The sequence below is a fragment of the Cololabis saira genome, chromosome 9, assembly GCF_033807715.1.
Source record: "Cololabis saira isolate AMF1-May2022 chromosome 9, fColSai1.1, whole genome shotgun sequence".
NCBI lineage: Eukaryota > Metazoa > Chordata > Actinopteri > Beloniformes > Belonidae > Cololabis > Cololabis saira.
In genome coordinates, this window is record NC_084595.1 from 3,662,994 (window position 1) to 3,735,082 (window position 72,089).

Below are 72,089 nucleotides of genomic sequence, written 5' to 3' on the forward strand. Positions count from 1 at the left end.
AACGACGATTGGGACAACCACAGATGGCGCCTTGCCAGCCAAACCGAGGCTGTGGCCCTACGGGACGCCACCGCCTGCTCCTGCATCAGCTTCGCCGAGAGCGAGGACACCCGATGCAGCTCAGCCGCTACACTGGAGTCCCCGCCTACCAGTCGCTTGGTTAGGTGGCGCTGGTACAGAGCCAGGATGGACCCCGTATTGACCAGCTTAGACTGCACCGCCGTGGTTGCGTGCACTCTAGTAAGCAATGCGTCCAACGGCTTAGTGTATTTGCCCGAGCACTTCGGCTGCCCCAGAACCGATGCGGAGGGGGGGGTGAAGAAAGCCCTCATGGACTGATCCACCTCGGGAGCCGGCCCACAGCCAATCTTCTGACTGTCACTCACGTTTGCCAGCTGTCTACACATCCCTGACCACCTGCGGGCCTTGGACGGGTCAGTCCACTGCCGGAGGACAATATCCTCTACATCCGGCAGTAACGGGACCATTCGGGGGCGTGGCTGCTCCTCATCCTCATCGGCAAACCGGGAGGCCCCCCGGCGATGCTCGGTCGGCAGCTCGACGCCCAATGCCTGAGCGGCGCGAGCCATGATCTCATGCAGGAGAGGTGGAGGGTCCCTCTGCTCCTGGTCCTCCCCCTGCTCTTGCTCCGCCTCCCCCTGTTCTCCTTGACTGAAGGGGTCTTCTCCCTCTGAGTCAAACCCAATAATATCAACCTCATACACTGACTCCGCCGCATCGTCCATAGGCTGCTCGACAGGCTGCTCGGTCACTGAGGCGGCATCAGAGTCTGATGCGGGCGGCGGCACGGACACCGTAGCCTCCGGAGGTGGCGTAAACAATGTGCCGTCCCCCACCGACCGCCTTTGTCGTTTGGCTGGAGCCGGACCACCGCCCGAGGGGTCCAGAGAGAATGACTCAGCTCTAGCTCTCCTCACCCTGGCCGGCAAGATGAAGCAGCTCATACATGCCGATGGGTCCCGCATGGACATACGGGCATGTTCCGGTCCCAAACACAGCCGGCACATGTCATGGGCATCCTCTGCAGGCATCCTGACTTCACAGGTCTGACATAAGGGAGCCTGTGAACCGGGAGTGGCCATTGTTCACAGAGGTAAACTGTATTTATATAATATATATATATATATATATATATAGATATATATAATACAGGAGAATCCTGTATATATAAATGACAGTGGTAGCCAACCTACAAACTCAACGCGTTGCCGCGGTGTAGGCTGCTAACGCTGTTGCAACAATGATATATGTCTATGTGTGTAAACCACACCATATATATATAACGCCAGGTAACAGCCAGCAAACCGCAGCACAGGCAACAGTGCCCTCTCGTGGACACCGGCCGCAGTGTGGCCTGTGCTCACCCCTCCCGCCGACGCCGACGTCACGCGGAAGCGGAAGACAGATGCCGGTGCTGCTGCTAATGCTGTCCCCTGGTCGTTTGTTTACAACGTGAAGCGTGTTGTACACGGCGCCACGAGCGCTCCGCCAACTAGGTCGGTTTCACGCTGAGGAACGCCGCGTACAGTCAGTTCGTGAAGCGCCGACTACCAGGTCTCCCCCACCTTAGGCGGGTTTAACACAAGCAGTACGACGCGACGAGTCAACGGCGACTACTGCACCTCCCCTGCCTGAGGCGGGTTCGGTACAATGTCCCGCTGTTTGACAAGGCAACAGTGCTTCCCCCGCCCCCGGCGGGTTCGACTACCGTGCCCGGATTTTCTATGGGAATATCTGTACAGCTGGGACCCCAAAGGATCCTGAGAGGAGCCCCGCAGGACCTGCTCTCTACACAAAGGTAAGCTACGATCCACAGAAACGCTTTGAGGTAACCCCACGTCTGCCAACGTGGAAATCAAATGAATCAGGGTGGCACTGCTCACGGGGGGCTTATGTAGCCCCGTGATTGGCATGGAGGCAGGGCCACCAGTACGTGTGTCTTAAAGAGGTATTCCACGAGACTGCCTCGTTCGAGGTCAGTTCCCATACAGATAAATGAAATTAATCTGTAGTGGAGAGTCAGTCTCGAACACGAAAGAGAAACAGTATGTCAAACAGACTCACCTAAATTCAGTATGAAGCCAGTCTTCAATTTCTGCATGGACATTGACAAAACATGTCTGTTGACGCCATCACCCACTGCTGCATCCCCTTGGGAGGGTTGATTAGCAGGAAAATCAAAAAGATCATGTTAAATAAACAGAGAATGGCTATTGTGCGAACTATGTAGTGTCTACAACAAGAAAATGTGTGTAAAAAGATTCAACTGTTAAATTACAGCAACAATTCAGTTCAAGTCATAACTACCTATAGTGGAAAAAGTTACACAGTTCAATTCAACCTCTCAGCCTGCACTGGAAGGGCGCTGCCCAGTGAATATTCTTTTGCTTATAAAATGCAATGATTGCACTGTCCTGTTCTTCTTCTGCATCAAACATGTCGAGTGACAGAGAAAGGCGGTGACGTTCAGAGAAACGGTTCAGTAGCTCTTCTCTGAATAACTGGCATGCTTTTTGGAGTCAACTTCATTGGCCCAGGTTGAAGCTGTAATTTAACAAAGAGTTTGTTAATGCAAAGGACTCTTGCAGATGTAATTTCCTCAAAAAGTGGCTCTACAAAGTACTAATTTTAGGGAGATTAACAGTTATGCAGAATGAAGTTTTCCATTATTTTGCCCTATTTGTTGTTTGCTTCACAATGAAAAGAAAATTAAAAGTTCAGAGTTGTAAGCATATTCTGTAATGAAATGATGCAAACTGTAAAGTAATCCATTATAATTCCAGGCTGTGAGGTAGCAAAACACACAAATGCCAAAGTGGGTGAATACTTTCGCAGGGACTAAGTTTTCCCAGCAAAACTACACGTGTTTCACCATCGCTTTGATATTTCTGCAGATTAATTAAATATAAGTATTGGAAAAAAATTATTTATATATATATATATATATATATATATATATATATATATATATATATATATATATATATATGTGTATATATACACAGGACTGCACATAAGTGGGCCGCCAGAGCGCATGCGCCGTCAAAATCCACAGTGCGCTGTCAATCTTGTGCTGCAAAGCACTTTTGCGTACCAACAGCTGGGGCTCATATTATTGGTTGTGGCCAGACCAGAATACTAATATTAAAACATCTATTGGGAGAACTTTTCCCCAGAACTGCCACTCAAAGTTGGTACTGGCCAATCACAGCGCGTCCTTACTCCCCCTCCATGCTCGTGGCGGCGGTGGGTTGGGCAGGAAGAGAGGTAAGGATCAGCTTTACTGAACAAACCCTGACACGTCTCGTCAAAATGTCCAAGAAGCAAGCGCCATTAAGTAATTATTTTGGCGTTCCACCACCACCAACTACAAAGAGACGCCAAACTGAACCACTACCCGTGTATAGAAACAGAAAACGTGTGTTCGCCGAGAAGTGGCTGCATGATGTTACGCGGCGACGCGCACCGTACGTTCGCGGTTCCGCGTATCCAACCCCGTAAGCTCTGCGTTGATGCAACGCGGAACCATAAATAAGCCAGTGTCCGTCACTGCGTACAGCAGTTTCCTGCACCAGCAAGACGCTGCTCTCTGATTATGGCTCACAGTTTATGAAAACCCCAAATAAAAAATAAATTAGAGAATATTTTATGAAATCAATAAACAATTCCATCATCAAAATTAGAACAAATAAAGGTTCAACATATCTTGCTTTGCATGTAATAAGACTAGGTAATATATTAGTTTCACCTTTTAAGTTGAATTATTGAAATAGATTAACTTTTACACCATATTCTCGTTGAATTATTTAAATAAATTAACTTTTACACCATATTCTAGTTGAATTATTTAAATAAATTAACTTTTACACCATATTCTAGTTGAATTATTGAAATAAATTAACTTTGTAAAGGACCATATTGAGCCATTCATCTTTATAAGTGAATAAATATCGTTTTGCCTATAACTTATTCTTGCATCCCTCTTTTATCGATCCGGCGAGACGGGTCACCGCGTTTTTGGAGCCCCAAGTCACATATCCAGGGGCTCCTCTGAGCACCAGACCAAAATAATTATGTGCAGCCCTGTGTATATATATATATATATATATATATATATGTTACGGTTAATGTAGAAAAACGGCTATTTTTCAAAATAGCCGGCTAATGTGCAAAATACCCGGCAGGGCGGTGAATATGTAAAATAGCCGGCCAAACGGTGATTATTAACCGTCAGGGCGGCTAATGTAGAAAAACGGCTATTTTGCAAGGTACATAGATTTTTAAGCTCATGGTGCGCGGACGTCACATTTTTAATCATCTCTCCATCTCGATGCTCCGGTTAGTTCGAGACAATTGTCTCGAGCTGACCGGAGCATGCCGTGGCACTTATAGCAATTATTCTGAGTCCAAATCCCATGCAGTATATTCCTCAATTGAGTATTCCAAAACGAATAATGCAAACTACAGATCACGTCATTGGCACCCCAGAATAGAGCACCACCGAGGTGGCAAAGCTCAGTGGAGTGCACTCACCTCTACCAGCTTTACAGGTCTGGGAAATGTACTGGCAAATATCCAGTGTGACAGTCTTTGTGAGGAAAGATCTATTCCCATCTTCTCTTTGCACCTCCAAAACAGAAAAACAGTGGGAAGGTGAAGGTGAAGCTCCTAAACCCGAATCGCGCAAACCCGAAGCGCGCGCATGATGAGATGAGGTCTCTCCTCCTCCTCCATTTGCACAAATTGATGAAACCAAAACAAACTAAGCAAACGTAATTAATTGGGTAGATAGAGTCCAGTTACTACACTACAGAATAGCCTACAGTTCAGTTGAATGGATGAAATTCGCGCTTCAAACCAGTCACATACAGTCGCCAATCAGTGCAGCTGGAAAAACACCACAAATGCTGGCCTTAAAAAGTTGGACGATCTGAGGCAGCAAAACAACGCACTTAAACGTGCACGTCGTCATGCGCAAAGGGAGGCCACTGCTGACGGGAGCCTAGGAGCATTCAAGTGTCGTCACTGTGACCGAAGATGTACAAGCCGCATTGGCATGCTAAGTCATGAGCGTGCCTGTAAGAAATAAAAAAAAAAAGACATTGGAACATGGACGCAGGCAGCCATCGTCGACTCGACGGGCAGCTTTGCGTAGCCGGCTATTTAGCCGGCTATTTTGCCGTAACATTTTTTATTAATCATTTCACAAAAGTTCCTTTCACAACACTGTTTCAACAATTTAACAAAGCAGGGATTTTACAGAAATTACCTGCTGACAATTGTGGAACTGAGGGTCCTGGCAATTCTTCTTCCCTTGGGGGACTGGCTACTACGTTTTGTTGAGCACAATTCATTCTTAGAAAAGACAAAAAATATTAAATGAAAACAGTGCTTGGAAGAATGGGTAACAACCAAATCATGAGTGATGACTATTTACATCTAGTTTGCCAAAGGTACCATAAGTTTATATGAAATTTAAGAACATGTACCGTAGTTAATATACTAGACTAGGTTAACTAAATGCGATACAGAATTAACATGAAAAAAAATTACAAACTGAGGTGCACCATTTTACTAACCAATTCTGAATATCCTCATCATCGGATAGTGACTATTAACAAGCTAAAGTTTCCTGAAATGAAGCTCCTCAGACACTTCAACACATGACATGTTGTGTTTTATCCATTTATTCAGAAAGGTGTTAATCTGATCATTATTTAAGTGATACCCTCATGAAATATGACATTCTTTAGAATTGTCCGTATAACTGATTCAGAATATGCAAAACTTTCTTCTAATAGTTACCTGAATCTATTACACATACACTATCTTACCTCTCACCACATGTACTTGCATGAAATGATATAATTTCAGCTGGGTATGATACATGACAGATTGGGCAAATCGAGAAAAAAAAACATCTGTAAAAACTTGTCATACATAAAATTACTATACGAATATTGAAATGTGTTAAGCACATCTTGCAGACAAGTTATGTTCACTCGTGAAAGGAAATGTGATATGATCCTCAATTTTTGGATAGTGGAGTCGGGATGGGATCTGACATACATGTGGTTGACTTAGCTCTATTAAGGAGTGAAGTCAGCTCAGGGAGGCCTATAGGATCAAAACAGTCTAGAGGACAGTCAGAGCCTAGGGAAGTCGCTAAAGCTGAAGAAACGCCCACAACCGGCTGGTTGATTTCTTCTCTAATTCTCGTGATTTTACTGTTGAAGAAGCTCATAAAGTCTTCACTACTGAGAGCTGCAGGAATGCACGGCTCAACAGAGTTGTGACTCTTTGTCAGCCTGGCTACAGTGCTGAACAGAAAACGTGGGTTACTTTTGTTATCCTCTATCAACGTTGAATAATAGGCTGTTCTGGCTTTGCGAATGGCTTTTTTATATACTGTTAGAATGTCTTTCCATTCACGATAGGAGTCTACAGACTTACAAGAGTGCCACTTCTTTTCCATTTTACGCACGTTTTGTTTCAACATGCGGATATCTGAATTATACCAGGGAGTTAAGCTCCTATGGTTGGAAACCCTCCATTTCAAAGGAGCAACTTCATCTAAAGCTGAATGCAAGAAATCAGCAGTGTTACTAGCAAGAAAATCAACATCAACATCAGAGGTAGAACCCAGGTCACTGGCCTCTGTTGCTTCAGTAGAGGCTTCACTATTTTCCACTGTCGCAAGATGAGCAATGGCCTCCTTAAATTTAGCAATAGCTTCATCAGACAAACATCTGCTAAAGTAATACCTCCTATTTTGCACTTCAACGTCGACAATATTAAATTCAAACCTTATATAATAATGGTCGGATAAAAGGGAGTTTACAGGTGACACCAACAGATCATCAGTTTCAACACCGTAGGTGAGAACGAGATTGAGAGTATGATTAAAACGTCGGTTTATCCACTTTTTGTGAGATACTCATTGATTCTAGAAGAGAATTGAAAGCTAATTTAAGATTATCGCTTTCAACACCCATATGAATATTAAAGTCACCCACTATGATGAATTTATCTGTACTGATCAATAATCCAAATATGAAATCTGAAAATTCAGACAGAAACTCTAGATAAGCACCAGCAGGGGGCCGATACACTACCACTAACACAACTGGCTTCTCTGATTTCCAGCTCGGAAATTTCAGACTAAGCGTGAGGCTTTCAAATGTATTATAATTGCATTTAGGTTCAGATTTAGTTTGAAGAGTGGAGTTATAAATTGCTGCGACTCCTCCGCCTCGGCCCATATTTCTAGGAATGTGATGATTAAAGTAGCTGGGCGGAGTTGATTCATTCAAACTAACATACTCTTCCTCCTGTAACCATGTTTCTGTTAAGCAGAAATTATCACTCCTACTCTATGTAATTATATCGTTTATTAACAGAGACTTGGAGCTTAATGATCGTATATTTAGTAGTCCGCGTCTAATTTTTCGGTCTCTTATTGGTACCAAATGCGCATTGGTTTTAATTTTTACACGGTTATTTTGGTTAACGCCTCTATAACGCCGCACTTCGTGAACTTTTGGAGGGTGGGGAACTGCAACCACTTCTATTTTGTTAGGCACCTGGTTAGAGTCGCCAATATCATGTAATCCTACAGTTTTAAAGTCGCTAATTACATAATGCAACTACAGTTTTATTGGCAGCCATTGGTCCTCGGGAAGCAGCAGAGAAGTGTCTTAAACTGCAGCTCTGCATCCTGGCCTGGACCCTGGATTGTCAGGGGGAGTGTCTAATAAAACTGGCCAAATTACTAGAGACAAGAGCAGCACCATCCCGGGTGGGATGAATGCCGTCTCTTCTAATCAGACCGGGCTTTCCCCAGAACGTTTCCCAGTTGTCAATAAAGGCCACGTCGTTTTCTGAACACCACCGATACAACCAGCGACGGAGCGAGAGCATGCGACTAAACATGTCATCGCTGGTCAGATTGGGGAGGGGACCAGAGAAACCTACGGAGTCCGACATGGTTTTGGCGTAGTTACACACCGAGACAATATTAATTTTAGTGACTTCCGACTGGCGCAGACGGGAGTCATTAGCTCCGACATGGATGATAACTTTACCATATTTACGATTACCCTTTGCCAGTAGCTTCAAATTTGCTTCAATGTCGCCCGCTCTGGCCCCCGGGATACACCTAACTATGGTCGCTGGAGTCGGCCTCACATGCCTGACTATGGAGTCGCCAATCACCAGGGTCGGCTTCTCAACGGGTGTGTCGCTGAGTGGGGAAAATCGGTTAGACACATGAAGCGGGTGGTGGTGTTCCGTGAACCCTTTAGGACTACGCTTCCTCCAAACTGTCACCCAGCCGCCCTGCCTGGCCGGCTGCTCGGGAGCTGCAGGGGAGCGGCTAGCAGCTGCTACAGGCCGGTCCGCCGCTAGCTTAGCCTGGTTAGCTGAAGAATCTATTGGACTATGGTCAAGTTGGCGGAACCGGACCTCTAACGGACTGAGCCTCGCCTCCAGCCCTGCAAATAAACTACACTTTAAGCACTTACCGTCTTCACTAAAGGAGGCTGAATGTTTCCAACGTTCCTGTGGTGACTACTCAAAAAACAAAACTTGTCACCTGATGGTGGTTTGGGATGATTTGTTCTTGACTCGACTCCAGAGTGAATAAAAAGGAAAGGTTGCAAAAGTAATATCTTTGGGTGAGGTTCCCGTTTATTTGAACAAAAAGGTAAATTGACAGAACAAAAGGGGTTTCTATTGTCTCTCTGGCTGCCGTGTAAAAACTGTGTGTGTCTCCCACCACCACTCAACTCAAACTAATTAACACTTCTGATCAACAGCAGCTGGGCAAGGGTTGGGGTAAAAGAAAGGAACTGAAATCAAACTGCACCTTAGTGGAAAAGCAAATACCTGCACAACATAAAAAATGGCTCCTACAGTTCCTAATGTCTTTTTATTACTTAGTGTTCATGCACGTATTATTTTTGTAAACCAAAAATAAACGAACATAAATATCCACCTGCTATTTATATATTCACTTCTTCAACACATGCAAGTTCAAAAAACGTTTGCCTCCACACAGCCACCTGTGTGTAAGTAAACCGTGCCCAATTGACTGTGTTACTGCTCCCCCTAGTGGATGGAAGGCTGAACAAAAACACAAGATAAACACATTTGACGAAGTAACACAAATGGCTCTTACAACCTTTATGGTTTAACTCACTTAATGATATAAATGGATGGGGTGTAAACTCTCCTTTGTGCATTCTGTTTTTATTTCTTATGACAGAAGTTGATCTAGGAGCTGATGTTTCTGTGAGGAGGTTGTATGAATAGAAAAGGTGACAAAATGAATATTTGTTTCAGCCTTTTCATTCGTTGGTTTTGTATTTTGGCCACTTAATCTGAAAATTGTACACATATATTTGTACAAATTGTAAAGATGAGTCCAAATCAAAGGCTTTTCTGCTTCTTTTTTTCCCCAACATCCAGTAGGCTACTTCCAGTTTTACTTATGCGATAGCATGGTAGCACGATAGCGTTCATGAGAAACGCGTGTTCTGGACCAGTGCGCTCTCCCGCGGCTGGGCCCACACGTCATGTGTGTAGTTTATTAGGTTGTTTTTTTTGTTTAGGGGGGTAAAAGAAAAGCCAACGAGATAAAAGAGATAAAAACGGGCGTTTCCTTCTTCGTGGGCCGCGTCCTGTAGGCCGTCCGTAGTTGAGATGTTTCACTGCTTTCACAGACCTGATTCTCATCCAGTCCTGCCTCCATCCCCGGGTCTGCACCAGTCTGTTCATCATGACACACACTTTAGGACCCGGGTGTTGAAGCAGGAAACATGTGGAACATCTGGACAGCCGACCTCGGGGACCACGGTTGTCCAGTCCTGCTCCAAGTTTTACTTTCTTCCCAAGAATTCAGACGGGAACATCAGTAATGTGCCGAAATGAAGAACAGGAAAACTCATCACAAATAATGTTCTCCACTAAACCTTAGAGAGATTCCACATAGAAATACATCTTACACAGTCCGTTATCTGCTGAACTGCTCGTGTTTTTACTATTATCTCCATGTTATTTACTCATGTCACTGTGATTGAAGCTGATGTGATTCAAACAGGAGTTAGGACCTGAGCCAGTAACTGAAACTGGGGTTTGTCGTCGACAAACAACTCAGAGAAAATGTTATCTAATTAGTTATCTAATACCTGGTTTATACTTTATAGAACAATATTTTGACTAAATTAAAACACATTGGTTAAGTGTCTGTCTGTCTATCCGTCTATCTATGTGATCAGAAATGATCTTTAATCTTCAGATTCAGGAATCAGAGATAATCAGGACTGAAATACATGGAAACATATTCAATGTCATGATAAAGAAATCCAGCATCAATGAACATCTAAAGATCTATAAACACTAAGTTGAAGTACTTTCATGAAACTAAACAGAGAAAGGATTCATTTTAAATGTATTAATTTTATTGATTCATCTGATCAGCCTCAATCATATTTGTGTTTACATCATATTAAATATTTGATTTCTTTGAAATAGAAAATAATACTCCTTTTTAGTTGAAGAAGAAAACATTATTGATTAAGTTGTTTCCAATAAGTCTGAAGTGGCACCTTCATTTCTGAAGTTAGGTCATGTGGATTTGACCAAACCTTATAAAATAAGACTCATGGATTGATATGCCAGTTAGTTTTTCATAGAGCCATAAGCTGCCAAAACCCCAGAAGCTGCATTCACCAAGGCTGCTTTTTTCTTCACCTGCAGGAAGAATAAAAACATGTTTTACACAAAATAAGATGATTCATGTCCTTCAGAAACAATCCACAACTCTGAACATTTATGTGCAACACATTTTCTTTTCATGTGAAGATAAGAGGCAGCAGACCAGAGTGGAGCTGGAACTAACACAAACCACCAGGAGAAACATGTTCTAACGTACCTGCTGACTCTAACACAAACCACCAGGAGAAACATGTTCTAACGTACCTGCTGACTCTAACACAAACCACCAGGAGAAACATGTTCTAACGTACCTGCTGACTCTCACGCTTGCCGTAGCGCATCTCAGTGGCGAAGTGTTCACAGTTGTACTTCTTCAGGTTGTAGTTCAGTTCTGCATCCACCAGTGAACGGGCATTCTTCACGATATCATTAGCTGGACGAGGTGGGTCTTTATCATCCAGGAGATTGTTGACTTTCCACTTGTTTTGCTTCAACACGTCCTCAAACTTCTGATTCAACACTTTGCCCGTATTAGCCCTCAACCCTAAAAGGACCAACCATGAAGAAAAGAGTTTCAGCTGCAGCTTACTGAGATGATGCTGACACCTAAAGATGTTGATGGTTCTACGTCTGCTCTGTTGCTGATTCACACTGTTGAGCAGCTGAGAACAACCTGAAACGCTGTTTTGTTTCAGTCTGACATGTTGGAGGAACGAGGAAACTCACTGGCTTTTACGAAGTGAACGACGTTTCCACCACCAACATAAACAGCCCAGTGCTGATAACAACGACGGAAGATCTCAATCAGGTCTCCAGGTTTCGCCTCCTTTTGATGAAAAAAAAAAAAAAAAATCAAGCAATCAATTCAATTCAATTTTATTTCTATAGCGTCTATTACAACAGAAGTGTCTCCAGGATCTTTCCAGAGACCAGAACATAAACATAAACCCCTGAGCAATTATTACATAAACAATGGCAGGTAAAAACAGCCCTAGTGGGAGAAAAACCTTAAGCCAAACAGTGGCAAGGAAAACTCCCCTTTAGGAGGGTAGAAACCTGGACCAGGACCAGGATCATAAGGGGGTAGAAACCTGGACCAGGACCAGGATCATAAGGGGGTAGAAACCTGGACCTGGACCTGGATCATAAGGGGGTAGAAACCTGGACCAGGACCTGGATCATAAGGGGGTAGAAACCTGGACCAGGACCTGGACCATAAGGGGGTAGAAACCTGGACAAGGACCTGGATCATAAGGGGGTAGAAACCTGGACCAGGACCTGGATCATAAGTGGAGGACCCTCCTACTGAAGACCAGACTGGGCAGAGCAGGAAAAGACAGAACAGACAGAGAGAATGATGAACAGAGAAAGGAGAGACACAGACACAATGGCAGGATGTCAGCAAGCATCTACCAGACATCCACACAGGCAGGTGGAAGCAGCAGTGGGATGATCAGAGGGGGACTGCAGGCCAGCAGCTCCTGAAGCTCTGGCCTGCAAACTTGCACAAAAGAGAAAAAAGGGGGACAAGTATGATGGACAAAAATGATGGGTATGAGATACTTATAATAAATAAAAGGTGGAAGAGGAGAAGAGAAGAAGGGTCAGGTTCCCGCCCAGTGGATCTTGTTGGTGCAGCAGAGGCCTATAGCAGCATATCTACCACCAAGCTGTTTGAGACTCACTAGTATAGTAAATGAAGAGATTGTGTGACTACAACTGAAAGAATGATCAAAACAAACCAGTCGACCCAGTTGTTGGTTTTAACTGGAGTTGAACAAAATAAAAAACTACAGACGAACAACCCCCCCCTAATCCACATAGACTAGAATAGAAGTTTTTCCTTCATCCATGGACTTTTTTTTTTATTATCCCGGTTTTTTCCCCCATTTTTATCACCCAGTGCTCCTACCTAAGCTACAGTCCTGGGCATTAACATCCTCTACCAACCCCGGGAGGCCCTGCACTGAGCTCAGGTCTCCTCCTTAACCTGAGGAGTGAGCAGCAGCATCTTTTCACCAGACAGGGTGGGGTTTCTCTGGCCGGACATAGCGCGTGGAAGGATCACGTTATTCCGGCCGGATCCTCCCCACCCCATCTGTTCCCCGGTTGGCCAAAGGGGGCAGTAGAGCCCAGGACTGTGTGACAATTTTTGCCACCACAATTTGGCGACCACGAGGGGACCTCAATTCTGTGGGCAGATTTTTCTTCTCTCCTCCGGGTCGGAAGGTGATTTGAGTGCACGCAACAACCTTGTACTCCCCCATCAAGTGAAGGTCGAGAAGAGGGCCTGACGTCCGGAGAGGTGAGAGGATCCCCCCACGGATTGGGGTCAAGAGAACCCGGTGGCTTCAGAAATGCCTCGCTGTTCTTTCGGGTGAGTTTTGAGGAAAGAAGGGCGGCCGAAATAAGCTGCGCGCGACAGTCTCTTCTCCACCTACTGTTTAGTAGTGTCTGCAGACGTTCCGGACCAAATTGGTTCCCAAATTGTGTCGGAGAGTGGTAGACTTACTCCAAATTTGGAATTTGGGGGCTCTGGATTCGTGGAATCCGAGTTACCAGGCTGGGTCTGGGGGCGACTTAGAATGCCTTATAAATTCTAGGACAGGTGAAGGAAAAGTTTGTGTTTTGTGCTCTGAGCTGTCTGTAATGTCTGGCATAAAAAATGATTTTGAAAAATAATTAGAGTCGGAACCTCGGTTTTTTCTGTTGATAAAGTCGTGTGTCCCCCCCCCCCCCCCCCCCCGTTTCTGCATCTGGAATCCGGTTTGAGTTAAAAGGGTAATCCTAAGTACTACCTCAACTGCTTCAGGAGAAACATGTTCTAACGTACCTGCCGACTCCCAGGCTTGCCGTAGCGCAGCTGAGTGGCAAAGTGTTCAGAGTTGTACTTCAACAGGTTGTACTTCAGTTCTGCGTCCACCAGTGAACAGGCCTCCTTCACGATATCATCAGCTGGACGATGTTTGTATTTATTATCCAGGAGATTGTTGACTCTCCACTTGTCCTCTTCCACTACGTCCTGCAGTTTCTCTTTCAACACAACGCCCGTACCAGCCCACGACTCTAAAAGGATCAACCATGAAGAAAAGTGTTTGAGTTGCAGCTCACTGAGATGATGCTGACACCTAAAGATGCTGACATGGTTCTACGTCTGCTCTGTTGCTGATTCACACCGTTGAGAAGCTGAGAAAAACCTGAAATGTTGCTTGGTTTTGTTTCAGTCTGACATGTTGGAGGAACAAGGAAACTTACCGGCTACTCTGAGGTGAACGATGTTTCCACCACCAACATAAACAGCCCAGTGCTGATAACCAGGACGGAAGATCTCAATCAGGTCTCCAGGTTTGACCTCCTTTCCATCCTTCAATTAGGATAAAAACAATCAATCAATCAATGAAGGGATTGTGTGACTACAACTGAAAGAATGATAGAAACAAACCAGTCGACCCAGTTGTTGGTTTGAACTGGAGTTGAAGAAAATTAAAGAATAGAGAGAAGACTATTAAAAAATAGAGAGAAGAAGTTATTGGTTATTGACTTTTATACAGAAGACCCCCCCCCAAACCCCCCACGCAAGGAAAAAAGAAAAATAAAATTTACAAACCTTGTCAAAGTATTTTGTGATTGTAGCAGCTGAGCTGCTGGAAGCTGGAAGAAAAACAGAATCAGACACCAAGTTCAGAACATCAAACACATCTTTTAAGTTTGTTATCTCCAAAAACTTCTTCTTGTTATGGTATGGTTGTTGAGGACCCAAAAGCAGGAGAGCAGGAGCCAGGAGTTCACAACAAAAAGGGTTTAATTACAAAAAGGCAAAAACAAAGCGCTGCAGAGCAGGATTAACAAAAAACCAGGAACAGGAAAAAACGACGAGGAGGCCACACACGGCCAAAGCTCCGGGGGCCGCCCTCGGGACCGAGCAGACCAGCGAGAGCGTTCCGGGGGCTGTCCTCGAGGCCGGGCAGGCCGGCGAGAGAGCTCAGGGGGGCGTCCCCGAGGCCTAGGCCTTGGCGTGGGTCTTGGCGGGGGGCGTGACGGGGATTCTTGGCGTGGCTCTGGGACTTGACGTGGCTCTGGAACTTGACGTGGCTCTGGAACTTGACGTGGCTCTGGAACTTGACGTGGCTGCGGGGGTACCCGGGTCCGAGGCGCCGGCTGCGGGGGTACCCGGGTCCGGGGCGCCGGCTGCGGAGGTACCCGGGTCCGGGGCGCCGGCTGCGGGGGTACCCGGGTCCGGGGCACCGGCTGCGAGGGTACCCGGGTCCGGGGCGCTGGCCCCCCCTCAAGGTACAGATCCCAGATGTCCCCACAGTCCACATCCAGGGCGGGCTGGGGGGGGACGCCGGTCCTAGGAGCTGGCTGGGGGGGGTCCGGGACCATCACTGGAGCAGGGGCTGATGCGTCCGGGACCACCACTGGAACAGGTGCGTCCGGGACCACCACTGGAACAGGGACAGGTGCGTCCGGGACCACCACTGGAACATGGGGAGGTGCGTCCGGGACCACCACTGGAACAGGGACAGGTGCGTCCGGGACCACCACTGGAACAGGGACAGGTGCGTCCGGGACCACCATTGGAACAGGGACAGGTGCGTCCGGGACCACCACTGGAACAGGGACAGGTGCGTCCGGGACCACCACTGGAACAGGGGCAGACAGGATGCGGGGAGCCGGAACAGGGGCAAACAGGGTCCTCGGAGCTGGCTCGGGGGGAACCCAGGTCCTCAGCGCTGGCTGAGGAGGAACCCGGGTCCTCGGCGCTGAGGCTGAGGCGTCCGGGACCACCGCCGGAGCAGGAACAGGGGGCGATGCGTCCAGGACCACCGCCGGAACAGGAACAGGGGGCGATGCGTCCAGGACCACCGCTGGAGCAGGAACAAGCTGGGGCTGGCGCTGACGCCGTTGCCGTTGCCTCCCATGAGCCTGCAGGCTCCTGGGCCCACCGCGAGCCTGGCATGTTCCCAAAAGGGGGTCCCCATACTCCCCCTCCTCGGCCCGGCGCAAAAACTCCATTAGGGTGAGGCGCTCTCCCGCTGGGTCCATCTGGTCGGTCCGTTCTGTTATGGTATGGTTGTTGAGGACCCAAAAGCAGGAGAGCAGGAGCCAGGAGTTCACAACAAAAAGGGTTTAATTACAAAAAGGCAAAAACAAAGCGCTGCAGAGCAGGATTAACAAAAAACCAGGAACAGGAAAAAACGACGAGGAGACATGGAGGAAGAACCAGTACGGACCGACCGACATGACGAGACACAGGTGCAGACACAATCAGGGCACATAGGACACAGGCGGGGCAAGACAGAAACTGAAAGTCACAAACTGGGGGGGAAGTGTCAAAACCTGACACTTAGTAAGAAATAGCCATCTATCTATCTATCTATCTATCTATCTATCTATCTATCTATCTATCTATCTATCTATCTATCTATCTATCTATCTATCTATCTATCTATCTATCTATCTATCTAGAGGAAAACAAAAGAAGTGAGTTCAGAACATCCAATAGATTTGTAGTTTCTGCAGGTTTGTGATCTCTGGCAGTAATCACCTCTGAACTCTTCAGAGTTAATGACTTTAGTTCAGTGTGAGTTTAGTTTGGTCTAGACCAGCGGTCTCCAACCAGGTCCTGGTTCCACCGTCCTGCATGTTCTAGATGTTTCCTGCTTCAGAACAGCCTGATACAAGCGACTGTGTCGTTAACAGACTTGTTCAGACCTTGATTACTGGCTAATGATGAATTAATTAGAATCAGGTGTTTGAGTCTAAAACAGCGGTTCCCAAACTTTTTTAGCCGCGCACCCCCTTCTATGTCTCAACCCGGTTGACGCACCCCCGATCCCTCACCCCTTAAAAAAAACGCAACAAGCTTTATTATAGCCATATTAGAGTCACCATGTTTATTCATGCTAAAATGACCAAAACACACATATAACATAATAATCACAATCACAACAATGCGCTCTCGCATTTAAATTAAACTGAAACACTGTAACACAGTTCCAATATAATGAAACAAAGTTATGCGCAGGCTTCCACTTTTAAGAGCAAAGAGGATGGATGACATGCTCAGACTCAGTGGCAGAAAGCAGATAAGTTGAGGAAAATGTTAGAATATTTTGAACATTGAACAAAAATTGCAGCAACTTTAAATGACGGTGGAACTAACACAACCCGTCATCATAACACAGGTTATGGAAATAAAATTTGAACGCTAGTAATTTTAATTCTATTCCCAGTGTTGTACATGAACACGTTCATTTATGTGAGAACGTTGAACTGAACGCAACATATTTACACATAAAGAACTTGAAAGTGAACTTGTTCATTCTGCAGATCACCAACTGGAATTTGAACTGTTCAGATTATGTGAGTTGCAACTTCACTGTTTAGGTCCAATTATTACGGAATAATCCTTCTTATTTCACCAGCGGGCGGCGCGCACATTTAAAATACTCGACGAGCCCGGTGCAGTCTTTACGAATGTAGGCTGATTTATGGTTCCGCGTTACACCAACGCGGAGCCTACGGCGTAGGATACGCGGCGTGCGGACCGTATGGTTCGCGTCGCCGCGTACCTTACGCCGTAGCCTTCGCCGTCGATTTAACGCGGGACCATGAATCAGCCTTGACGGGTGAAGAGAGACGTTGCAGACGCAGCGTCAGCGAGCCGTCAGATGATGATCCGCTTATCATTATCTGCGGGAATTTTACACATCGTCTCCCAAAGAGTCTGACTCGTCTGCCTCGTCAACTTCAAATTTGAAATGTCATGTGGAGTTAAAGCATCCGTCCAGTGTGAGGAAATATCTGCAAGTCTTTAACAATCAAAAAAGTTCCCAGAAAGACCAAGAGGTCTGACTTCCCAGTAACAGGTAGACAAATTGATAATGCACTACAATGTTGGAGATTTACAGCCTCTGAATAAAGTTGAAACGCCACTAGGACAATACATGATTGTATTCAGAAGGGGTCTCCAACCCTGTCCTGCGTGTTTTACATGTTTCCTTGCATCATCACACCTGATTCTAATTAATGGCCATCATCAGCTTGTGTGTGAAAAAAAAAATATCAGACCGCCATTACATTTTTCATCTCGCGCACCCCCTAGAGGCAGCTTGCGCACCCCTGGGGCGCACCACACTTTGGGAATCCCTGGTCTAAAACATGCAGGACAGCAGCCGAGGACCAGGTTGGGACCGCTGGTCTGGATCACTCAGGGAACATTTATTCCCCAAATAAAAACAGAACGCAGTCTCTTTTAACAAATGATCAACAAAACCCTTCAAATAAAACAGAACGATACAGGAATGAAATTAAGAATAAATATTTGTAGACTTACAACCCATGACAAAGCTGAGGATTCAGGACGGCTGCAACTGCTGGACTGACTGACCTGAAAGTAAAATCGTGCTCTTTATGACTCAAACAACATTCTTCCTTTTCATTACGTAAAATCATGAAATCCCCTCAATGCTCAGCCACATCCACACCCACATGTGTGTGTGTGTGTGTGTGTGTGTGTGTGTGTGTGTGTGTGTGTGTGTGTGTGTGTGTGTGTGTGTGTGTGTGTGGGCGGGGGGGGGGGGGCTAAATCGTGGTGAGGACAAACAGAGAATAGAAATACCGTGTCATTTTAAGAAAGAGGTCCATAAGTTAAATGTTAAATATCTTATGAGCCTCTCTGTTGACATTGAGAACATGAACTTCGGGGTGGCTCTGTCTCTCCGGGAGGGCTGGCCTCTCGCCAGGTGGGGGTCGTTGGTCTGAGGGGGGTCGTTGGACTGGGGGGTCGGTGGTCTGGGGGGGTCTTTGGACTGGGGGGGTCGTTGGTCTGGGGGGGTCATTGGTCTGAGGGGTCGTTGGTCTGGGGGGGATCGTTGGTCTGGGGGTTCATTGATCTGGGGGGGGTCGTTGGCCTCGGGGGTTGTTGGTCTGGGGGGGGGTCGTTGGTCTGGGGGATCGTTGGTCTGGGGGGTCGTTGGACTAGGGGGTCATTGATATGGGGGGGGTCGTTGGCCTCGGGGGTTGTTGGTCTGGGGGGGTCGTTGGTCTGTTGGGTCGACCCCCCCGACCAACTACCCCCCACCAGACCCCCGAGGCACACACTTATGGACCTCTTTCTTAAAATGAAACAGTATTTCTATTCTCTCGGTTTGTTCTCACCACCCTTATTAATGTCCCGCCCACACACACACACACACACACACACACACACACACACACACACACACACAGACACACACACAGACACACACACAGACACACACACAATGCTGAGCATTGAGGGGATTTCATGATTTTACGTAATGAAAAGGAAGAATGTTGTTTGAGTCATAAAGAGCACGATTTTACTTTCAGGTCAGTCAGTCCAGCAGTTCCAGCCGTCCTGAATCCTCCACTTCACCATGTCTTGTAAGTCTAACAAATATTTATTCTTAATTTAATTCCTGTATCGTTCTGTTTTATTTTGAAGGGTTTTGTTGATCATTTGTTAAAAGGGACTGCGTTCTGTTTTTATTTGGGGAATAAATGTTAATAGATAGATAGATAGATAGATAGATAGATAGATAGATAGATAGATAGATAGATAGATAGATAGATAGATAGATAGATAGATAGATAGATAGATAGATAGATAGAGAAAGAGAGAGTGTATACATACACCTACATTTGTAAGTGTATATATATATATATATATATATATATATATATATATATATATATATACATAGAAACACTCACAATAATGCCTTGGTTGATCAAAGTGAATATTCATGCTTTACTATATTAGGATTTATAAAACAATTTTTAGGAAAAACAAACTTTTTTAATCAGAAGAATCAGAATCAGAATCAGAATCAGCTTTATTGAGTCAGTTTAGAAAACTGTTATTGACTTCGGATACACCGGCGGCGGCACTGATGGAATTATGCGCCTGTTTTCCAAAGGGTAACACTGGGATAGGGGGGGAGGAGAAAAAAAATACATCTTCACATTGAATATCATACAATACACAATATCAAGTTGCAAAAAAACACCTCGCAGACACGAAGCACAGACGTCACAGGACTTGCACGTGGGTGATTGGGGGTGGGCAAGTCGGGGGGGGGGGGGGGGGGGTGGTCCCGGCAGTTCTAACAGTTCTAGTCATTTATTTTTTTTATTAACTTTACAAACTTCTCACTGAGTGCGGTCCTCCCCTGACTGCAGGCGGCGCACAAACATACATTCAAACAACTACGTGTTTCTACTACTGTCTTAAACACCATTAATGATCACCATTATCCTTATTTTTCCCAGTTTAGTAGCGCAACTGAGGGTGCACACTTAGTTGTCCTATGTTTATTTATTCATACTCGTACGCACGCACGCACGCACGCACGCGCACACACACACACACACACACACACACACACACACACACACACACACACACACACACACACACACACACACACACACCGCAGTCGTCAGCTGTGTCCCATTCAGTCTGATCGCCAAACAGAGGGATCAGTGATTGAATCCAGGTGTAGTTGGAGGGGTTAAAAGTATAAATGAAGCCGGGTTGGCTTGGAGAAAAGAGTGTGAAATCAGCTGTACAGAAGGCAGCATCTCAGAAGTAGAAACTTTGACTTTTTGAAAAACTTCCTGTTTCAATGTTTTTATTTTTTTTGCATTTTCAATTAATTTCGTTTTTCAACTGCAGTATTCTTTTTTGCATTATTATAAAAGATGCACCTTGGCATCTTGAAGGCCGGCAACAATAAAATGATATTATACTTAATATTATCCGACTGCCAGTTGTTTTGTTTTGATTGGAAAGTTATTTTCCGGAAAGAACCCTGTCAAGAAAACTCAAAAAATGTTTGTACGTACATATAATTGTTTCGCATATACCATACGAATGCACCAATGTGTGGAAAAAATATATATGATATTGAAAGATTTCGTGTTCGTTTGTCTGGTGAATCGGAAGAAAAACTAGTGGAATGGAATTACAGGTTAATACAACTTTTAATCATGTCAAGCACAAGGTTTTTCCGGCCGGAGGTACACTTCGGTCAGACCATGTGGGTAGGAGAGAAATGCACACGGGGGTAATCGATCCAATCTTTTTTATACTGAAAAGGAGGGTGTTCTTTGCAAATGATTTTCATTGGTTGAGCCTAAGAGACGTGTCACTTCCATCTTCCTTTCCCTGGGGTGTCAAGCCTAGCTCACAGGTGAGACTCCCCACAGCTAAGCGTCTGCTTATTCCCCCATGGCATGTGTATTGCAAATTAATTTCATTAGGAGAGCCAGATCAAGGAGAAATCGCCTTAAGGTGTCACCTTTCCCCCGTCTCCTCTCCAACAATGTGTATTTGTATTTAACTTCATTAGAAGAGCCAGATCAAGGGGAAATCACCTTAAGGTGTCACCTTCCCCCCATCTCCTCTCCATCAATAACATGTGTATTGTATTTAACTTCTAATCTAATAGCAAATAAGTTTTGGGAGATCACAAACTTAAAAGATGTTTGATGTTCTGAACTTGGTGTCTGATTCTGTTTTTCTTCCAGTTTCTAGCTGCTCAGATGTTTCAATCACGAAATACTTTGACAAGGTTTGTAAATTTCATTTTTCCTTTTTCCTTGGACTTCTGTATGGAAGTCAATAACCACTCTTCTCTCTATTCTTTAATTTTGTTCAACTCCAGTTCAAACCAACAACTGGGTCGACTGGTTTGTTTCTATCATTCTTTCAGTTGTAGTCACACAATCTCTTCATTGATTGCTTGATTGTTTTTATCCTAATTGAAGGATAAAAGGGAGGTCAAACCTGGAGACCTGATCCAGATCTTCCGTGGAATATTACGTCACTGGGCTGTTTATGTTGGTGGTGGAAACATTGTTCATTTCGGAACAGCCGGTAAGTTTCCTTGTTCCTCCAACATGTCAGACTGAAACAAAACCAAACAACGTTTCAGGTTGTTCTCAGCTGCTCAACGGTGTGAATCAGCAACAGAGCAGACGTAGAACCATGTCAGCATCTTTAGGTGTCAGCATCATCTCAGTGAGCTGCAGCTCAAACACTTTTCTCCATCGTTGGTCCTTTTAGGGGGAGGATCAGGCTCCAGCGGTGGTGGTGATAATGGTACAGGCGTTGTGTCGAAAGAGAAGTTGGAGGACGTGGTGAAGAAGGACAAGTGGAGAGTCAACAATGTCCTGGATCATAAATACAGACCTCGTCCAGCTAATGATATCGTGAGAGATGCCTGTTCACCGGTGGATACAGAACTGCAGTATAACCTGGTGACGTACAACTGTGAACACTTCGCCACTGAGATGCGCTACGGCAAGCGTGAGAGTCAGCAGGTACGTTAGAACATGTTTCTCCTGGTGGTTTGTGTTAGAGTCAGCAGGTACGTTAGAACATGTTTCTCCTGGTGGTTTGTGTTAGAGTCAGCAGGTACGTTAGAACATGTTTCTCCTGGTGGTTTGTGTTAGAGTCAGCAGGTACGTTAGAACATGTTTCTCCTGGTGGTTTGTGTTAGAGTCAGCAGGTACGTTAGAACATGTTTCTCCTGGTGGTTTGTGTTAGAGTCAGCAGGTACGTTAGAACATGTTTCTCCTGGTGGTTTGTGTTAGAGTCAGCAGGTACGTTAGAACATGTTTCTCCTGGTGGTTTGTGTTAGAGTCAGCAGGTACGTTAGAACATGTTTCTCCTGGTGGTTTGTGTTAGTGAGGGTCCGGGGTGAAACCCTGGACCTTTAACAGGACTGAGCTCCTCCTCGTCCTCTCAGCCGTCGCTCCTCCATGACGGTGTCACACTCATAAAGATCCAGAGATTTAGATCAGCAGACGTGGTTCCAGCACCACTCTGGTCTGCCGCCTCTTATCTTCACATGAAGAGAAGATGTGTTGCACATAAATGTTCAGAGTTGTGGATTGTTTCTGAAGGACATGAATCATCTTTTCTTTGTGTAAAACATGTTCTTGTTCCTCCTGCAGGTGAAGCAGCAGCAGGAATAGCAGCAGCAGGAATAGCAGCAGCAGCAGCAGGAGCAGCCTTGCACATTTAGTCCATGCTCGTTGTGTGAAATGTGCTTTATAAATAAATTTGCCTTGCCTTGGGGAATGCAGCTGTGGGACTGCAGGTTCTATGAAAAGCTAACTTGCGTATCAATCCATGATTCGTATTTCATAAAGTTTGGTCAAATCCACATGATCTCATTTCAGAAATGAAGGTGCCAGTTCAGACTTATTAGAAACTGTCATGGTTGGTCCTCCAGCCTTCAGTACTATTCAGCTCACCTCTCTCCCGCTCACCCCAACTGCCAGCCACGCCCACCTGGTTAGCCACGCCCACTTCGTCAGTCATCCATTCACGTGCTCACTCAGCTGCAGCTCCTCAGCAATCAAGACTCTCCTGCACACTCACGGCCAGATCGTTCCTTGTTCCCATGCAAGACCTTCCAGCATTCACCCTTCGTCTGATCTCCCGGTTTCAACCCTGCTTGCTCCCTACCTGCCTCGTCTCTGCCCTGGTAAAGACCTCAGCCCTTCTGTCTTTGACTCTGAACCAGCCTCACCACTTCCTGGTCTCAGCTGTGCTCACCTGCTTCTGCTGACAATAAAAGTCATTACCAATCTATCTGTTCCAATTGGTGCTGCTCTTGGGTCCAAAACCTCACCCCATACAAGAAACAACTTAATCAATCATCCAGGTTTCTCCCCCCCCTTATGATCCAGGTCCTGGTCCAGTTCTCTTCCCCCCTAAAGGGGAGTTTTTCCTTGCCACTGTTTGGCTTAAGGGTTTTCTCCTTTTCCTGTTATAAATTGGAGAAAATGAACACATACCGGGAAAACTATGTCAACTACGTCACGCTCCCTAGGCCTGATTATGTTTTCTCAAGTCAATGATTGTGTTATGTTGAAAAGATCACTCCATACTTGTACATTGTTGTTTTTGGTGGTTAGTCTTTCTTTTCATTGTTTGGACATAAAACAAAAATATTATTCCAACATTTAGGACAGACAACAGATGTAAGATGTATGAATACATGATGTATCGGTTGTGAATGTCTAATGATGAATGTCAAAACGAAATAAAAAGGGGAGTTTTTACCTGCCATTGTTTTGTTCTGGGTATCTGCAAAGAGCCTAGAGACAATCCAGATTCACTATCAATATTGCTGAAAAGAAGTTACTGAAACATTAAGTCAGGGCTGCCAAGTCTCACGCTTTGAGTGTGTCAGTCACGCAATTTGACCCATTCTCACACCACACGCCACACTTGACATTCCTCACGCTTATTTCCCCATTCAATACTATAAATTTGTTTTTTTTCATGATAATTAACTTTGGGCCTCGCGGCTTGCCGTAGTTCAAGACTCTTGATTGACAGACCGACATAACCAATCCATCAGTCCTTGGTGCCGACATCTAACCAACCACGGAAGAGGCACCACGCCATATAAGCCAATCAGACGCAACGGGCCAGATCTTTGCGCCTCATTATCACACACCACCGCGCCGACATTCAAAACCTCCTGCTTGCTAGAAGACGACAGTAGGTAAACTACCCAATTTTGTTCACTGTTGAATCGCTCTTTCTCCTTGAGTTTCCTAGTTAATGTACTATTCTGTCCTGTATTTGTTGAAGAGGCGCCGGCTGTGTAACATTTATTTGCCTCTTCTCTATTCTATCTTGGCCAGACTCAGAGACACTGACTGCGTTGCATGCATCAATAACCCTTTTAAAACCCGAATATTGGCAATAACCCAAATTTGCACGGCCATGTAAACACCCTTTGAATAACCCGAATTTGCTCATATTCGGGTTTTTAAAAACCCGAATATGACCCCTGGGTTACTCCTTTTAACCCGAATATTCGGTCATGTAAATGACAAACGGAATATCCCCATCAAACGGAACATTAATTTGTTTTCTGCGCATGCTCTGTTTGCAAGGAATCCTGGGCTTATCCTGGATTAATTACCATGTAAACGGAATATTCTGAATGTTTCACTAACCGGAATATTAGCAATAAACCGAATGTTCACTGCATGTAAACGTAGTCACTGGTTAGTCTCAATATAAAACAGTATTCAATCAAACAGTAACATGTAGCTATCTTTTGAAAGATGTTAGGTGACAAGAGGAAGAGACAGCAGAGAGATCTGCTGTCATTCTGGGCAAGCCCAGTGACACCCCCCCCCCCCCCCCCCCCCCTTATGCACCCCCTGACAATGAGGGTACAGAAGAGGCAGAAGGTCAAGAAGAGAGATCAGAAGAGAGACAGAGAGAGGACATTGAGGATGAAGATGTAGAGGAGATTGAGAACACATGCATTGAGAACACAGAAACAGAGGAAGAAGAGCCAGCAGAGAAAACAGTGGAGATGAGAGTAGACACAGGGAAGAAGCAGAAAACCAAGAGTGGAGCAGCCATCTACAGGTGCACTTTTAAAAGGGATGGGACAGCAGAATGGCCCTTCATCACTGTAGGCACAACCACCTCCTACTTTTGGTGCGCTATATGCAGACACGAGAACAGCTGTGCCCATCAAGGAAAGGCAGATGTCACAAGGCATATAAAAAGCAAAGCGCATCGTACCAAAGAACAGGCAGTACAGTCAACAGCCAGCATTGCACCATATTATGGCCCAGCCACTGTTGGTGGCATGACAGCTCAGGAAGTCAAGGTACTACATGCTATTCAGCTATTTGAATTGCACTTGCAGGTTATCAGCATAAATACATAGTAGTAAATGAAACGAATACCTTGTCTAATCTACTGTGCATTTCAACTGTTATTTTTTTTATTTTTGTATGTAATAGCCTTTTCTTTGGACATTGAGTCTGCTGCTAAGACATTCATTCAATCAAAAGACACTCAATGTTTTAGGAATGTTTTTTCTTTTTGCATGATTTGCTTTTTAATTACCACCATTCAGTTGCAGACAAGGAGAGCTGAGGTAAAGGTAACAGTGTCAATGGTGGAACACAATGTGCCATTTGCAGTAGCCGATCACTTCAGCCCATTGCTAAAAGAATGCTTCAAAGATTCCCCTACTGCACAGAACTTCAAGTCTGCTCGCACAAAAATGTCCTGCATAATAAATGAAGCAGTGGCTCCTCACTTTAGAAAGGAACTGGTCATGAAAATGAGGACCAATCCTTTCACGTTGATCACAGACGGATCAAATGATACAGGTAATTACATTTTCCACACTTTCCAGCACCCATTTTAGAACATATTCATTGGAGAACAGACACACACAATTTCAGTCTGTCTACCTTTAATCTCACATAAATGATATATTTATGTACTACGTATCGTTAAAGGACGTGAGAAGATGAACTCACTCACTGTGCGGTTGTATGACAGTGACCTCAGCAAAGTTGTCCACAGGTTCCTGGATATGTGCCCCACCACCGGGCCAAACTGCGGCACGGCTGAAGTTATCTATAAGAAGATGGATGAGGTCTTGCAGAAAAATGCCATACCATGGAGCAACTGTGTCAGCCTGTCTGTTGATAATGCTCCAGTCAATACAGGAGCAAGGAACTCCATCGCATTCAGAATTTATCAAGAACATGCCAGCATTTACATCCATGGGTGTCCTTGTCACATCATCCACAACACAGCCAAACAGGCTGGTCAAGCCTTTTTGGAGGTGAGTTGAATAATGTGTGCTTAAGACCTACCCTATCCGTAGCCTGTATCAAGTCAAACGGGTTGTTATGCTGTGCGGTGTCTTGAACCAATGACAACAATGTATTGTGACTAGCCTATAAATAATCATGTATTGCAGGTGTGTGGATTTGATCCAGAGGATCTCACTGTGGATGTTGGACTTTGATTTAAAGGAAGCACCAATCGTAAAGGTTACCTGACAGGTATGTATGTGCAGTCCCATGTAGTACAAATTAAATCCAGAAGGGCTTGATCAAATTGGCATTAAGATGTTCCATTCTTGTCATAGAATTCTGTGAGCTCCATGGAAGTGAATATATGGAAATGCTCATGCATGTTTCTGTTCGATGGTTGAGCCTGGAGAAGTGTTTGACTCGTATCCTGCAGCAGTATAAGCCACTGGCCAGCTACTTGAAGTCATTAAGTAGGTATCACATTTTCAATGATCCAAATGCATGGTTATTAGAATTTGTATCTATTGAGCTTACAGCTTGGTAACTGTGTGACTATGATGTTTGCTTTTCTGTCTGATAAACTGTTTAATCAATCACTGATATGATGAAGATATTTAAAGGATTGCTTTCAAGCTAGCTATTGTGGTTCTGAAATGACTCAACACAGTCTTATTCCCATCCCATACTGACATGTTGGTACATACAGCATTGTTAAGTACCTCTGAAGTTGATTTGTGTCTCTTGTAGGAGAAAAGTTGGTGATTGGCTTCACTACTCGAGCCACACTCAATAGGCTGCTTGAAGCAGGAGACATTACACCGCAGAAAGTGCAGACGTTTCAGCAAGCAGCAGTGGTGTTTCTGGAAAGGGCTGTGGAGTATGCCATCAAGAAACTCCCCATGAAAGAGCCTCTGTTGAAACATGCAATGTTTCTGGATGTCCAGCAGAGAGCAGAATGTGGCGTGGAAGATGCCTTTGTCGACAGGTTAGTGGCGGTATGAAGTAAAGTACATTTTATCCATAGTGCCAAATCCTAACACAAGTTATAGTATCTCAATATGCTTTACAAGTAGAGCAGGGTTAAGACCAGGCTGAGGTCACATTTTCTTGTTTGATGACCACATCTGAAAAACAACCTGTTTCAGTTACAATACTTTACCAGGTCAGTGCACATTGTGTTCTTTTTAGGTTTCCTGACCTGCTCCAATACAGCGGCCCTGAGGAGCGTGACCAGCTCTGCGAGGAGTTTCATGGACTACCAGTCCATGGAAATTGCCATGCCCGAAGACCCAGCCATGTTTGACTGTGAGGGCTTTTGGGGGAGCATGGCAACACTGAAGAACAAGGTAAGAATTATTCTGTACTCATGGGAATACCCATTGGCATAATCAATTCAATACTACACAAAAATACTTGAGAGTAATTAGGTTTCCTATGTACATTTTTCAAAGGTGACCGGTATGGGCAGATTTGTGAGGCTGTCACAAATCGCTAAGTTGGTCTTGGTCCTTCCACACTCAAATGCAGACGCTGAGAGAGTATTCTCTGTCGTCAGTCTGAATAAGACTAAGACACGCAACAGCTTGGCCCTCGAAGGAACACTGTCGTCAATCATGACAGTGAAGATGGCAAGTCTTGAGCCCCTGCTATAAATGGGAGCCCCCTGCCTCCATCATCACATTTTCCAAATCAGCGACCAACACAACAAAAAACATAACAGCTAAAGGATGGAGCATATGAAATATTGACAAATAAATCTATTTTTGTTGAAATTCTTGTTACCTTTCTAATTTCTGGTTAATTAAGATTAGCATTAGGAGGCCACACTGCAGGGGGAGCAGCTGGCATGGAGGTGAGGACATCACTCTTGGTTGTCGTTAAGAAAGTTGTCGTTTTTTTCCACCGCGGCTGAACGCATCATGACACTAACGTCTCACTCTTGTCATTTTCTGAAACTTGGCAGCCCTGCTTACAATGACAATGGATATGTTTCCATGTATTTCAGTCCTGATTACCTCCTGAATCTGAAAATTCAAGATTCAAGATCATTTCTGATCACATACATAGAAAGATAGACAGACACTTAACCAATGTGTTTTAATTTTCTCCAAATATTGTTCTATAAAGTATAAACCAAGTGTCAGATAACAGGCAGGAATGAAGCCCCCCCCCCCCATCCCAGCCATCCTCCCCATCTCTCTGCTGGACTAAATTAGGAGTATTACTGATGGCATTGATCCCAGCGAGGTGAAAGTGATCCCTGCTAAAGAGAAACCTCCCTAAATTAGGAGTATTATTGATGGCATTGATCCCAGCGAGGTGAAAGTGATCCCTGCTAAAGAGAAACCTCCCTGGAGATGCTGCACCGGTCAGAGCTGAAACAAGAGGCGAAGAGCTTGAACGCAGGTGGAAAACCAACTCACAGGTTCATTATGACGTTAGAAAGAGAGACTGAGCGGACCAGACTGGAATCAGGACAAAAACGGATTCAGGGAAAACCATGGACATTTTCTCTGAGTTGTTTTTAGACGACAAACCCCAGTTTCAGTTACTGGCTCAGGTCTTAACTCTTGTTTGAAGCTTCATTCACAGCGACATGAGTAAATAACATGGAGATAATAGTAAAAACACGAGCAGTTCAGCAGATAACGGACTGTGTAAGATATATTTCTATGTGGAATCTCTCTAAGGTTTAGTGGAGAACATTATTTGTGATGAGTTTTCCTGTTTTTCATTTCGGCACATTACTGATGTTCCCGTCTGAATTCTTGGGAAGAAAGTAAAACTTGGAGCAGGACTAGACAACCGTGGTCCCCGAGGTCGGCTGTCCAGATGTTCCACATGTTTCCTGCTTCAACACCCGGGTCCTAAAGTGTGGGTCATGATGAACAGACTGGTGCAGACCCGGGGATGGAGGCAGGACTGGGTGGGATCAGGTCTGTGAAAGCAGTGAAACATCTCAGCTACGCAGGACGGCGGCCCATGAAGAAGGAAACGCCTGTTTTTATCTCTTTTATCTCATTGGCTTTTCTTTTACCCCCCCAAACCAAAAAAAAACAAACTAATCTGTTTGGAGCAGGAAATGAAACAAAGTACTAACATAAATGTGTTTAAAAAGAAATACAAAAAATTATTTATAAACAGGTATATGGAAGAGGAAATGGGTTAACAGGGAGTGTGATAAACCAATAAAATAGGGAAAAATTGTATATTATACTTGCTTAAGATATGTTTAGATATTTATGTGGATATTTATGTAGTATATATTATATGTTGAGAGGGATAGTTATAATTATGTAATATATGTTATATATTTATTATGTATGTAGCATATATATATATATATATATATATATATATATATATATATATATATATATATATATATATATATGTACTTATAGGGATATTTATGTAGTTTATATAGTGTATATTTATATAGATTTATATATTATTTGTATTTTCTATATATTGATATAATATTTATGTAATATTTAGCTTTTCTATATACTCATATGGATAATTATGTAGTAATAGGCATGTTTTGTTCTATCGTGCTATCGTGCTATCACATAAGTAAAACTGGAAGTAGCCTACTGGATGTTGGGGAAAAAAGAAGCAGGAAACAAACATTTATTTATTATTGATTATTATTGTTTTGTTTAGTATTCACTTCTGTTTCATGTTCGAAATAAAAATTCAATTCAATTCAATTCAAGTGTCTGTCTGCCTTTTAATTAAGCTATTGGAATAAATGAATGCATTTCCAGCGTTTATCCAGCAGATGGAGCCAGAGGAAGTTTACCTTTAGTGTAATTTACCTTCTGTTCTCTACTCAACCTATCGCAGTCCACTAGTCCCACAGCCACACTCTTCCACTAATATCTATACCTTATACAAAAGAAATAAAAATAGAACAAAACAAAAACAAAACTTATAAGAATAAAAAAGACTTTATCCAGACGTAAACCAAACTTTTACCTTGAATCTCCCAGTTTACTCATCCAATAATCAACTTATCCCTAGACTTAAGATATAACCACAGATTTTTAAAGTTGCAGTTATTAAATCTTTACTTGAAAACCTTCTCTTGACCCAGATATTTTATCTAATTATAAATTTGATTTTGAACCTCCCATTTGTATCTAAAATTCCAGTTATGTGACCAATTATATAGAAATGTATATATATATATAGACAGACATACATATAATAATAATATTAATGTTAATAATATTAATACTGATTATTATTATTATTATTATTATTATTATTATTATTATTATTATTCAATATTATTATATAAATTGTATATGTTTAACATGCCTTTAGGACACACAACAATATAAATGCAATAAAAGGGGGGGGAGAAGTTACATGCACGTAAACGGCGCATGCGCATGTAATTCCCCGCTCTGCCACCAGAGGGCAGCGGCGGAACACAGAATAAAGGAATCACTTTTCCTAAAACTTAAATACTAATAATCAGAGGTGTATAAAGTACTTGAAAAAAGTAACTAAGTAAAATTCGAAATACCATAACTGAAAAAGACTTTGGTAAAAGTTAAAGTCACCCATAAGAAAATTACTGGAGTAAAAGTCTTAAAGGGGACCTATTATGGCATTTAATGTATATTTTAAACAGGCCTTGAATGTCTTAAAAACAGTCTAAAGCTTGTTTTTTCTACATAAAACAGAAATTCAGCCTGTGGGCCATGTCTCTAGTTTTACCGCTTCTAACCTCATTATCTGTGAGTGATTCTGAGAGGCGGGGGGTATGGGGGTATTATTGTTCCAATATTATTTGTGTGTGCGTATCTCAATCTGTGTGTGCGTAAAAAGATTTGTGTGTCTGTATTCAGATTTGTGTGTGCGTAAAAAGATTCGTGTGTCTGTATTCAGATTTGTGTGTGCGTAAAAAGATTCGTGTGTCTGTATTCAGATTTGTGTGTGCGTAAAAAAGATTTGTGTGTCCGTATTCACATTTGTGTGTGTGTAAAAAGATTTGTGTGTCTGTATTCACATTTATGTGTGCGCAAAAATCAGCCGGGAGCTCTCGATTGGCTGTCTTTGCACACGTGGATTTTGACACACTTCTGCCGCGGCAAATCTGTAAAAAGATCTGTGTGTAAAACGATTCGTCTGTCCGTAACTTTTCCTTTGCCCTGAGCTCGGACTCACAGGCTCTCGCCAGGCTACAGTAGCAATGCAGCCTTCATATCACCCCACTAGTCGGCGCGTAGCTCTCAGTCAGTACTTTACCTGCAGCAGTTCCATCGGGGTTTTGAACATATTAGACATCGTTTGGACTTTTAAACTGCATGCAAACACCTGAACCCCATCTACTTCGGACCTATGTCGGACATTTAGTAATCGGGTTGCATATGGAGTAAGATAACTTCCAAAAAGATGTGTCCATGTTATAACTATTCGTATTCGTAATGATAAACATTTGTGTGTAAATAAAAAAGTTGTACCCAAAATTCTGCTGTCACGCACATGAGTCTGATAAATTATTAGGGTTAGGATTGTTTTTATATGAGTAAGAAATTAGGTAGGAAATTGACCTTTTACGTCTCATTTATTCATTCACACGCACTAATATATTTGGGAAACAGTTAGGCACCAAATATAATATATTTAATTTTCTCAGATGGCAAAAATAAGAACTTTATTGATCCCACATAGGAGTAATTCATGTTATACCAGCTATAGAGAACAAGGTAGTGCCGAAAAACAATATATAGCCTATCCCCCCTCACAAAAATAAGAAAAATATATTTTCTCATCAACAAAGCATATTTTACATAAACATATTTAAAAATTTTCAAGTAACAAAACAACATATTTGAACAATTCTTCAGATTTTTTCAGTTCTTTTATTGTCTGAAAAATGGTTCAAATGTGTTATTTTGTTATTTGAAAAAATTTAAATTTGTTTTGTTGTTGAGAAAATATGTTTCTCTATTCTTATTTTTGTGAGGGGGATAGACTATTGTTTTTTTCAGCACTATCTTGTTCTCTATAGCTGATATAACATGAATTACTCCTATGTGGGATCAATAAAGTTCTTATTTTTGCCATCTGAGAAAATAAATAAAAAATAAAAAATAAATAAAAATATTATATTTGGTGCCTAACTGTTTCCCAAGTATATTAGTGTATGTGTGAATGAATAAATGAGACTTAAAAGGTCAATTTCTTACCTAATTTCTTACTCATATAAAAACAATCCTAACCCTAATAATTTATCAGACTCATGTGCGTGACAGCAGAATTTTGGGTACAACTTTTTTATTTACATACAAATGTTTATCATTACGAATACGAATAGTTATAACATGGACACATCTTTTTGGAAGTTATCTTACTCCATATACAACCCGATTACTAAATGTCCGACATAGGTCCGAAGTAGATGGGGTTCAGGTGTTTGCATGCAGTTTAAAAGTCCAAACAAGGTCTAATATGATCAGAAACCCGATTGAACTGCTGTAGGTAAACGTACTGACTGAGAGCTACGCGCCGACTAGTGGGGTGAAGGCTGTACTGTAGCCTGGCGTGAGCCTGTGAGTCCGAGCTCAGGGCAAACGAAAAGTTACGGACAGACGAATCGTTTTACACACAGATCTTTTTACAGATTTGCCGCGGCAGAAGTGTGTCAAAATCCACGTGTGCAAAGACAGCCAATCGAGAGCTCCCGGCTGATTTTTGCGCACACATAAATGTGAATACAGACACACAAATCTTTTTACACACACACAAATGTGAATACGGACACACAAATCTTTTTTACGCACACACAAATCTGAATACAGACACACGAATCTTTTTACGCACACACAAATCTGAATACAGACACACGAATCTTTTTACGCACACACAAATCTGAATACAGACACACAAATCTTTTTACGCACACACAGATTGAGATACGCACACACAAATAATATTGGAACAATAATACCCCCATAGGGGGGGTTATGATAATGAGGTTCTGTGCTGATTGGCTGCTTGAATGACGTGTAGCAGGGGAGGGAACAAAGCCTCGCTCTGGGCAGAAGAGCCGGCTGCATGTCCCATGCCAGGGAGCTTCTGCGACAAAATAAATTCCATTTCTTTATTTTTTTTGTATTGGACTGTCCTAACTGGCCGCGAGTTTAACGGTTTCAGTGTGGACAGAGAGCGTCCGATGTCACGCAGCTCGACGCGATAGTCGGACGCTCTCATGCATTTATGACACGGTGTAAACGGATCTTAAGCCTGAATTACGGTTCTGCGTTAAATCGACGCGTACCCTACGCCGTAGGCTCTGCGTTGGTGAAACACGGAACCATAAATCAGCCTTTAGTCACCTGAAGAGGGAACGGGTCACCTAGTCTTCACACTAATTCAGCTAAATACTTAGCCCATGCAAAGATCATACTCATAGACAAATATAAATAACATTAAAAAATAACGTCACTTACCGCTAACTCGTGTGCAGTTGCCGGGTCCGTACTGTGGGCACTGATCCTGAGGATGAGGGTAAGTGTCGATGCAAAACCTCATTTTTACTGTCCCCTCGCTGTTCAAACAGCCACCGCTTCTAAACAATGGCTGAAGCTCCGGCCGGCGTAGAGAGTTAGTTGTGGGCGTGGTTTCAGCAGTGGAGGAGACCGAGGGCGTGGTTTGCATTTTGCTTATGTAACGAAAATGCACAAATCTAAACGGCCCATAGAAACCACATGACACTGGAAGATTCAGCAAGGCGGGTGTACAGACCTTGCAGATTTTCATGGGATTTAATCTTCCCTGTGTTGGCAGGGTGAGGGGAGACCACTTTGTTAAAACAAGAAAAAACGTGTTTTTCATAATAGGTCCCCTTTAAGTCTTACATTAATTTATTTAAGTATCTTGTGAAAAAATATACTCAATTATCAAAAGTAAAAGTACAAGTATTTTATAGTACGCATGAAAAGAAGCAACACAACCAAAAATGATCCTTCCCTTGTTTTTTTATTTCCCTTTCAGGTGAATGAAATGTGGTATAGAATAAACACCAAAAATAAACTGTCTTGCAAAATATACTGTAATTATATTTTTGAACTTTTAAATGTAGTGAAGTAAAAGTAAAAGTCCTGATTAAAAAACTTTTTTTTCTGAGACGGCAAGAGTCAGTTCCACTTTTTTTGTTGTTGTTGTATTTTTAGGGCCTGAGCACTGACAGTGCAAAGGCCGTGTTGCGGCTTTCCTGTACTTTGCTTGACGCGCTGCTGCTGACAGAGAAGCACGCTGAGTCCGAGATAAGTTTAATGGCGTTTAATGACAAAACTCAGCCACAACGGCCTTCCGATTACATGCTTATTAGTTTTTAAATGTGTACACTGCAAAGTGTTATCGGGGTGATCAGTAAAAGGCAGTCAACAAAATATACGGCTACCCAACTCTCCTCTCTCCCAGACAGTGCAGGTGATTGGATACTTATATAACCTACGGTGATGACCCACGTGACCCAAACTTCCTTCATCACGTGGCAACCAGATCAAACAAATGAAACAGGAATAATCAAGATATGGCTCCTACACACCAGCCCCTAATTATTGAACTAATTTAAATAATTAATGACATAATAAGACAATAATTTTAACATTAAAGCTCAAAATGTCCAACCCATAATCCACACACGAATCTTCTTTCTTCTTGAATCATATGACTCAAAGTCCACAGTCTCAATGGTCAAAGTCAAAGAGTCCAAAGGAAAGAAGAAAAATAAAAAAAAAGTCACAACTGAAGCCGGTACATCCTCAGATGGCTTCAGCCTCCTGCAGCAGGCAAACCTTTGTGATTGGCCGATCCAGGCAGCTACTCCGGGTTTTAATCCGCACCTGACGGACGAATCCTCTTCGGTCTGGGAAGGTCTGTATCACTCGTCCCACAGGCCACGAGCTATGAGGTGCTGTCCTCTTAAAATCCTTCATCTGCTCATCCACAGATGACTCCTGTTGTTCCTGGTTGATGTCCGACTGTGCCAAGGTCAGATGTAACTGTCTTCTCTTCCTCACACAGGACATAAGCCAGCTTTTAATCCTCAACAGCCATGCCACAGATTTCTTTAAACTCATCCAAGAAGAAAAGTACTCAATCAGGTGAGTTACAGGTTCTTCCCTAGCCTGGACAACATTCACTGAAACAAGTCTTTTGACTTCAGGGTCATCAAGTGAAAGGTGATGGAGGTCATCCGGGTAAACAGGCCATTCACTCTCGGGGCGAGACAGAAAGTCAGGCCCTGACACCCATGCAGTATCTGCGATGAACACATTGACCTTTACTCCCCTGGAGGCTATATCGGCTGGATTACTGCTGGTGTCCACATACCTCCATTGAGCAAAACAGGAAACTTTGAGTATTTGAGCAACCCGGTTTACAACAAAGACTTTAAACCGGGAGGTTTCGTTCCCAATGTACTTCAAAACCGATGTGCTGTCTGTCCAGAACACAGAGTTCAAAAGATCCATCTGTAACTCTTTCCTCCACAACATGTCAGTGCGGCTGGCCAGAGTTGCCGCGATAAGCTCCATCCTGGGGATTGTGACACATTTCAAAGGAGCTACTCAAGCCTTTCCCATCACAAAAGCACTGTGTACTTCCCTGTTCCTGGATTTTCGACAGCAGGTAAGTCACTGTTCCATATCCATGGTCACTTGTGTCACAGAAATGATGCAACTGAGCTGAAGTAACTTCTCCAAAGCCTGTTGGCTTCACACATCTGCTGACTTCAAAGTTGTTCAAAAGATGCAGCTGCTGCAACCATTCCTTAGAGACTGACTCGGGTTCAGTATCATCCCAGCCTAAGCCTCTCCTGCAGAGGTCTCTCAGGATCTTCTTCGCTGTTAAAACTACAGGGCTCAGCATTCCAAGGGGATCGTAGATGGAGCTAACAGTTGAGAGGATTCCTCTTCTGGTGAGTGGTCTATCATTAAGCACTATTTTGAACTTAAAGGAGTCGGATTTAATGCTCCAATCCAAGCCCAGCACTCTCTCTACAGATAACAAATCCATGTCCAATCCTTCAATACCTTTTGCTCTGTGACTCTCTGGGATGACTTCCAGCACTCCAGATCTTTTACCCAACCACTTTGTCAGGGAGAATCCACCTTTGGAGCACAAAGAGACCAGGGGCCTTATGTACTAAGAGTGCGGCGCACAAAAAACGTGCGTACGCCACTTTCAACGCTCACGGTCGGATGTACAAAGAATGACGTGAACGTAGAAAGCTGCGGTCCGTCAGTCACACATTAAGGCTGTTGAACGCACTTTTCTGAGGTTCTGTCCGTTGGCGACACTCACTGGTGATGCAGTGAAGTGCAGAATATGAGGAAACTTAACATAAGTTCACGACCACGTGAAGGACATGACAGTCATCACCAGATAAGTTACACAAGAGTGGAGCTGCAACAATCTCACAATCAACCACATGATCTGAACAAACAACTAAAGGAGCTCAACGATGGAACCCGCAAATCCTGATGGAGCTTTGGCTCCGTTAGAGGAACCTGCTGATGGCAGGATCGGAGCGAGTCCTCAGGCACCACCGATCTGCTGGTCCAGGACTAAGACTGGACCATCAGCTGGTTCAGGTACCAAGAGGATCCTCCTGGATCTCTGCCCTGAACTGGACCAGCTGCTCCGGTTCAGACCAACATGATGCTTCAGCTGGAGCTGCTGACAGGTCGAACATCTGTCTGTCGTCATGACGACCGTATGGGAGGACTACTGGAGATAAAAGCCCGACCCTAAACATCCCATAACTGTGTCTGGACAGAAATACATTTGTGGCAGGGTGGAGGAGCTGCAGCCACTCAGGTTGATTGGGGCACAGGTGGCCCCAATCAACCTCTCCACCCTGCCTGCCTTCATAAGGCATGGCTGCAGAGCAGCAAGAGGTCTCTCGTCTGCTGCTGGAGCTGCTGAGCTGTCTGGTGCTGTGTTTGTGCACGTGTGGTAAATAAAACAGTTCTGCACTGAAACTCCGTGTCCTCTCTGTCCTGTCGGTCGGGCCCCGTAGCACTAGCCTTGCTACAACATTAAAATTAATTTTGCAGCAAAAACCGGTGTTGTGCCAAAAAGTGATTGTCTGCCAGAATCTGATTTCTTCTGATTTGTGGCCGCGGGAGCGCGCACAGCAGCCCGCTGAGCGAGAGCGCTACAACGTCAGATTTCAGATTATGAAGCTCAAGAATGAGATCAAGTCATATTTAGGCAGAAACAACCTTTCATTAACTGTATTTGGCCTTCAATCAATTTTTGGCAGGTAAAAAGACCCATTTTCAGGGGAGAAATCAGACTCTGGCAGGCAATCACTTTTTGCGGATGAAACACTCGAGTTACAGCAATTTCGCTCTTTATTTCTCACGTTTGCACCTCGATAATCCCGTCGGCACAAATTGTCGGCACAAGAACACCATAATGTAGGTGTCAAAGTGAATCCCAGAAGGGCCGGTGTCCTGCATGTTTTAGATGTTTCACTGCTTTAACACACCTGATTCTAATTAACCATCGTCACCAACTTGTCACCAAAGTCTGGATAGTTCTGTTGATGACACAGTCACTTGTATCATGGTGCAATGAAGCAGGGAAACATCTAAAACCTGCAGGAACACCGGTCCTCTCGGACTGGAGTCCGACACCCAGCTCAGAGCCGATGTTTTCTTTTTTTATTTGTTTTACCTGTTTTTGCACATATGAGCAGTTTTTAATGGATAATTATCTTCATTATCATATTCAAACATATATTTGAGGGAGGAGACAAGGCGGAGTGTTGTGCTCCCGCATGTGCGCTCAAATCCACGCTGATTGGGATGTACAGAGAAACCTATGTGGATTTGGGCGTACGCACAGCTTTGTACATATGAATTTTTGCGGTCTTGTTAATTCCACGCACGGATTCACGTTGAAATCCACGCACTCTTAGTACATGAGGCCCCAGGTTCCTGTAAAGTGACACCGCTTCCTTCTCTGTTGCCACCGACACGAGGCAATCATCTACATAAAAACAGTGCAACAGCTCATCAACTGTTTCCTTACTGTAGCAATGCCCGTGGTCCTCTGCACACTTTCTGAGAGCGAAGTTAGCACAACTGGGAGATGATGTTGCTCCAAACAGATGCACCTTCATCCGATACCCAGCAGGTAGTTGCTGAATATCCCCCTTAGGCCACCAGAGGAACCTTAAGAGGTCTCTGTCATGAGGAGGGACCTGGACCTGGTGGAACATAGCTTCAATGTCAGCCATGATCACAACTGGTTCCTTCCTAAACCTGGTCACCACTCCAATCAGAGAGCTATTAAGATCAGGGCCCTGTAGAAGTTCAGCATTCAGAGATGTTCCTTGACATCTTGCTCCACAGTCAAACACAACTCTGATCTTTCTTTTGGTGGGATGGCAAACTCTGTGGTGTGGTATGTACCATACTTTTCCATCACCACGGTTCAGCTCCTCTTCTGGCACCTTCTCAGCATAGCCCTTAGCCAGAAGGTTGTTTATAAAGGTGTTATATTCAGTGTGGAACGCTGAGTCCTTCTGAAACCTTCTTTTCAAATGACACAAACGTTGCTCAACCACTCTCTTGTTATTTGGCATGCTGATATCAATGTTCCTTAAAGGTAAAGCAATCTGATAATGCCCCTCCACCTGTTTTGCTGAGTTGGTGACAAACTTCAGGAACCTTTCATCTTCCTTTGACATTCCCGGTTGCTCATCAATGCTACTTTCAGGGAAGTAATTCTTAAACTGTTGCTGACAGAGGTCGTCCAGGTTCACAACTGAAACTCTGTTGACAGTTACTTGTGGATGCTCCCAGCTAACAGTCTCTCCACTGTTTCCTGTCAGTGGACCATTAACAGTCCAGCCCAGCAAGGTTCCGATGGCATATGGTCCATCATCCACACTACACACCACTTCCAGTGGTTCCAGCGCTTTGGGAACATTGGTTCCAATCAGTAGCTCTATTCCTGCATCAATCTGAGGTAAGTGAATATGTTTCAGATGTGGCCAAATCCTCAATATCCCTTTCAGTTGGAATATTTTCTCTGTGTACAGGCATGGACTCTTGTGTGTAAGCTCTTGGTGGCTCGAAAAGATTGTCCCCCTCCAGTGCTGCGACCTCCAGCCCTGACACTATGTTACTGCTTACGACTTTCTCCTGGCCCATGGTTCGAAGGAGAATGCGTACCTTCCTCCCTGTGAGGTGGAGCTTGTGCATTAAGCTTTCAGTGCAGAAGACAGCAGTACTCCCCTGGTCCAGGAAAGCGTAAGTGATGACAGTTTTGGTTCCTTTGTTGGATTTGACCTGGACCGGCACAATGGGCAGTTTGCAGTCCTGGGGTCGGATTCTCCAATATCTTCTTAAGAAAATCTTAAGAAATGTCTTAAGATCTAAAATTAAGAAGTTCGTAAGAAAGTTCTTAAGTGCAATTCCTCAATATTTTCTTAAGAACCGTCTTAAGAACTGCCATAACTTACGAATTTCTTAATTTTCCTACTTAAGAACTTCTTAAAATACGTCATCGCATCGCACGCGCCAACAAACAACATTTATACAGGTAGTTTGGGTCTTAACCGTCAGTCACTCACTAACCATGGAGAAGGAGAAAAAGAGATGCAGGAACTTTTCAAGGCAGGAGCTTGAGGTTATGGTGGATGAAATTAATGGGCGAAAAAAATTACTATTGGGGAAAATTAATAATATGGGGATAACAGCAGAAAATAAGACAAGAGGGTGGGCCAAAGTTGCTGAAGCTGTGTCCGCGGTGGGGGGGGGCCCGCGGGACGGCCCAGGGGTGAAGAAGAAGTGGGCGGACTTCAAGTCGGAGGTAAAAAAGAAAGGAGCGGAGCGGAAAAGGTTAATCAACAAGACAGGCGGAGCTGAAAGAGTGTATGGAAAAATATTTGTTTCACCTAGTGTGTGTGTGTGTGTGTGTGTGTGTGTGTGTGTGTGTGTGTGTGTGTGTGTGTGTGTGTGTGTGTGTGAAGGATGAAATGTGTAGGAACCTTGTGTGAAGACTGTAGATGGAAATTACATATTTTATAATATTGTCTTAATTGTTTTTGTTCTTTGTACTTCTTTTTACAGACCATAGAGGATAACCTCCTGGCAAACATTTTGCCTAGCGCCCTATTCTTCCAGCTCCCTCCAGCAAGGACCAAGTCTGACACTGCTGAGATGGTGATGCTGCAGAGAGAATTGGTGAAAGAGGTTACAGCAATAAGGAAGATCCAGGAGGAGCTGCTGTGTGTGAAAAAAATGAAATTAAAAATTGCTCAGGAGAAACTTGAGATGAAAAAGAAAGAAAGAAAGGAAATTAATAAAAAAAATTTTCTTGTAACAAATGAAATGTTTTGGAAAAAGTCGTTTTTTGTAACAATTTTTTTATTGAATATTAAATAATTTATTTGATTGTATAATAAGGTCTGAATTTATATTCTTTGAAATATTACTATGGTATAATATTACTATGCTAACTACAACATTTTTTATACTGCTAACAAATCAAATGGGATAGTTATATACATTGTGATTTTACATTTTGTGTAGTAGATTTTTCTTTAATTTGCTTGGGTGAACCTCCTTCTAATGAGGTCATTCCTAGCTTGGATGCCAGTCTCGCATGGGGCAGGGTGGTCATGTCCATCTTCCTCAGGGTGGTCGTCAGGGATGTTGGGTACTGGCAGGCGATACATCTGGCAGATGTTGTGTAGTATGAATGCTGAGGTGATGATCTTACAGGCTTTTTCAGGTGTGTACTGCAGCACTCCTCCAGAACGGTCGATGCACCTGAAGCGAGACTTCACTACACCGATGCATCGCTCCACAATATTGCGGGTCTTTGTTTGTGCACTTGTGTAGCGCCTCTCTGCCAGTGTTCCTGGGTGAAGGAGTGGTGTCATCAGCCAGGGTCGAAGGCCATAGCCACTATCACCTGTGTCATAGAGACCATCATTACTTTATTAGGAAGCTTATTTAGATGTGGAAATATACATATGTTTTTAACATTCTTATAACTTTCTTACCTAACAACCAGCCATCTGGCATTTCTCCATCGCTGAATTTTATGCCTATTCCCGAATTCATCAGGATGAAGGAATCATGGGTTTGTCCTGGCCACTTAGCTACAAGGTTAGTGACGCGCAGTGTTGCATCACAGATGACTTGCACATTTATTGAATGGTAGCTTTTTCTGTTGACATAGATATCCTCCTCATCCTTAGGTGCCTATTTAAAAAATATTTTTTTTAAAGTTTGTTATTCAAAAAATACAGAAGGGAACTTTAAAGGTGTTTTCAGTGATATTTGTTCATATGAGTGCTAAATAGCTCTATAATTCTCCATTATTTAATACAGTTGTAAATAGTAAGAGAAATGCTCTTGCGGGTGAGTGGTCACAAACGCAAAATAATCTCTCTTGCAATGTACCCAAACACCCGAAAACATAATCTCTGGAAAGAGACTGGAAGGTCTGATTGGGTAACGTATTGCGTCACGCATCGCGTCACTTCCTGGTGTTTGCGGTCTGTGCTGCTGCACGGCGTGCAAGCTCAGATCTCTCCCGACTTTTTATCTAAAAACTTAGACTGTTTTCTGGTAAAATAGCACTATATCTGGTACATTACTGTCTTTATTTCAACACTCGCTCATTTTCTCTTCCGTAACTTTCACTGTCACCAATCACCGATACATTTTCTGTCCGTTAGCCTCCGTTAGCATCTTAGCATGGCCTCTCCGGCTCCAACCGCTTCACCTCTTTCCTGCTCAGTGTGTGAAATGTTTAGTTATTCCTCTGCCTCCTTTAGTGAAGACGGTAAGTGCTTAAAGTGTAGCTTATTTGCAGGGCTGGAGGCGAGGCTCAGTCAGTTAGAGGTCCGGTTCGGCCAACTAGACCATAGTCCGATAGGCTCCTCTGCGGACCGGCCCGTAGCAGCTGAGCGTAACCGCTCCCCTGCAGCTCCCCGGCAGCCGGCCAGGCAGGGCAGCTGGGTGACGGTTCGGAGGAAGGGTAGTTCTAAAGGGCTCACAGAACACCACCACCCGCTTCATGTGTCTAACCGTTTTTCCCCACTCAGCGACACATCTGTTGAGAAATCGACCCTGGTGATAGGTGATAGGTTTTTCTGGCCCCCCTCCCCCAATCTGACCAGCGATGACATGTTTAGTCGCATGCTCTCTTGACTTTATTGACAACTGGGAGACATTCTGGGGAAAGCCCGGTCTGATTAGAAGGGACGGCATTCATCCCACCCGGGATGGTGCAGCTCTTATGTCTAGAAATCTGGCCAATGTTATTAGACACTCCCCCTGACAATGCAGGGTCCAGGCCAGGATGCAGAGCTGTAGTTTAACACACTTCTCTGCTGCTTCTCGAGGACCAACGCCTGCCAACAAAACTGTAGGATTGCATTATGTAATTAGCGACTCTAAAACTGTAGGATTACATGATATTGGCGACTCTGGCCAGGTACCTAGCAAAATAGAAGTGGTTGCAGTACCCCACCCTCCAAAAGTTCACCAGGTGCAGCGTTATAGAGGCGTTAACCAAGATAACCTTGTAAAAATTAAAACCAATGTACATTTGGTACCAATTACAGACCGAAAAATTAGATGCGGACTACTAAATATACGATCATTAAGCTCTAAGTCTCTGTTAGTAAATGATATAATTACAGAGAGCAGGAGTGATATTTTCTGCTTAACAGAAACATGGTTACAGGAGGAAGAGTATGTTAGTTTGAATGAATCAACTCCGCCCGGCTATTTTAATAATCACATTCCTAGAAGCACGGGCCGAGGCGGAGGAGTCGCAGCAATTTATAACTCCGGTCTCCAAACAAAAATTTAACCTAAGTGCAACTATAATACATTTGAAAGCCTCATGCTTGGTCTGAAATTTCCGAGCTGGAAATCAGAGAAGCCAGTTGTGTTAGTAGTAGTGTACCGGCTCCCTGCTGGTGCGTATCTGGAGTTTTTGTCTGAATTTTCAGATTTCCTTTCTGGATTATTGATCAGCACAGATAAATTCATCATAGTGGGTGATTTTAACATTCATATGGATGTTGAAAGCGATAATCTTAAATTAGCCTTCGATTCTCTTCTAGAATCAATGGGTATCTCACAAAAAGTGGATAAACCGACGCACTGTTTTAATCATACTCTCGATCTCGTTCTCACCTACGGTGTTGAAACTGATGGTCTGTTGGTGTCACCTGTAAACTCCCTTTTATCCGACTATTACTTAATAACGTTTGAATTTAATTTTGTTGATGTTGAAGTGCAAAATAGGAGGTATTATTTTAGCAGATGTTTGTCTGATGAAGTTATTGTTAAATTTAGGGAGGCCATTGCTTATCTTACGACAGTGCGAAATAGTGATGTAGTCGAGGCCAGTGACCTGGGTTCTACCTCTGCAGATGTTGATTTCCTTGCTAGTAACACTGCTGATTTGTTGCATTCAGCCTTAGATGAAGTTGCTCCTTTGAAAAGGAGGGTTTCTAGCCACAGGAGCTTAACTCCCTGGTATAATTCAGATATCCGCATGTTGAAACAAAACGTGCGTAAAATGGAAAGGAAGTGGTACTCTTGTAAGTCTGTAGACTCTTATCGTGAATGGAAAGATATTCTAATAGTATATAAAAAAGCCATTCGCAAAGCCAGAACAGCTTATTATTCAACGTTGATAGAGGATAACAAAAGTAACCCACATTTTCTGTTCAGCACTGTAGCCAGGCTGACAAAGAGTCACAACTCTGTTGAGCCGTGCATTCCTGCAGCTCTCAGTAGTGAGGACTTTATGAGCTTCTTTAACAGTAAAATCACGAGAATTAGAGAAGAAATCAACCAGCCAGTTGTGGGCGTTTCCTCAGCTTTAGCGACTTCCCTAGGCTCTGACTTGCCTCTAGACTGTTTTGATCCTATAGACCTCCCTGAGCTGACCTCACTCGTCAATAGAGCTAAGTCAACCACATGTATGTTAGACCCCATCCCGACTCGACTATTCAAACATATTTTTTCTCTTATTGGTACGACAATACTGGACCAAATTAACCTATCCCTAAGTTTAGGATATGTACCACAGGTTTTCAAAGTCGCAGTAATTAAACCTTTACTTAAAAAACCTTCTCTTGACCCAGACACCTTAGCTAATTATAGGCCAATTTCCAACCTTCCATTTGTATCTAAAATTCTGGAAAAGGCAGTTTCAAGCCAGTTATGTGACTATTTGTATAGAAATGATCTGTTTGAAGTCTTTCAGTCAGGGTTCAGAATGCATCATAGCACAGAGACAGCACTTGTTCGAGTCACGAATGACCTCCTTATGGCCTCAGATAAGGGATTAGTGTCCATACTGGTTCTACTGGACCTCAGTGCTGCTTTTGACACTATAGATCATGGCATTTTACTGCACAGGTTAGAGCATGTTGTTGGGATTAAAGGGACAGCTCTATGTTGGTTTAAATCATACCTATCTGACAGGTTCCAGTTTGTTCATGTACATGAGGTTTCTTCAGAACAGTCAAGGCTCTGTTACGGTGTTCCGCAGGGTTCAGTGCTAGGGCCAATCTTGTTCAGTTTGTACATGCAGCCGTTGGGAAGTATAATCCAGAATCACGGCATACACTTTCATTGTTATGCTGATGATACGCAGCTCTACTTGTCTATGAAGCCGGATGAAACAGAACCGTTAGTTAAACTTCAGGCATGTCTTAGGGACATCAAGGACTGGATGTCCAGAAATGTCCTGCTTCTAAATTCAGATAAAACAGAGGTTATCATTCTTGTGTTGTGCGTCTCGGGTAGCTTGGCTGATTAGTTATTCAAGGCTATTAATGAATATTATTAATAATTATTAATAATTAATAAAGTTGACTATTTATCAAATCATATTATCAAAATGATAATTCTCGGGGCACCACCACCGGGCCTTACTCCGATGGGATTCGATAACTAAAACAGCAGAAAATCAGTCTCATATGATTTTTGAATTATCCTGCAGAACAGCAAATCTTACAGAATAACAGTGAAGGCGTGATATCCGAACACTGGGCTCTGCTTAAACAAATCAACCTGTGACCAAATCTTGCATGAAATAACACAACCACTCATTAAGAATCAATCAGAATTTATTTACATACGGGTATCAAAAGGGATGTAAATAAATACCCGAATAAATCTGATGGCACACGACATTATTATAAAACCATTACCTAACAAGAAAAACAACAATCAATAAAATGAAACATAAACGTTAAATGCATGGAATGAAAAGAAAATAATTAAATTTAATAATAATAAAGATGATAAAGAACACAACAATGATAACGTACAGTAATACGCATACAGTAATCTCATTAAACATAAGTTCAGCTTTACACCGTTCTAACTGACTGATCGCCCACACGCCACCTCACGTCTCCTCTGGATTCTGGATCTGGGCTGCGGGCTCTGTCGGTGGTGACCGGGTTCCTGCCGGGGGTTCCCGGTGTCGGAGAGGTCCGGTTCAGCTTTGACCCCACCGCCGATCGCTTCCTGCGGGGATGCTCCGATAGCGAGCGGTCCCTCAGTCTCTGTCCTGCTCCTACTTCAAAAAGGAAAGGGCAACAGTTGCTGCAGCGGCGCCTCACGCCGGCTCTCTGGTCCTGACCGCGGCCTCAACACCGGCCTCGATGCGACGGGGGGGCCGGTTCCTCCCTCGGAACGTCGGCTCACGTCCCGTGTGTGCCGCCGGGCTGCGGGAGGGGTTCGCGGGTCCAAGGCTGGAGCTTCTACGGCGGGTTCTGGCGGAGCAGCCGTCCTGGACGCACGGTCCCTGGTGTGGGGAAAGTGCTCAAAGGAAGAAAGGAGTTAGCAGACAGAGAGTTGAGAGCGCCGCGCTCTGGTATCGGATTTTACGCCCGGCCTGTTAATGCAGGTCCGGAACGGCTCCCCCCCCACCCCAGGCTCTCGGGGAGTAGATGCGGCAGCGGCTGCACCGTCGGCAGGCACGTCTTGTCCACCCCAGGGAGTCTGTTCCTGGTCCCTTTGCGTTGTCTTTTCCTTTGTTCCTCCAGGTCTGGCAGGAACCCTGCTGGGTTTGTGGGGGCTATACTGCGCCTGACCCCCCTCCTAGGTGTCGTAAACCCCCGGGGAGTCTGTTCTAAGAGGCAGTACCAGTCATAAAAACTCTGGCCCCAGGACGAAACCAAAGTCTTGCTTTCACTTGTAATTCATAATCCTGAAATGTTCATACATTTGATAAGTTCAGAGTTCACATGGGCGACGCCCAACACTTGGTCCAGAGCATCTTAGGAAGGGATTAGATGGTGTTGCGATGGCTTCCAGTGCAACTGTGAGAAACCTTGGTGTTATTTTCGATCAGGATCTGTCGTTTAAACCATATGTCAATCAGGTTTGTAAAATAGCCTTTTTCCATCTCCGTAATATTGCAAAGATTAAGAAAATCAGATGCAGAAAAATGCAGTGATGCAGAAAAACTAGTTCATGCGTTTGTATCTTCTAGACTAGATTACTGTAATGTGTTGTTAGCAGGATGTCCAAGTAATTTGCTGAATAGGCTCCAGCTGATCCAAAATGCAGCAGCACGAGTACTGACAGGAATTAGCAGGACAGACCACGTCTCTCCAGTGTTAGCGTCGCTCCATTGGTTACCCGTAAAATTCAGAATCCAATTTAAAATGTTATTACTTGCGTATAAAGCCCAAAACGGCTTAGCTCCGCATTATTTGCAAGACCTGATAGTGCCTTATGTTCCTGTCAGAGCTCTCCGTTCTCAGAGTGCAGGTTTACTCGTAGTTCCTAGAGTATCTAAATGTAGATTTGGAGGGCGGGCGTTCTGCTATCAGGCACCACTACTATGGAACCAACTTCCAATCTGGGTTAAGGGGGCTGACACCACCTCCACCTTTAAAACTAAACTTAAAACATTTCTGTTTAGTAAAGCCTATAGTTAGTGTTTAGTAAACCTCTAGCTGGTGTTGGTAAATCTCTAGGTAGTGTAAACTTTAGTGTGTCAGAGTCGCTCCTGTAGTTTCTTGTGCTGGCCCCCCCTTCTCCTCCCTTTTCTCTCTTTTGTCCATGTTGCAGCATCCTTTGCCGGACATCGGAACCTGCAGGTGGTCGTGGGTGGCTTGTAGCTTGCATTACGGAGCACAAGTCTTTCCCTGACCCTGCACCCCAACCTGGGACTTGCTGATTGGGCCGGAGCTTCGGGAGCTGCGTGCTGGCCTGCGGTCCCCTGGTCATCCCGTTGCTGCTTCCACCTGCCTGCTGTGCTGTTGCCGTCCCTGACCCACCAGTCTGGCCCTCGGCAGGAGGGTCCCCCCTTATGAGCCTGGTCCTGCTCAAGGTTTCTTCCCTCCTAAAGGGGAGTTTTTCCTTGCCATTGTTTGGCTTAATGTTTTTCTCCCACTAGGGGAGTTTTTACCTGCCATTGTTTATGTAATAACTGCTCGGGGGTCATGTTCTGGGTATGGGTCTCTGGAAAGCGTCTAGAGACAACTCTTGTTGTATTAGACGCTATATAAATAAAATTGAATTGAAAATTGAATTGAAAACATCTTTAAAATAAGGTACTGCCATGTAAACTTACTTTGATAGCAATATGGGTCCCGTCAACTACTCCTAACACATTGGGAAATCCTGCAATGTCAAAGACCTGCTGCTTGGTTTGAATGCATTTTGTTGCTGTTGCTGGAAACTTTATGAACTGCCTTGCTCTTGTGCTTAGTGCATTTGACACATCCCTGACCACACGACTGACAGAGGATTGACTCACTCCTACAGTGCCCCCTAACACCATCTGAAAAGTTCCAGAGGCAAAGAATCTCAAGGCAACCATTACTTGTAGTCCCACAGGAAGTGATGATGATCTCCTTGTACTCCTTTGCAACTCATCTTTCAAAATATCTGTAAGTTGCAAGATTGCCCTTCTAGGAAGCCTATACTGCCTCAGTAAAAATGATCCGGCAGTCTTACAGGATCCATTCTGTCCCTCATTGGTCTTGGTGGGTTTTCTTCCCTAACTGCTACCCAAAGTGCTTCAATCTATAAAACAAATGTGGGAAAACTAATGAGGGCAATAACAACTGATTATGTAAAGGAAATAAGATGACAACAACTTACAGTAATTTAACATTCTAATACATCCCTAGTAATAGTAAATGTTGTGTTGTATTTATTTTATGTGAAACTTTTTAAGAATGTCTGTCCAGATGCTGTGCCTGCGCCTGCGCACTTTATATGTTTATATGTTTCACGTGGGAAGTGGGAAACGACCTCTCGATCTCTGTATGTCTTGACATATAGTATTGACAATAAAGCTACTTTGACTTTGACTTTGACTAATTTAACATGTTAACTGTCAGTTAACTAACAGTTAAAGGGGACATATTATGGCATTTAATGTATATTTTAAAAGGCCTTGAATGTCTTAAAAACAATCTAAAGCTTGTTTTTTCGAATGTTTTGTGAATCCGGCCCCAGATTGAGCGACCACTGTCGTCAGGGACGCTGGGACATCACATTTCAAGATATGAGGGGGGTACAAGTGTTGGGAAAGATAATACCTAGTGAAATCCATCATGTTGTTCTGATATGCATTTGTAGTTATTTTATATGTATTAAGTAATAGGATAAATCAATACAAATAGAGTAATTCCATAAATGTATATAAAAAACAACATTTCCATTTCCCCCTGAAGTCGAGGTGTGGCGGCTGCCCCTGATCTAAATGACAATAACATTTCATTCAATACCATTCCACCACTGTTTATCGGTAATATTATAAGACAGTGTCCTTAAATGTTAAATGAATACTGAATTCAAACTTACACATTGACTGCAGCAACTTTCTCCCACGCCAATTATCTCCTTTGCTGCTGCAGCTGTTTTTTTTCTGAAATCTGCTCTCATACTCACCATACGCACGTATTAACACTTCTAACTCCAGTGGCGTGAAGTATGTGGATCTTCAGATACAAACTAATGTTTCCTCAAAGGGATTTTGTAAATTGAAATGTTAAAGTTTAAAAAAAAAAAAAGGTTTGTGGATCTTTTGTTGTCGCCGGTTGCCATGGTGAATCCTTGTATCAGCACTCTACTGATGATGGCTTTTTATTTTCTTCACGCACGCGCTTAACTCAAGGTTAACAAACTCAGAGTTGATTGAACTAACTCATATCAGCTGTTCTGGAACCCTGTTCTGGCTGTTCTGGAAATGAATGAAAAATGAGTAGGCCTACTTTAATAAATAAGGAAGGAAAAGTACAAGGGGTTCAGGATATAGAGAGTATTTGTGTTTTAGACACTGTTGAAATAAGGAGATTTCATTCTTAACAGCAGTCCATGAAGGGGGGATTTAACGTAGCAACACTTGTAAATATAGTATTTTGTAAGAATGATCACATTATTCACTAAAAATTCATTTTTTTTATTCTTAAGAATTAAACCAACTTGAATATTTTGAAAAGAGCAGAAATCAGTGTTGATGGATAATATTAAATCATGGAGAGACTTCCATCTGTCTGGAATGATCTCACATCCAAAAACAGCTGCTCTGTCGTTTCTACATTCGTTTAGCAAATAAAACAATTATCTACAACTAATTTAAATCTTTTGTTAAAGGGGACATATTATGGCATTTAATGTATATTTTAAACAGGCCTTGAATATCTTAAAAACAATCTAAAGCTTGTTTTTTCTACATAAATCAGAAATTCAGCCTGTGGGCCATGTCTCTAGTTTTACCGCTTCTAACCTCCTTTTCTGTGAGTGATTCTGAGGGGGCGGGGCTATGATAATGAGGCTCTGTGCTGATTGGCTGCCTGAATGACGTGTAGGAGGGGAGGAGAATAAGCCTCGCTCTGGCCAGAGCAGCCGGCTGCGTACACAAAACGTGTCCCATGCGAGAAGCTTCTGCGACAAAATCAATTCAATGGCTTTATTTTTTTTGTATTGGACTGTCCTAACTGGCGCGAGTTTAACGGTTTCAGTGTGGACAGAGAGAGTTTAACAGTTTCAGTGTGGACAGAGAGAGTTTAACAGTTTCAGTGTGGACAGAGAGAGAGAGTTTAACGGTTTCAGTGTGGACAGAGAGATTTTAACAGTTTCAGTGTGGACAGAGAGAGTTTAACGGTTTCAGTGTGGACAGAGAGAGTTTAACAGTTTCAGTGTGGACAGAGAGAGAGAGTTTAACGGTTTCAGTGTGGACAGAGAGATTTTAACAGTTTCAGTGTGGACAGAGAGAGTTTAACGGTTTCAGTGTGGACAGAGAGAGTTTAACAGTTTCAGTGTGGACAGAGAGAGTTTAACAGTTTCAGTGTGGACAGAGAGAGAGAGTTTAACGGTTTCAGTGTGGACAGAGAGATTTTAACAGTTTCAGTGTGGACAGAGAGAGTTTAACAGTTTCAGTGTGGACAGAGAGAGTTTAACAGTTTCAGTGTGGACAGAGAGAGTTTAATGGTTTCAGTGTGGACAGAGAGCGTCCGATGTCACGCAGCTCGACGTGATAGTCGGACGCTCTCATTCAGTTACACGGTGTAAACGGATCTCACTGAATTTTCACAAATGGCAACTTTATTGTTAAAAAAATAAAACATGAGTTGTATATAAATAACATGTATGCACTATTGCTGGCTCAAGGAAGGACCGTGCGTTTTCTGAAGGTGTCGTTGAAGTTTCAGGTGCTTGGAAGATCTGAAACCAGACAGAAAAAATGTATTACTAATTTACCTAACGAGTGAGTGGCTCCATTAGGGAACACTGGAGCCGGGCCGGTCCGTGAGCAGCTCCGGCAGCTCCGTATGCGGCGCCGGGGCTCCGGAGCTAAGCTAAATACTTAGCCCATGCAAAGATCATACAAATATAAATAACATAAAAAAAAGGAACATACCGCTGACTCGTGTGCAGTTACCGGGTCCGTGCTGTGGGAACTGATCCTTTTATGAGGGTAAATGTCAATGCAAAATCTCATTTTAACTCTCCCTCGCTGTTGAAACCGGTGGAAAACAGTCACCGCTGCTGAACAATGGCGGAGTTCCAGCCGGCGGAGAGAGCTGGTTGTGGGCGTGGTTTCAGCAGCGGAAGCTGAACCTATGGAAATCTGCTCCCGTCGTGACTCACGACGGGAGCGGATTCTAATCGGCTCAAAAAAAAATCACGTGACACTGGGGGATTCTGTAAGGCGGGGGTCACAGACCTTGCAGAAATTCATGGTACTTTGTCTCCCCTCTGCTGGCAGGGTGAGGGGAGACCACTTTATATATGTTAAAACAAGAAAAAACTTGTTTTTCATAATAGGTCCCCTTTAAGGAAACACAAATCTTAACATTGTTATATAAAACAAGTCATGGAAACAGTTTTTGATGCTGTATAGAGTTCATGAGAATAAAATCTTTATTTTATCTTGTTAATAAAACCTGTTTTTATATAAACTACTTTTACACATTGTGTTAATTTTATGAAATAATTTTTAACATGTTTTTAAACCTGAACCCTCCACACAGAGTTCACATATTTATTATTCTGTCTCCTAAAATGTATCTTTCTGTGTCATATTAAGGTTTTTCAGAACAAAGTTATTTATATTCTAGTTTTATTCATTCACTGGTTCTTAATTCAAACTAATTATATTGATCAATTATAAATACATCAACATTAAAACATGTTGGGTTTATTATATTGTTACGTAGATCTTATTCTTAATTGTTTGTAAACCACAAATAATATAAACCCACAAACGTGAAACTTTGATGCAGGTTGAAGCTTCACTCGTGGATTCTGCAGGACATTTACACAAATGTGACAAAAACCAGTGTTTTGGTCTGAACCAGCTGAACTCCATGTGGATGTTAGAGACATGTTTGGACTGAACTTCTCCCTCTGACAGCAAAAATGTTAAACTTTAACTTTTCTAAATTGCTTTCGATTTCAGCAGATGAAGCTGTGCTGCAGTTTCACTTCACACATGTTCAAGATAATAAACGTGGCTCTGTGACGGGTTCAAGCAACCCCGGTTTAAAGATTAATCCATTTATGAGCGACACCATAAACTTCTGTAGGGACTTTATTAAACTTTTAACTTTTCCTCTGATTAATTTAGAAAATGTTTAACTTGAAATAAATCCTGCAGCAGGAGGAGCTGCAGAAGTCGTTTACAGAAATGTTCAGGCTGATTTTAAGGTTTATTTATTCCAGTTACATCACATGTCCATCCATCTGGAAAACAGATTTTTCATTAACAGACCAATGAACTTAATGTGGAGCCTTTTAGTCAGATGTAAATGAAAGAATTAAGAATGAGATTTAAAAAATAATACCAAACATATTTTAAATGTATAAACACAGATTTATTCATTAGGTAGGTGTTGTTGTAGAGTCCTGGGGCGCATGCGCACGCAGCGACCCATCAGTGAGAGTTTGGCGTCCTCGTATTGGTCTTTTAAGCGTTTTTTATTTGTTTGTGATTTGTTTTATGTTTCGTTTTTCAACTTCTCGGGGAGTTTTTGGTGCACAGTGTGGATAAAAGGGACTTTCTTCTTTGCCCTACGGTGTGTTTCTGGCTACTGTTTCTACTGCTCGCCCTGAATGACAGCTGGACTGTCAGCGGAGACAGGCTGCGGTATAGCAGAAATGAACGGCTTCAACTTCAATACATGGTACCGGCCAGCGTGTCAGATATAATGACACAGATTCCGGATCACATCCTTAAACTGCTTAACATAAGAACTGCTGGTGGAAAACGGAGGGAGAGAAGCAAAAGGAAGCGAGGAAGAGGGGAGGTGTGTGGTTACGTATGAGGAAGTTGAGGCTCAACCGGCTTCCTCTGCCCTTCCATGATCCTGGGAAATGCCCAGTCCCTCCGGAATAAAATGGATGAACTTCAGGGAAACGACTGCTTTCTGAAGGATTTTAAAGACTGTAGGATCCTGACGTTCACAGAATCTCGGCTGACTGAACGTGATCGGGACGCAGACCTGCTTATTGATGGCTTCGGCGCGCCATTCCGTTTGGATAGAGACGCCGAGGCAACAGGGAAATCACAGGGAGGCGGAGTCTGTCTGTATGTAAACCAACGGTACTGTCATCCGAAATCTGTGACTGTCAGAGAGCGCATCTGCACTCCAGATGTTGAACTTTTATGTGTATCGTTGCGTCCTTTCTACCTGCCCCATGAGTTCCTGCAACTTTTTATCATAACTGTCTATTTACACCTGAAAGCCAATGCCTCTTCTGCCTGCAGTGTCATCCATGATGTAGTGCAGAAACTGCAATCTGCCTCACCTGATGCACCGATCCTCTTACTGGGTGATTTTAACCATGTCTCCCTTAAAAAAACACTCCCGGACTTTCATCAATATGTAACCTGTCCAACCAGACGGGATAAAATGATTGATCTCTGCTATGGGTCCGTTAAGGAGGCATATAAATCCCTCCCATTACCTCCCCTCAGGGGATCACAACTGTGTGCATCTCTTGCCTACATACAGAACTGTGTTAAAGAGGGAAAAGGTCCATACAAGAGACATTAAGGACTGGACAGAGGAGGCGGGGCTTTGCTTGCAGGAGTGCTACGACTGTACGGATTGGGACATGTTTAAAGAAGCTTTCTGCAGGGACATGATCATTCCTTGTAGGCGTGTAAAAATATTTCCCAATAATAAGCCTTGGGTCACTAAGTCAGTTAAGGCCTGTATACAGAATAAGAGACTTGCTTTTAAACATGGAGCAGCCTCCGAGCTGCACACAGACACTAAGGACGTGGAAATCGGGATTTTAAAAGCAAAGCAGGACTATAAACTGAAGTTGGAGAACAAGATGGCTATGAATAATCTTGGTCAAGCATGAAAGCCATTGCAGGCCTCCAACACTCCAAAACCAGCAGTATCATCTCTTTTGATGGCTTTGAGACGGACATTGAACTTGCGAATGCTCTTAACTGTTTTTATACTCGTTTTGATGCTTTTGATTTTAGTCAGGAAACACAGGAAGTGAGTCATAAAGTGATTGATGATCAGCACTTTTTTATCTCCAGGAAGGACGTTGAAAAATCTTTCTTTTCCATAAACCAAATAAAATCCATGTTCCTGATAACATCTGCGGCCGCTTGCTGAAATCTTGTGCAGTAGAGCTGAGCTCTATTTTTCAGTATATTTTTAATCAGTCTCTAAAGATGCAGCACGTGCCAGTAGTCTGGAAGAATGCTGGTTATCCCTGCCCCAAAAATCACTTCTCCCAAAACCCTTAAAGGTATTGTGACATAATTTTTAACATGCTTTTAACACTATTAAAAGTCTTGGCCAACATCCCTCAAATGTGTCTAAAAGGGTGTAACAAGAAAAACTTCACTCTAGTACTCCATTCCTGGCTTTTTATTACAGTGTTTTTTTGCGCCGTGAAAAACGCTTCCTTTTCTCCCTTTCCTGTCAATCATTGCCCCGCTCCTCCTCCAGCCATACGCTCACAGCGGCGTCGGAGAGTTAAGCCGGGAGCGACAGGCGAAGCATGCACGGAAAAGCAGCAGTCCACAGCAAACAATCACAAAAATAAAGGCATGTAAATAAAGTGTCCCCTTATCTTAAGTCCAGTCAGTGGCCGCGGGACTTCTTAGCAGTTTTCCTCCGGTGATTAGAACAAAAGACAAATTTGAAGCTACTGGCAAAGGGTAATCGTAAATATGGTAAAGTTATCATCCATGTCGGAGCTAACGACTCCCGTCTTCGCCAGTCGGAAGTAACCAGAATGAATATTGTCTCGGTGTGTAACTTCGCTAAATCCATGTCGGACTCCGTAGGTTTCTCTGGCCCCCTCCCCAATTTGACCAGTGATGACATGTTTAGTCGCATGCTCTCGCTCCGTCGCTGGTTGTATCGGTGGTGTTCAGAAAACGACGTGGCCTTTATTGACAACTGGGAAACGTTCTGGGGAAAGCCCGGTCTGATTAGAAGAGACGGCATTCATCCCACCCGGGATGGTGCTGCTCTTGTCTCTAGTAATTTGGCCTGTTTCATTAGACCCTCTCCCTGACATCGCAGGGTCCAGGCCAGGATGCAGAGCTGTAGTTTAACACACTTCTCTGCTGCTTCTCGAGGACCAACGCCTGCCAACAAAACTATAAGATTACATGATGTAACTGGTAACTCTAACCAGGTGCCTAGCAAAATAGAAGTAGTTGCAGTTCCCCGCCCTCCACTAGTTCACCAGGTGCGGCGTTATAGAGGCGTTAACCAAAATAATCTTGTAAAAATTAAAACCAATGCACATTTGGTACCAATAAGAGACCGAAAAATTAGATGCGGACTACTAAATATACGATCATTAAGCTCCAAGTCTCTGTTAGTAAACGATATAATCACAGAGAGCAGGAGTGATGTTTTCTGCTTAACAGAAACATGGTTACAGGATGAAGAGTATGTTAGTTTGAATGAATCAACTCCGCCCGGCTACTTTAATCATCACATTCCTAGAAACACGGGCCGGGGCGGAGGAGTCGCAGTAATTTATAACTCCAGTCTCCAAACAAAAATTGAACCTAAGTGCAATTATAATACATTTGAAAGCCTCACGCTTAGTCTGAAATTTCCGAGCTGGAAATCAGAGAAGCCAGTTGTGTTAGTGGTAGTGTATCGGCCCCCTGCTGGCGCTTATCTAGAGTTTTTGTCTGAATTTTCAGATTTCCTTTCTGGATTATTGATCAGTACAGATAAATTCATCATAGTGGGTGATTTTAATATTCATATGGATGTTGAAAGCGATAATCTTAAATTAGCTTTCAATTCTCTTCTAGAATCAATGGGTATCTCACAAAAAGTGGACGGGCCGACGCATTGTTTTGGTCATACTCTCGATCTCGTTCTCACCTACGGTGTTGAAACTGATGGTCTGTTGGTGTCACCTGTTAACTCCCTTTTATCCGACCATTATTTAATAACGTTGGAATTGAATGTTGTTGATGTTGAAGTGCAGGGCAGGAGGTATTATTTTAGCAGATGTTTGTCTGATGAAGCTATTGCTAAATTTAAGGAGACCGTTGCTCGTCTTGCGACAGTGGAAAATAGTGAAGCCTCTACTGAAGCAATAGAGGCCAGTGACCTGGGTTCTACCTCTGATGTTGATGTTGATTTTCTTGTTAGTAACACTGCTGATCTGTTGCACTCAGCTTTAGATGAAGTTGCTCCTTTGAAAAGGAGGGTTTCTAGCCACAGGAGCTTAACTCCCTGGTACAATTCAGATATTCGCATGTTGAAACAAAGCGTGCGTAAAATGGAAAGGAAGTGGTACTCTTGTAGGTCTGTAGACTCTTATCGTGAATGGAAAGATATTCTAATAGTATATAAAAAAGCCATTCGCAAAGCAAGAACAACTTATTATTCAACGTTGATAGAGGATAACAAAAGTAACCCACGTTTTCTGTTCAGCACTGTAGCCAGGCTGACAAAGAGTCACAACTCTGTTGAGCCGTGTATTCCTGCAGCTCTCAGTAGTGAGGACTTTATGAGCTTCTTTAACAGTAAAATCACGAGAATTAGAGAAGAAATCAACCAGCCGGTTGTGGGCGTTTCTTCAGCTTTAGCGACTTCCCTAGGCTCTGACTTGTCTCTAGACTGTTTTGATCCTATAGACCTCCCTGAGCTGACCTCACTCGTTAATAGAGCTAAGTCAACCACATGTATGTTAGACCCCATCCCGACTCGACTATTCAAAAATGTTTTTTCTCTTATTGGTGTGACAATACTGGACCAAATCAACCTATCCCTAAGCTTAGGATATGTACCACAGGTTTTCAAAGTGGCAGTAATTAAACCTTTACTTAAAAAACCTTCTCTTGACCCAGACACCTTAGCTAATTATAGGCCAATTTCTAACCTTCCATTTGTATCTAAAATTCTGGAAAAGGCAGTTTCAAGCCAGTTATGTGACTATTTGTATAGAAATGATCTGTTTGAAGTCTTTCAGTCAGGGTTCAGAATGCATCATAGCACAGAGACAGCACTGGTTCGAGTTACGAATGACCTTCTTATGGCCTCAGATAAGGGATTAGTGTCCATATTGGTTTTACTGGACCTCAGTGCTGCTTTTGACACTGTTGATCATGGCATTTTACTGCACAGGTTAGAGCATGTTGTTGGGATTAAAGGGACAGCTCTACGTTGGTTTAAATCATATCTATCTGACAGGTTCCAGTTTGTTCATGTACATGAGGTTTCTTCAGAACAGTCGAGGGTCTGTTATGGTGTTCCGCAGGGTTCAGTGCTAGGGCCAGTCTTGTTCAGTTTATACATGCAGCCGTTGGGAAGTATAATCCAGAATCACGGCATACACTTTCATTGTTATGCTGATGATACGCAGCTCTACTTGTCTATGAAGCCGGATGAAACAGAACCGTTAGCTAAACTTCAGGCATGTCTTAGGGACATCAAGGACTGGATGTCCAGAAATTTCTTGCTTCTAAATTCAGATAAAACAGAGGTTATCATTCTTGGTCCAGAGCATCTTAGGAAGGGATTAGATGGTGTTGCGATGGCTTCCAGTGCAACTGTGAGAAACCTTGGTGTTGTTTTCGATCAGGATTTGTCGTTTAAACCATATGTTAATCAGGTTTGTAAAATAGCGTTTTTCAATCTCCGTAATATTGCAAAAATTAGGAAAATCCTCTCGCAGAGGGATGCAGAGAAACTAGTTCATGCGTTTGTATCTTCTAGACTGGATTACTGTAATGTGTTGTTAGCAGGATGTCCAAGTAATTTGCTGAATAGGCTCCAGCTGATCCAAAATGCAGCAGCACGAGTACTGACAGGAATTAGCAGGAGAGACCACGTCTCTCCAGTGTTAGCGTCGCTCCATTGGCTACCTGTAAAATTCAGAATTCAATTTAAAATTTTATTACTTGCATATAAAGCCCAAAACGGCTTAGCTCCGCAGTATTTACAAGACCTGATAGTGCCTTATGTTCCTGGCAGAGCTCTCCGCTCCCAGGGTGCAGGTTTACTCGTAGTTCCTAGAGTATCTAAATGTAGATTTGGAGGGCGGGCGTTCTGCTATCAGGCACCATTACTTTGGAACCAACTTCCAATCTGGGTTAAGGAGGCTGACACCACCTCCACCTTTAAAACTAAACTTAAAACCTTTCTGTTTAGTAAAGCTTATAGTTAGTGTTAAGTAAACCTCTAGCTGGTGTTGGTAAATCTCTAGGTAGTGTAAACTCTAGTGTGTTAGAGTCAGTAGTCATAGTTGCAGCTATAGAACAAGACTATAATAGTTAGTCTCAAATATAGCTTCGCGGTAGATATGCTGCTATAGGCTTATGCTGCAGGGGGGCACCGACATGATCCGCTGGGCGGTGCCTCTCACCCTTCTTCTCCTCTCCTTTTCCCTGCCTCTCTTCTCCATTACCATTTTTATTTATTATAAATATCTCATAGCTATCATTTTTGTCCATTGTTCCTGTAGTTTCTTGTGCCGGCCCCCCTTTTTTCTCTTTTGTGTATGTTTGCAGGCCGGAGCCTCAGGAGCTGCGTTCTGGCCTGTGTTCCCGGCCCTCCCCCCCCTCTGGTCATCCCATTGCTTCTTCCACCTGCCTACGTGGATGTCTGCTGTTGCTGCTTCCGCCTGCCTGCACCCCCCCCCCCTCTGGTCATCCCGCTGCTGCTTCCACATGACTGTTGTGTGCTGCTGACGCCCCCCCCCCCTCTGGTCATCCCGCTGCTGCTTCCACATGACTGTTGTGTGCTGCTGACGCCCCCCCCCCCCCCACCTCTGGTCATCCCGCTGCTGCTTCCACCTGCCTGCTGTGTGCTGTCGACGTCCCTGACTCCCCCAGTCTGGCCTTCGGCAGGAGGGTCCCCCCTTATGAGCCTGGTCCTGCTCAAGGTTTCTTCCCTCCTAAAGGGGAGTTTTTCCTTGCCACTGTTTGGCTTAAGGCTTTTCTCCCACTAAGGGAGTTTTTACCTGCCATTGTTTATATAATAATTGCTCGGGGGTTTATGTTTATGTTTATGTTTATGTTCATGTTCATGTTCTGGATCTCTGGAAAGCGTCTAGAGACAACATCTGTTGTATTAGACGCTATATAAATAAAATTGAATTGAATTGAATTGAAAAGACGCTCTAAACAGCTCCGTGTTAAGCCTGATTTATGGTTCCGCGTTAAATCGACGCAGAGCCTACGCCGTAGGGTTCAGCGTATGGTTCGCGTCGCCGCGTAACCCTACGCCGTAGGCTCTGCGTCGGTGTAACGCGGAACCATAAATCAGCCTTTATGGTGCGCTGGAGAGGAGAGGAGGCAGGGAGCTGGGTGGAGGGGGCGGTGATTTAGCGGGCCCTGACGTCACGGCCCGCCACCAAACCAGATGCGCCGTTTTTGCATAGTTATGCGGAAAATCCCAGAAAGCACACAATACACTGAATGTTAAAAGTTCGTTGTTTTTTGGGTGTAACCAACAAAACACAAAAAATCAAGAAAAATTTGTTTTTCATGTCACAATACCTTTAATGACTTCAGACCAATCGCACTGACATTGATTGTAATGAAATCTTTTGAAAAACTTGTAAGATCAGAAATTCTGGAGACAACTGAGCATGACCTTGATCCCATGCAATTTGCTTATAGGCCAAACAGAGGGGTAGAAGATGCCACAGTCACTTTGTTAAATTAGCTTTTTAAACATCTGGAGACTTTTATTTATTGATTTTTCATCTACTTTTAATACAATTCAACCCCATGTTTTAGCTTTGAGGCTTTTAGAACATTTTAACATAAGCAACAATCTTGTGGGCTGGACTCTGAACTTTTCAACCGACAGGACACAGAAAGTGAGAGTGAATGGAACTGTTTCAGAGCAGGTTTCATCCTCCACTGGCTCCCCACAAGGATGTGTGCTCTCTCCCCTCTTGTTCATCCTCTATACGGATATGTGCCGTAGCAGCAGAGAGGATAGAACCATTTTAAAGTATGCTGATGATACGGTTATTGTCAGCCTGCTGAAAAACAATGAGACGAGCCACGGCCCAGTTGTTAATGATTTCCTTGACTGGTGCAGTAAGTCTTTTCTTCAAACATTTCTAAAACAAAGACATGATCATTGACTTTCGCTTAAACAGTGCTCCCAACCAAGAGGCTACACTTTTAAAGGGTCAGACAGTGGAGTGTGTCAGCACATACAAATATCTGGGAACTGTCATCGACAACAAACTGAACTTTGAGGAAAACTGTCAAGCTGTGTACAAAAAGGGACGCCAGCGCCTGTTTTGTCTGAGAAAACGTTCTACTTTTAACATTGCCAGGACCATGCTGATCTTGTTTTACCGTGCTTTTATAGAATCGGTTTTATCTTTCTGTCTTGCTTCATGGTTTGGAAATGTGTCCCTTAAAAACAAAAATTGTTTAAACCAAATTGTGAAATGGTCGAGCAAGCTGATTGGAGAGTCTCAGCTTCAGCCAGAAACCCTGTTTTCTAAACAGTTACAGAGGATAGCTGGCTCGATTTTAAAAGACAACCCACCCTCTCAAAGGTGAGTTTCAGCTGCTCCATCAGGTCAGAGGTTCATGTTCCTGCTTGTAAAACTAAACGCTACAAAAACAGCTTTGTACCAGCAGCCATCAGTGCCATTAATAAGTGAGGGAACTGCAACATAACTTTGTATTTATGTTTTGTATTTTTTTCCTTTACCTGGTTTTTATGAAAAGGCACATTTTTTATTATTATTTTTTGTTCTTTTAGCCAAAGCTGTCGTCACTTTATCTTGTCCTGTGTTGTTGAGTGTTTGGTTTTAGATTGTATGAGGAGGCACTCACTGTAAACTAAATGTACCCAAGGGTACTATAAAGAAATCTATCTATCTATCTATCTATCTATCTATCTATCTATCTATCTATCTATCTATCTATCTATCTATCTATCTATCTATCTATCTATCTATCTATCTATCTATCTATCTATCTATCTATCTATGTTTATTCTGACTAAACTGAATTTGTTTAAGGTACTTTTGACTCCCGTTACCTCAGAGTTGCCGTTAACTTTGACTAGAAGGGTTGGAGCAGCTGAGGTGGAAAACTTCAGAAACTAACTGTAATGAGAGGAAACCTGAGGAAAACATCATCCATGTGTGCAGAGATCAACATCTGTACAGATGTGTGTGGATGAGGAGTCAGGACGGGAGGACCGGCTTCACTGAAGCTTCACTCATTACTACCGTATTTTCGCGACCATTCGGCGCGCCGTGTGGAAAGGTGCACCCTCAGTTTTTTGTGTCATTTTTGGATTTAAAACACACACACGGCGCACCGACCGAAAAGGCGCCGTCTACACACACGGAGCGCCGCCTTACAACACACACACACACACACATATACACACACACACACACACACACACACACACACACACACACACACACACACACACACACACACACACACACACACACACACACACACATAGATCAATGACACCAGGAGAACTGATCAATGAGACCAGGAGAACTGATCAATGACACCAGGAGAACTGATCAATGACACCAGGAGAACTGATCAATGACACCAGGAGAACTGATCAATGACACCAGGAGAACTGATCAATGACACCAGGAGAACTGATCAGCTGCGACGGACAGAGCCCACAGCTCTGGCCGCGCTGCAGCCGAGTCACTTTCCCGCCGTGCGGCCCCTCGGAAATGATGCCGGCTTTTGCAAAATTCCACAATTCCTACAATCCTTCAACAGTAAACGACGGAGCCCGCCGACCGAGCAGGCCGACCTCCTGCCGTCTCTGCGGCGCAGCTCCCCCGGGAGCCGCGTCTCCTTCTCGGTAGCGAGGCTGAGTCTCCCCGTCCGCCCCAGGTGTCGCCACGGAGCCGACGCCGGGCAATCACAGACAATTCACGCGCCCCCCTTCCCCCTTTAACTTCTCACGATAGTCCCTACTACGTCCGCCTTGTGGATCTGCGTTAAGTCGACGCAGCCCTACGCCGTAGGCTTCACGTCGGTGTAACGCGGAACCATAAATCAGCCTTTACAATAATACAATAGGCGCATTGCGTCATTGGGCGGCACATTTAAAAAAAAAAAAAAGACGTTTATATGCGCCTAATGGTCACAAAAATACGGTACCTTTAAAGAATACGACAAAGCTCCCAAATTATTCAATTCTGATCCCAAATCAGATTGATAAAGCACCGCAAAGTTGTTTTACTACGATCCAACTCAAAAACTGCCCGAGTCAAAGTTAACGGCAGCTTTTCTTAAACAAATTCAGTTCAGTCAGAATAAACATAAATCTGTGTTTATACATTTAAAATATGTTTGGTATTATTTCTTAAATCTCATTCTTAATTATTTCATTTACATCTGACTCACAAAAGAGAAAAAGTGAATTGGTCTGTTTATGATAAATGTGTGTTTTCCAGACGGATGGACATGTGATGTAACTGGAATAAATAAACCTTAAAATCAGCTTGAACATTTCTGTAAACGACTTCTGCAGCTCCTCCTGCTGCAGGATTTATTTCAAGTTAAACATTTTCTAAATCAATCAGAAGAAAAGTTCAAAGTTTTATAAAGTCCCTGCAGAAGTTTATGATGTCGCTCATAAATTGATTCATCTTGAAACCAGGGTTGCTATAACGCGTCACGGGGCCACGTTTATTATCTTGAACCTTCATGGTGTTAAGAGGTGAACTTTACATGACCTTGAAGTCAAAAGAACTGCAGACTTTAGATGAAGATGAAAGGTTTCATCATTATTACATTAGTTATTATTATACTCCAAGTCTTGTTAAGCTGTGATAGTTATAATGTATTACGGCATCGAAAATCCCTTAAAGGAGTTGAAAAGATAAAAACATATCCAATACTACTTTATTAGTTTGCTGCTGTAAATACTTCCACACTTATGTGAATGCTACAATCACCCATGGATATACTGTAATTTCACATCTCATCTGTTCGTGATATATATATATATATATATATATATATATATATATATATATATATATATATATATATATATATATATATATATATATATGTATATGTATATATGTATATATATATATATACATATATACATATACATATATATACATATATATACATATATATATATATATATATATATATGTATATATGTATATATATATATATATATATATATATATATATATATATATATATATATATATATATATATATATATACATATACATATATATATATATATATATATATATATATATATATATATATATATATATATATATATACAGTATATATATACAGTCACACATGTTCAAGTTAATAAACGTGGCTCTGTGACGGGTTCAAGCAACCCCGGTTTAAAGATGAATCCATTTATGAGCGACACCATAAACTTCTGTAGGGACTTTATTAAACTTTTAACTTTTCCTCTGATTAATTTAGAAAATGTTTAACTTGAAATAAATCCTGCAGCAGGAGGAGCTGCAGAAGTCGTTTACAGAAATGCTCAGGCTGATTTTAAGGCTTATTTATTCCAGTTACATCACATGTCCATCCGTCTGGAAAACAGATTTTTCATTAACAGACCAATGAACTTAATGTGGAGCCTTTTAGTCAGATGTAAATGAAAGAATTAAGAATGAGATTTAAAAAATAATACCAAACATATTTTAAATGTATAAACACAGATTTATTCATTAGGTAGGTGTTGTTGTAGAGTCCTGGGGCGCATGCGCACGCAGCGACCCATCAGTGAGAGTTTGGCGTCCTCGTATTGGTCTTTTAAGCGTTTTTTATTTGTTTGTGATTTGTTTTATGTTTCGTTTTTCAACTTCTCGGGGAGTTTTTGGTGCACAGTGTGGATAAAAGGGACTTTCTTCTTTGCCCTACGGTGTGTTTCTGGCTACTGTTTCTACTGCTCGCCCTGAATGACAGCTGGACTGTCAGCGGAGACAGGCTGCGGTATAGCAGAAATGAACGGCTTCAACTTCAATACATGGTACCGGCCAGCGTGTCAGATATAATGACACAGATTCCGGATCACATCCTTAAACTGCTTAACATAAGAACTGCTGGTGGAAAACGGAGGGAGAGAAGCAAAAGGAAGCGAGGAAGAGGGGAGGTGTGTGGTTATGTATGAGGAAGTTGAGGCTCAACCGGCTTCCTCTGCCCTTCCATGATCCTGGGAAATGCCCAGTCCCTCCGGAATAAAATGGATGAACTTCAGGGAAACGACTGCTTTCTGAAGGATTTTAAAGACTGTAGGATCCTGACGTTCACAGAATCTCGGCTGACTGAACGTGATCGGGACGCAGACCTGCTTATTGATGGCTTCGGCGCGCCATTCCGTTTGGATAGAGACGCCGAGGCAACAGGGAAATCACAGGGAGGCGGAGTCTGTCTGTATGTAAACCAACGGTACTGTCATCCGAAATCTGTGACTGTCAGAGAGCGCATCTGCACTCCAGATGTTGAACTTTTATGTGTATCGTTGCGTCCTTTCTACCTGCCCCATGAGTTCCTGCAACTTTTTATCATAACTGTCTATTTACACCTGAAAGCCAATGCCTCTTCTGCCTGCAGTGTCATCCATGATGTAGTGCAGAAACTGCAATCTGCCTCACCTGATGCACCGATCCTCTTACTGGGTGATTTTAACCATGTCTCCCTTAAAAAAACACTCCCGGACTTTCATCAATATGTAACCTGTCCAACCAGACGGGATAAAATGATTGATCTCTGCTATGGGTCCGTTAAGGAGGCATATAAATCCCTCCCATTACCTCCCCTCAGGGGATCACAACTGTGTGCATCTCTTGCCTACATACAGAACTGTGTTAAAGAGGGAAAAGGTCCATACAAGAGACATTAAGGACTGGACAGAGGAGGCGGGGCTTTGCTTGCAGGAGTGCTACGACTGTACGGATTGGGACATGTTTAAAGAAGCTTTCTGCAGGGACATGATCATTCCTTGTAGGCGTGTAAAAATATTTCCCAATAATAAGCCTTGGGTCACTAAGTCCGTTAAGGCCTGTATACAGAATAAGAGACTTGCTTTTAAACATGGAGCAGCCTCCGAGCTGCACACAGACACTAAGGACGTGGAAATCGGGATTTTAAAAGCAAAGCAGGACTATAAACTGAAGTTGGAGAACAAGATGGCTATGAATAATCTTGGTCAAGCATGAAAGCCATTGCAGGCCTCCAACACTCCAAAACCAGCAGTATCATCTCTTTTGATGGCTTTGAGACGGACATTGAACTTGCGAATGCTCTTAAATGTTTTTATACTCGTTTTGATGCTTTTGATTTTAGTTAGGAAACACAGGAAGTGAGTCATAAAGTGATTGATGATCAGCACTTTTTTATCTCCAGGAAGGACGTTGAAAAATCTTTCTTTTCCATAAACCAAATAAAATCCATGTTCCTGATAACATCTGCGGCCGCTTGCTGAAATCTTGTGCAGTAGAGCTGAGCTCTATTTTTTTTTTTTTTTAAATATTTTTATCCCGGTTTTTTTTCCCATTTTTACCACCCCGTGCTCCTACCTACTGACAGTCCTGGGCATTGCCATCCTCTACCAACCGCGGGAGGGCCCTGCACTGAGCTCAGGTCTCCTCCTTAACCTGAGGAGTGAGCAGGCCGCATCTTTTCACCAGACAGGGTGGGGTTTCTCCGGCCGAACGTAGCGCGTGGAAGGATCACGTTATTCCGGCCGGATCCTCCCCACCCCATCTGACGCCCCGGTTGGCCAGAGGGGGCATGTATAGCCCAGGACTGTGTGCATGTTTTTGTGAGGGTAGCTCACATTAGCTACCCAGGAGAACACGGGGAGAACATACAAACTCCACACAGAAAGATCCTTTCGCCAACCCCACCCATGGTGTGGGCACTGAAGTCATGGGGGAACTAACACGCACTCCAGCGCCCACAGCGTCTCCCGGCGGGAATCGAACCCAGGACCTTCTTGCTGTGAGACCGCTGCACTACCAGCTGCGCCACCGTGCCCCCTTGAGCTCTATTTTTCAGTATATTTTTAATCAGTCTCTAAAGATGCAGCACGTGCCAGTAGTCTGGAAGAATGCTGGTTATCCCTGCCCCAAAAATCACTTCTCCCAAAACCCTTAAAGGTATTGTGACATCATTTTTAACATGCTTTTAACACTATTAAAAGTCTTGGCCAACATCCCTCAAATGTGTCTAAAAGGGTGTAACAAGAAAAAATTCACTCTAGTACTCCATTCCTGGCTTTTTATGACAGTGTTTTTTTGCGCCGTGAAAAATGCTTCCTTTTCTCCCTTTCCTGTCAATCATTGCCCCGCTCCTCCTCCAGCCATACGCTCACAGCGGCGTCGGAGAGTTAAGCCGGGAGCGACAGGCGAAGCATGCACGGAAAAGCAGCAGTCAACAGCAAACAATCACAAAAATAAAGGCATGTAAATAAAGTGTCCCCTTATCTTAAGTCCAGTCAGTGGCCGCGGGTCTTCTTAGCAGTTTTCCTCCGGTGATGAGAACAGAAGAGGCTCTAAACAGCTCCGTGTTAAGCCTGATTTATGGTTCCGCGTTAAATCGACGCAGAGCCTACGCCGTAGGGTTCAGCGTATGGTTCGCGTCGCCGCGTAACCCTACGCCGTAGTCTCTGCGTCGGTGTAACGCGGAACCATAAATCAGCCTTTATGGTGCGCTGGAGAGGAGAGGAGACAGGGAGCTGGGTGGAGGGGGCGGTGATTTAGCGGGCCCTGACGTCACGGCCCGCCACCAAACCACATGCGCCGTTTTTGCATAGTTATGCGGAAAATCCCAGAAAGCACACAATACACTGAATGTTAAAAGTTCGTTGTTTTTTGGGTGTAACCAACAAAACACAAAAAATCAAGAAAAATTTGTTTTTCATGTCACAATACCTTTAATGACTTCAGACCAATCGCACTGACATTGATTGTAATGAAATCTTTTGAAAAACTTGTAAGTTCAGAAATTCTGGAGACAACTGAGCATGACCTTGATCCCATGCAATTTGCTTATAGGCCAAACAGAGGGGTAGAAGATGCCACAGTCACTTTGTTAAATTAGCTTTTTAAACATCTGGAGACTTTTATTTATTGACTTTTCATCTACTTTTAATACAATTCAATCCCCATGTTTTAGCTTTGAGGCTTTTAGAACATTTTAACATAAGCAACAATCTTGTGGGCTGGACTCTGAACTTTTCAACCGACAGGACACAGAAAGTGAGAGTGAATGGAACTGTTTCAGAGCAGGTTTCATCCTCCACTGGCTCCCCACAAGGATGTGTGCTCTCTCCTCTCTTGTTCATCCTCTATACGGATATGTGCCGTAGCAGCAGAGAGGATAGAACCATTTTAAAGTATGCTGACGATACGGTCATTGTCAGCCTGCTGAAAAACAATGAGACGAGCCACGGCCCAGTTGTTAATGATTTCATTGACTGGTGCAGTAAGTCTTTTCTTCAAACATTTCTAAAACAAAGACATGATCATTGACTTTCGTAAAAACAGTGCTCCCAACCAAGAGGCTACACTTTTAAAGGGTCAGACAGTGGAGTGTGTCAGCACATACAAATATCTGGGAACTGTCATCGACAACAAACTGAACTTTGAGGAAAACTGTCAAGCTGTGTACAAAAAGGGACGCCAGCGCCTGTTTTGTCTGAGAAAACGTTCTACTTTTAACATTGCCAGGACCATGCTGATCTTGTTATATCGTGCTTTTATAGAATCAGTTTTATCTTTCTGTCTTGCTTCATGGTTTGGAAATGTGTCCCTTAAAAACAAAAATTGTTTAAACCAAATCGTGAAATGGTCGAGCAATCTGATTGGAGAGTCTCAGCTTCAGCCAGAAACCCTGTTTTCTAAACAGTTACAGAGGATAGCTGGCTCGATTTTAAAAGACAACCCACCCTCTCAAAGGTGAGTTTCAGCTGCTCCATCAGGTCAGAGGTTCATGTTCCTGCTTGTAAAACTAAACGTTACAAAAACAGCTTTGTACCAGCAGCCATCAGTGCCATTAATAAGTGAGGGAACTGCAACATAACTTTGTATTTATGTTTTGTATTTTTTTCCTTTACCTGGTTTTTATGAAAAGGCACATTTTTTATTATTATTTTTTGTTCTTTTAGCCAAAGCTGTCGTCACTTTATCTTGTCCTGTGTTGTTGAGTGTTTGGTTTTAGATTGTATGAGGAGGCACTCACTGTAAACTAAATGTACCCAAGGGTACAATCAATCAATCAATCAATCAATCAATCAATCAATCTATCTATCTATCTATCTATCTATCTACCTGACTCCCTTCAGAAGCCACCACTGGGCCCTGTGGCAGCCAACACCACCTGGCCAAGGAGCAGCCACCGCCACCAACACCACCTGGCCAAGGAGCAGCCACCTCGACCAGGCTCTGCCGCTACAGGCACTGTAGCAGCTACATCCAGGCTCTGACCCAGCTGCATACCTGCTGGAGATTCACACTCGAGGTATTCCATCCAGTTTGTTGAGAGAAGACATAGAGAGGGAACATCCCCCTCTCTTGCTAGTAAAACCTTTCACAGACAGAATAAAAGGAAAATGGCGAACACCAATGCGAAACTGAGAGACATACAAGAAATTAGAAGTCTCATTGAAAATAAGTTTGATGGACTGAAATCATCTCTGGAACTCTCGCAAGGGGAGTTGAGTGAAATCAAGATAAATGTTGAAATGCTGGTGGGTTTGGTAAAGAGGGTTGAAGAGCTGGAACGACAGAACAGGGAGAAAGACACCAAAATTGCAACACTGGAGGGTAGAATAAATGACCTTGATCAGCACTCCAGAATAAATGATATAGTGGTGACAGGGTTGAAAACCAAGCCTCAGTCTTATGCTAAAGCTGTAGCAAATTTTCAAAATGGAGAGTCAGACCAGGAGGACAACCAGTCAGTAGAACAGCAACTGATTAAGTTCCTACAGTCTAACCATGTCCAAGTAAATGAGCAGGACATAGAGGCGTGCCACCCCCTCCCACAATCATTTCAACAAAAAAAAGAGGGCAAGACAGCACCCATTATAGTGAGATTTACTAACAGGAAGTCCAAAATCAGTTTACTAAAACAGGGAAAAGTGCTAAAGGGGACCAATGTATATCTAAATGAGCATCTTACCAAAACCAATGCTGAGTTAGCCAGGTGTGCCAGGCAACTGCGCAGAGAGAATAAAATTAAGGGAATTTGGACCAGAAATTGTAAGGTTTACATTCTAACAAATGGATCCCCAGAAACAGCCAAAGTGATGCTAGTCAGAAGCCTAGAAGATTTAGGAAAGTTCTGAGGACGATGAGGCCTATACGGTAATCCTATGAAATGTCTGCTTAACCATCTATGAGTAGAAATCATGATACAGATACAGAAATTAATTTTTTTAATAAATTAGACAACTGCAACTACTTTACAGTGGATCAATTTAACAATAGCATTAAAGCAGAGCACAGCATCTCAATTATTCATTTTAATAGCCGTAGTCTGAATAAGAACTTCCAGGACATAGTTGATTACCTAAGAGAATTTAATAGGCCGTTTAGTGTTATTGCAATTTCCGAAACTTGGATTGGGGATAGTAGATGTGAAGATTATGAAATTCCAGGATATGAGTTGAATCACATAAATAGAATAGGGAAAATAGGAGGGGGAACGGCATTGTATGTAGACAGAAGATTGAAATACAGTGTAGTGGAAAGATTGACAGTAGCGGTGGAAAATGTTTGTGAATGCATAACCATTGAGATTGATATGAGCAGGAACAGAAACATCATGATAAGCTGTATTTACCGGGCCCCGAGTTATGACATAACCATGTTCAAAGAGTGGATGGAGATAGTGTATGCAAGGACTGAACAAAAGGTCATGTTCATATGTGGTGATTTTAACATAGACCTGCTAAATCCAAACAAGCAAGCAGTGATAAATGATTTTATTGAAACCCTATATGCAATGAGTCTATATCCCACAATCACAAAACCAAGTAGAATTAAAGCTGCAAGCAGCGATGAACGGGCCCTCGCACTCACGGCCACCGCCCCCCATAAGCATATCAGAAATGACACCACCCACGACTTCCTATGTCAAACCATTCAAAAGTTATAGCAGAAAAAAGGGACAACCAATCAGAAGAAGGGGCGGGGCTAATTCAGGCCAATGAAGGTCAAGGACTCATTACAGAGTCCCATGACACCACCCACGACTCTCTATGTCAAAACATTCAAATGTTATAGCAGGAAATAGGGACAACCAATCAGAAGAAGGGGCGGGGCTAATTTTCGCCAATTATGTTCAAGGACTCAATACCGAGTCCCATGACACCACCCACGACTCTTTATGTCAAACCTTTCAAAAGTAATGGCAGAGAAAAGTATTCTAGTGGGCGCTGTTGAGCCGTTAGGCCACGCCCATTAATGCAAACCATGAAATATCAAATGTATCGACAGGCCTGGCTTTTCTTTAAGTTGCGACATGATACAGGTGTGTACCGATTTTTGTTCATGTACGTCAAACCGTATTATGGGGCTTGAGGTGCAAAGTTTTTTCTGTCTGAACCAATCAGATGAAGGGTGGGCGCGCTTTTTGCCGTCTAGCATCGCCACGGTAACACTTTTGAAAGAGAAAAGTAATGCGTGGTGTCGGAGGATGGAGACGCACGTTTTGATGTATAACACACCTGGTTGCACGTTACGTTCGGGCCGTATTAATGACCGAAGAAATGGCATAAATTGCGCCAAAATTACACGATTAATTCAAAATGTTCAAAATGGCCGACTTCCTGTTCGGTTTCGGCCATGGTGCCAAGAGACTTTCCTTTAAGTTGCGACATGATACAGGTGTGTACCGATTTTCGTGCATGTACGTCAAACCGTATTGTGGGGCTTGAGGCACAAAGTTTTCTAGAGGGCGCTGTTGAGCCATTAGGTCCCGCCCATTAATGCAAACCATTAAATATCAAATTTTTCACCAGGCCTGGCTCAGTGTTTCGAGAGGAGGTAGTAAAACGTTAATACCTGAAGCAACAGCAGGACTGGTGTCATCACCATCACCACCTTTGAACAGCCAATATGCTTACAGTGTTTTTTCATACACGTATAGTTCATACAGGAAGATAGTGTAGCCTTTGTCTCACTTGATTTGGCCTTGTATTCATATACATACTAATTGAATGATTATAGGCTATCCCATTTGTTGCCCAAATAAATAATTTCAAAATCAGTAAATAATTAAAATCAGTACTCGAGTTGTAAAAAAAAAGAAATCAGGGGGGATGGTGGATTTTATCATATGGGGACAGATAATTGTGCTGATTACAAATAATATAATATATTACAAATAATAGCAGTGACCAAAACACCTGCAGAAATACTGCAGGAATGACATAGCAGCAGTTAAATGCAGCCTTCTGTAAGCTTTAAATATCCACTGGGCTTACATCAAATACATCAAAACACAACAATAAAAACACTTTTCTGAACTTATCAATATGACTCTGTCCTTCACAGGATAAGTAAAATTGATCACTGCAAAAACTCTAAATCTTAACAAGAATATTTGTCTTATTTCTAGTTAAAATGTCTCATTTTAGTAAAAAAATCTCATTACACTTAAAACAAGACTCATCACTGGAAAAAACAACAATTTTCACCTGTTTCAAGTAGATTTTCACTTGTAATAAGTAGAAA

The 72,089-nt window shown here is 43.2% G+C and overlaps 3 protein-coding genes across 4 annotated transcripts; 1 reads left to right on the forward strand and 2 right to left on the reverse strand.

Annotated features, from left to right (window-relative positions):
* Positions 1-10,701: 10,701 nt before the first annotated feature.
* Positions 10,702-15,783, reverse strand: LOC133450842 (phospholipase A and acyltransferase 5-like). The gene is made up of 7 exons (XM_061729746.1): positions 15,684-15,783; positions 14,345-14,388; positions 13,993-14,101; positions 13,571-13,803; positions 11,464-11,563; positions 11,049-11,281; positions 10,702-10,773 (listed from the first exon to the last, which is right to left on the reverse strand). Exons 1-7 carry the CDS (start codon positions 15,781-15,783, stop codon positions 10,702-10,704), a joined length of 891 nt encoding a protein of 296 aa, XP_061585730.1.
* A 3,325-nt stretch (positions 15,784-19,108) lies between these two features.
* On the forward strand, positions 19,109-22,799 carry LOC133450843 (phospholipase A and acyltransferase 3-like). The gene is made up of 5 exons (XM_061729747.1): positions 19,109-19,149; positions 21,298-21,341; positions 21,538-21,646; positions 21,836-22,096; positions 22,729-22,799. The coding sequence occupies exons 1-5, from the start codon at positions 19,143-19,145 to the stop codon at positions 22,797-22,799; spliced, it is 492 nt and encodes a 163-aa protein (XP_061585731.1). The 5' UTR covers positions 19,109-19,142.
* Positions 22,800-40,902: 18,103 nt separating this feature from the next.
* LOC133450888 (putative nuclease HARBI1) lies at positions 40,903-41,621 on the reverse strand. 2 transcript variants are annotated; one of them, XM_061729788.1, is made up of 2 exons: positions 41,426-41,621; positions 40,903-41,280 (listed from the first exon to the last, which is right to left on the reverse strand). In XM_061729788.1, exons 1-2 carry the CDS (start codon positions 41,484-41,486, stop codon positions 40,961-40,963), a joined length of 381 nt encoding a protein of 126 aa, XP_061585772.1. In that variant the 5' UTR covers positions 41,487-41,621; the 3' UTR covers positions 40,903-40,960. The 2 variants fall into 2 exon arrangements, with proteins under 2 accessions (XP_061585772.1, XP_061585771.1); XM_061729787.1 differs by having other exon boundaries at positions 40,903-41,334.
* Positions 41,622-72,089: the final 30,468 nt, after the last annotated feature.

Coding starts and splice junctions, on each gene's coding strand:
- LOC133450842 (XM_061729746.1), bottom strand. CDS start 15,783: ATGGACCCAGCGGGAGAGCGCCTCACCCTAATGGAGTTTTTGCGCCGG. Junction 11,564..13,570: donor GCAAGCCTGGGAGTCGGCAG/GTACGTTAGAAC, acceptor TTTCATCAAAAG/GAGGCGAAACCTGGAGACCT. Junction 11,282..11,463: donor CGTTCACTTCGTAAAAGCCA/GTGAGTTTCCTC, acceptor TGGTCCTTTTAG/GGTTGAGGGCTAATACGGGC.
- LOC133450843 (XM_061729747.1), top strand. Junction 21,342..21,537: donor TCACGAAATACTTTGACAAG/GTTTGTAAATTT, acceptor TCCTAATTGAAG/GATAAAAGGGAGGTCAAACC. Junction 22,097..22,728: donor GCGTGAGAGTCAGCAGGTAC/GTTAGAACATGT, acceptor TTCCTCCTGCAG/GTGAAGCAGCAGCAGGAATA.
- LOC133450888 (XM_061729787.1), bottom strand. CDS start 41,486: ATGAATTCGGGAATAGGCATAAAATTCAGCGATGGAGAAATGCCAGAT. Junction 41,335..41,425: donor GCCAGATGGCTGGTTGTTAG/GTAAGAAAGTTA, acceptor TCTATGACACAG/GTGATAGTGGCTATGGCCTT.